We start from the raw sequence: 61,336 nt of genomic DNA, 5'->3' as shown, positions 1-61,336 counted from the left end.
CATGATGCGAAAGAAGATGGGGGAATAAGATGGCACAAATGCCCATTCGGTATAGTAGTGAAATACATTTTTGAATTTATTTTTCCCCAATTAAATCTATTCAAATATATTATAATACAACTTTGCAAAAGCAAAATTTCTAACTTTAGTCAGTTTTTAATATATTTAACAAAAAATAAGAAAAAAAAGTATTGTTGGAAATTTTGGTGGTATCGAACCCGTAACATAAAAACCCTTGATATATAAGGTTAGCATATGCCAGGTACTCTAACCACTGAGCCATTTCAGACACAACAAAGTGGGCTTTTTAAATATTATGTGTGACTAAGGCCACGAACCACCGGACTTGATTATTTTTTCAAAACGTTCAATTGTTGGGATACAAAATGATATTTTTAATGTATAGTGGGTCATCTCTCCACGTTTTTGTTGATTGAAATCGGTTTGTTTTCCAGTAGACCTTAATTAGACTATGAGAAAAATATGGAGCACAGACCCACTCTATAAAAGAAAATGCCCTGAAGTTCTAAAAAATGACAGTATTTGCAGGTTTTGATAGGTATACGCCTGTTTGAGTCAACATATTCCAAGTATTGAACATACCTATAGGTTAAAAATCAATGATTCGTTAAACATATATTGTTTTAAATGATTTTAAAAAAATCCATCAGATTTATTGATACTTTAATTTTTCAGTAGCCTGTCCGACCGCGTATGGACATTTTACACGCCTTATCCACCCATCTTCTTTACATTTATTTCATTGGTTGAAATACTGTTCGGAGCAAGAGAGATAATTTCAGATGATCTTTTATACGTACGACATAACAATTTTTGTAGATATTAAATCTTAAAAAAGTTAGAAAACGAAAAAACAATACAAATTGCAATGAATGAAATACATGCTTTAATTCTTCAGTACAACTTGTTGAAACACTATTCTGTAATATCTATTGAATTTTTTTGCTCTTTTTTTTTATTGTTTATGCAAATACAAAAAAAAAATGTGAAAATTTGATACGTACATGTATGGCTAATATCAGTAAACAAGTTTGCATATTAGACACAGGAAAAATAAATCAGTAAAACAAGATGCTGAATGTCGTTGTATTATTTGATTTTTTTAATAATACGACCCTTCCTAAGATCTCATTTTCCCTACTTAAGTCTATCTCAACTAACAAACACGTGGTACGCATTTCTTAATTTCAATTCAGGCACGCGCGTTTACAGCAAATATAAAAAAGTTCCACATGTACAAGAAGGCGACATTTACTTAAAAAGAATTAATTTTCATTTGATAATTTATTGCTGTAGCGAGTTTGCTCTAAAGACGGTAAGCTTTTAATAAAGCTTAGCTTGTTAAAATTGTTCTATATATACATGTATATCTGATATGTTAATCATTAAAAAATCTCTTTTCAGGAGTTTATAAATACAGCTTGATTGACGATTTATGATTTTTGTGTGTGAATATACTGAAAGTGATTTTTTTTTTATTGAAAATGTCTTGCTTTCTATTCATTTATTAAAATTATGTTTTGATGCGGCGGAGGGAAATAAATTCTAGATACGAATCGGTGTTAAGATTTTATAGTCTCTTTATCCTTTGATTTTTTTATTTTAAATCAATTCATCATTTTTCCAATCTGTACACAATTGAAAATTTATATGTAATTGTTATTTGATCTGTTGACTTTACATGTTGTGTAAACATTATTTGTACTGTATGATATACAATACTTGTATTGGGAGGGGGCTGTCTAAGTTTTTGAACTAGTGCCAATCCCAGTTGTAAATTTGTACAATAAAAATATGTTCAAATCAAAACTTGACCTATGTACTTCACCTTTTTTTTATTTTGATAGAATCATTACTTTAGCAGAATATTCAAAGTGTTAATGTAGAGAAATGTGAATTTTGTTTCACATATGAAAAAGGTTGCAGGCGCAATGTTGAAATGGTTGCACAAAAACAATATAAACGCGGAATTAATGGCCATTTATTTTTCTTTAATAGAGGATATCTATTATAATTAAAAATATTTCTACGCCCAATCAATGTATGTGTATGTGTTTGGGGGGGGGGGGGGGGGTTGTAAAATCATTCAGTGTAACGAGATCTCCGCTTATTATTAGTTCTGCAGCATTATGTTGTTAAAATAAAATTGAAAATTTGAATGAAAAAAAAATTGACAGCATGTGTCTGGGTTTTTTTCTATGATTTTTCTTTAATTCGAACTTAGTATAATCGATTCCCCATAAGATAACTTTATAAGGGTATTTATATATTTTTTTCCTTCCAAAAGGAAATTGATATTTAGCTAGAAGTTCAAAGTTGATCCTTTTTAAATCTCTCTCTCTCTCTCTCTCTCTCTCTCTCTCTCTCTCTCTCTCTCTCTCTCTCTCTCTCTCTCTCTCTCTCTCTCTCTCTCTCTCTCTCTCTCTCTCTCTCTCTCTCTCTCTCTCTCTCTCTCTCTCGTGTTGTTTTCACGTTACTTTCAATATCTTAAGTAGAAAAAAGTCCTGCATTTCTCAAACAGATACAGAGTAGGTATTAATAAACTTATTTCGATTACAGGTTTTTAACTTCTTGAACGGAGTCATTAGCATACAAACCTGAAAAGTACATGGGCGTTCCCTGCCTAGCGGTAACGTTTTTATTGTGGTGCTTTTATTGTTGTTTATCGCTGTATCTTTAAAACAATAAAGAATAATTTCACAAACCGTACCCGTGGAACAAGAATTAACGGATTCTCAGTTTCCATTATATAGCTTATAATGTTCAGACTTCAAAGAAACAAAATATATTTTCATCTAGCACAGGTGTTTCAATTAGCATATTCGCCTAAAGAAAGCTTGATTTTTAAACATTGTTTTTACTTGCTCAGCCCTAAGCAAAAAAATTCTACATATTTTGAAATAGTCAATAGGCATTACCTTAGAAAGAAAGACAACTCGTCTATTGGATCTGGATATCAAGAAGAAAATTTCATATAACAAGACCCTACTCCATTCTGAAACTGTTTGGTATCTATCTTGCGTTCTACATCAATTTATGAATACTTTCTAGATGAAATTACCTTTTCTTTTACATAGTCAGCTCTGAACAATCAAAATCAATGCTGCATGAAAATGAAGATCATTGGCTGTATCCTGCGCTTTACTTACAAGGCATGTCTAAATTAATTCTATTCCCTATAAAAATCATCATTATAGTTTTTCTTAATTGAACAATCTATCTATCTATCTATCTATCTATCTATCTATCTATCTATCTATCTATCTATCTGTTTAATTCTTCATATAAGCAAGGACTTTCCTCTTGACTTCACAAATCAAAGCATCCATTTTCTTCCAATTTTTCCAATTTCTTTGTAAAATTGCCTATCCCTTATTCACCCCTGCGAATGTGTTCGGAATGTTTTCTTTATCGTTGCTAAGTGCGTAATAAATCCAGAGGTGCTCGAATGAAAGTTCACGAGACTTCACCGAGATTTGTTCAATTCCTGTGAAATTTCGAGCGGAAGTATAAGTGTTCAGATAATATTCTCAAAATACTCAAGTACTGGTCGTTTTTCATATCATATCCTACTTTGATTTATATTAAAACGGGAAAAGCTTTCAAGATGTAGGTCTTATTTCACCATCTAGCAGTTATTTATATTAAACGATAATATTCAGAAGAGAGTTATCGTTCGTGTTTAACCACGTGTAGAGTGGTTGAAAATATAAACATTGGGTTGCTTAATAAAATCAAGCCATGTTAAATGCTTGTGGTGTGCAATACCATGTTTTTAAAAAAAAATAATGGGTGTCTGTTTTGCATTAAAACTTAGTATATCGAGTCATTTTCAAGGAGCATTCTGCATGAAATAGTATAAACTGTTTCACTATTGATGTTATTACTAGGTCAGGCGCGGATCGAAAATTAATCCTCAGGAGGGATCTCTTTTAAGCATGTTAGTTGTTGCAACAGCAGACAAAAACTTATCTTTGTATAGTCACATTTATTTCTAGAACACATTTCATTCACCAATCAATGAAGATAAAGTTTAAAATCAATAAGCCTCTAGATTTTATATTTGACTACAAAAACCTAGATACTGTGAAATAGACTATATACTCGAGGTACGATTGTTACTGTGAAACTGAAAGGGTCAAATAAAACCACGTGGTCTAAAATTTGAATGACAATAACATTCGCAGGGGTGTTATTGTGGCTTCTCCGTGAAGTTATAAGCTGAAAACATACGATATTGCTTTTATATGTTTATTTTACTAACCGCAGTTTACATATCTTACGAGAATTTTTTCCCCTAGTACATTGTAACTGGTATCACTTCTTCTAAATAGTAAAAGTTTAATATCTTGTTTCTATACGTTAATTTTAGTGCAGTCTTGAAATATTATTAGAAAGTTGATTTATTATTTACTTAATTGGAACTCCTTATTCTAAATATCGTCGAATACCATCTGGGTAACGGTATGATGAAAGTTTGAAACCCCAACTTCACTAGCTTGCTTTTATATCAATTTTACAAGTAATGGTCTCTCATTTTCCTTAAAAAAAATGTTCTAACCCCCCCCCCCCCCCCATCCCCAGCGCGATTGTTTTGACAATCTCTTATTCGGAACAGTTATGTGATTTGCTGTTGCAAAAGTGAGCTACATGAACCCGCTATCCCAAATTACTATCACATAACCTTTCACCATTTAATATACATTTGTGACTTTGATATTCTTATGATATTCTGATGTTCGTACATCAGAAAGTTTATGCAAATTTTAGAAATTACGGGCTGTTCGATTTTTCAGGAGAAGATCTTAAAGACACTTATCCATATTTTCATTTTTTCTCCTATGTTTTTCTACATGCATGGAAGGGCCGGACCTGTCAATTTCAAATTAATGGTCAAAAATTTATATATATATATATATATATATATATATATATATATATATATATATATATATATATATATATATATATTAAAAAGTTAATTAATTAATGGTCAAAAATTTATATATATATATATATATATATATATATATATATATATATATATATATATTAAAAAGTTAAGTTTTTAATGTAGCTATATACACAAAGGCAACCTTAACCACTCAAATATGATGCCGTTATGAATGTTTGACAGACCTTTCTTTTTGACGAAATTCGACAGAAAAACGAATAACCCACAAAACTGTGTAATAAATTTATTTACAGAAATTTGCAAATAAAAAAGCCGATGTTATAATGATCATACACGACTCTTCCTTGTATAGAACTCAGTATTGTGCATATTTATAGACTGAAAATGTTCACAGTTATATCCGTTCCCAAGCACTCGTTATGTCAAATATTATATTGTCATCAAACTGATTCAATCGAATGGTGTTTTAGACATATATTTGTAATTCTAAACATTTAAAAATATTCTCTAGATGTATTTTCAACATTACATTCACAATATATCTAATTTCATTGTAGAATGTTTTTCTAAATATTTTTTTAATCTAAATCTGCTTTTTTACCTCTTGTTCATAAAACACAAAGCATTATATCGAAACTGGTTAAAAGTTCAATATCGATTTTCAATAATTTTCCATTGAAGTGAATAAATGACATTGTGTCAAGGACATACTCTTACATACAACAGACAATAAAGATAGCTACTGCATAAAATGGGTACAATTCCGTAAAAAAGCAGACACTACATAGAGTTCAACATCATTTGGCAAAGTCTGGTGCAACAATAAAAGCCAAGTTTATGTATAAAATATCACATCCATGGAATCAAACAAACAATTGAGATATTGTCAAAGAAAACAGTCTCTATACAACTATTAACCAAGCATCACGAGCCATAACGAAATTTGACCTTTGACCTCAGCTGTAGAGATCTGCATTGAAAACATTTTATATTATAGATAGTTTTGAAAACAATTTACATTTGCATAAACGATGATTAGTTGTCACCATGACATCATTATTCCAGGTCTTATTTATAGATGGATGGTAATGTATATGTTTGTAACATGTACCCGTATTGGTCGGTTTTATTTTCCGTAGAAAATCACATGATTGTATTCTTAATAACCCTCTTTTAAGTTTTTACAGTTTTCAAGTTTTATACAATATTGACATTTCAGAGATTAATTCAAGATTCATAATTACTGAGCTCTTCCAAACTAAAATTTCGTTTCATTTACTTTTTCTTTTACTTTCGTTTTTGACAAGACTCATCAATGATGCAATGTTGCTAAAAAAATTTCTAAAATGTAATATAGAGGGTCACAAGTCGGAGGATACAAAAACAAATTTATTCAGTAATCAGCAATCATACGTAACTTTACGCTTTTCCCCAAAATACATACCACTAAATCCAAAACAATTATAAAAACATAATTGCAATTTCAAACGAAAAATACAACAATACTGTATAAGGAATCGGGTGTATTTTGGAATATATGATGTACCCTAAACCAGATGTACGTACATGAAATTATATAACAAGCTTGGTTACAAAATAGTGTTGAGCAACAGTTAATATCAAAAAGTGTAACATCACGCGCGAGAGGACATATAAATGATACCATTCATATTCAAAACCAACTACAAAGTCAGGCAGAATTCCAAGAGAAAGAATTTCAATTTGGGCTTCTGCACATGTAATTTGCTTTCATTGATAATGGCGGCAGTGTTTGTTAAGTTGTTAGAATTAAAGCATTTTAACGATGCTTAATATGCTCTTTATCATAAATACAACTACAGAAAGTTTACAACTGCAAGATTTTGGAAGAAAATGTCATGTTGGTTTTCTCTCTTTCTCTCACTCATGCAGTGTGTGAAATAAGTCGGTTAATATACGTTAGGCACAAAACTAGTAAATCAGACACAGTATTCTGTGAAAGATGTTTGCAATTGATGTTCACTTTTAATTTTTTCCAATCTAATATCATTATCAGAAATACAGTCTTTAATTAGATCATTTCTTTGAACAATATGACTACTCATTTTCCATAAAGCACGATCTTATGCCTTTAAACTTTTAACATCGCGTATTTTGAATCCACGGTAGCTGAAAAAACATGTATATATTTTTTTTCGATGAAATGTAACGTAGTAAATGTAATTTACCAAAGGGTTGGGTTGATAACAGTGGGTGAACTGGCCTTGGTATCATTTAACCAATGAAATAGTCACAAACTCTGCATTTCGTAGCATGCGCAATGCAGAAGGTAAATAATTGCATCCTGAAACTAATAAATAGAAAGACATGCAGTACACTTTGAGTATCTTTAAAGTTCTTAAGTCCGAGTCCCTTCTGTCACCGGGCCCAGGACATTTCGAGTTTCCTGCCGAAGTTAATTTCTCTGTATCACCTCAAGCCACTACGTCACTATCTGCGCGTAGTTCAACCGTTCTATTTTCCGGTGACAACATTGCCGTTTCTTCGGTGATTTCTGATTCCGGAATCTCAATGTGCACGTCGATAGAACTTCCGGCCGTCTGCTTGGTGGATGTGTCACTCTTTACACTTTTTGTGCTTGCGGTATCTTCGTGAATGGTTGTTGCCGTGTCTTTGCTATCCTTGCTGGTTGCCATGTCACTCTCTTTGCTTGTAACCATATCACTTTCCTTACTAATAACCATATCGTATGGGGGTGGCGAGGGTAAATTTCCCTTCTCGTTTCTGTACCTTCTCCAGGCTTTCTGGATAACCCTTGCGGCGTAGTGCTCTTTCTGTCGCATAAGGGTAGAACTTGTCACGTGATATTCGATTTTCTCCTTATCTTTGTCAACCTCGTTGACATCAATCTCCCCCGGCGTGTCCGAGGTCCCCAGGAAGTTCTTCGTTAGGGCATCTAGAATATCCCTGCAATACACTTTGTCATCTTCGCAAATCGGAATATCCAATTTCACAAGCATAAAGTGATTAGGTTTTGGAAGTCTCAACGGTTCTTCTAGGTAATCCACAAAGTCAGACAACTGACTAAGTTGAATAAATTTCGTAGCCTCTGGGTCGAATTTTTCCCATTTCTCATAGAACAGGTCAAACTCGTCAGAAGTTAAACCTTGCTGAACATCTTCTGTTGCCTGACTGAAGTTCTCTAAAATGACGGCTATGTACATATTCACTACCACAAGGAAGCTTATAACTAAGTAGGAAGTCAAGAACATAACACCCGCCTTGTAATTACCACAGTCACTGTATATAGTTGTGCCATTGTCAAATCGGACAGTTTCCTTAATACAATCCTCCTCGTTCGTAATTCCGGCCAGGGCGCCATCCCAGCCTGCCGATGTACACATTTGGAACAAATATATCATACTTCGGAAGAATGTTTCAAAGTTAAAACAGTCATCTATGCCATATTGGTGTTTTACATGCATAAAGAAACTCATCCCGAACGTGGCATATATAAACATTACAAGAAACAGCAGTAAAGCGATATTAAATAAAGCAGGCAACGACACGGCAAGAGAAAATAACAAAGTTCGAATCCCTTTCGCCGACTTGACCAAACGGAGCACTCTGCCAACCCTGAAGACCCTGACCACTCGAAGAAGCGTAGGCGAGACCAGGAATTGGTCCATGACGTCACTCAGCGCAACGCCTGCAAAATAAAAGAGTCTTTGCATCTAAACAGGAATAAAGGGTTTGTGACGAATAAAATCAGTTTCTATTACTTTCAATCTCATATTAGAGGAACGTATGAATTGGTACATGTATATAATACAACTCTATATATATTTTCTACTAAATCATGCCGTCAATTAAGATATACATATATAATATTATATCAAATAGTTAACACGAACAAAGAGAACCCCTTTTTCTTCAGAAATAGAACTTTGTAATAGTAATATACTTAATCTCACAATGATTAGTATAACTACTACATGCACACACCCATGCCAAACATCAACATATTATGCTCAATATATAATTCTTACAACCTACACATTTTCTCAAACCAGACAAAACTGATAAATTATCTTCCTGCACATTTGTATCATTTGAAATGCATAATTTTTTGGACCAGTCATACCGGTATATATTATATAAGATGTAGCTCTATGCACAATGATGAATAGTTGAGAACCTTTCTTATCAGAAAACCAGCAAATTTTTTTTCAATATTTGTCATTTTGAATTATCTTAATTTATGAGGATAAAATTATGCGACTGCTTTTAATGCAGTTTTATCTGTGTTTCGTTTTCAACGTATTAACAACTGTTTTTAAAACACATATTAAATTAGGGTGGGGGCCTCTTGAAATTTGCAAAATTATTAAATAAAAACTGTGTAATGTGCAATTTCTTGAAATTCATTTTACAGACAACTTATTGCATTCTTATTTTTCGATACTTGAAACTAAACAAAAATGTCATGGATAGAACTGCTCTATTATAAACTTAAACTAAAAGAGAGCAAGTTAGTATGAAGAAATACACACAGTTATGAGAAAAACTACTACTCAACAAAACTTCATTAAATGACATTCTTGAAGTTCGAACTTTGCAATGACCGGCAACTCAGCTGAACACAGTATGATAAATTTAATACAACCAAAATTTTTTTTATATCATCAATATTTCAAAGGTAGTATAATGCCATGCACCAAGGGAGATCACCCATCACACGTTTACTCACTGACAATTTCTCCTATATGACAATAGAGGTAAATTACATTAAAAAGCAGCATATTATATCTGACAACCAATATAGCAGATGCATACCACTTAAAGAAATAAAAACTATGTGCATAATCTAAAAACTTAAGCACCCACTAAATACATGCGAGAATCGACTAATAAACCAAAGTTTCTATTATTCCATCATGGGTAGTCAAACATGCAGAAATCATACATAACTGCAGGCAGTGACAATAAGCTGAGTGTAAAATGCGGCAAATATACTGAACATTATAAGCGGCTATAAGATACATAGATTAGCGTGGCACGAATGAAACTGGATCATTTTATGAAACCATATATTGGATACATCACAATATAGGCTACGAAAGTCCAGTGAATACATATTGTCTGTGTATGTTGCATATAGCTATAAACAAGCACCATTGCATTCACAACAAAAGCATAGATCTATGAGAAATAACAATTCAAAACATGTTTAAAGGAATTATTCGCTTGCGTTTTTTCAAAACTAATAAATTTAATAGACGCATTAACTGATACCTATAATCGATAAAAATATGACAACTGTAAATTTGATACATAAGATTTTATCTATATACTATAGTACATTAGTCTAAAACTTTTATTATAAAACTATTCAAAGTTTTTTTGAAAGATTTTGCATTTCGATCGGCGATTAAAAGCAAGAAGTAATTCCTCGTTTACAAAAAATAAGACTTCTATTAACAGAAAAACTCTACAAAATTTAAATTAAAATCATTACTTTGTCTGACGTATATGCATACTTCTAGGGATATACTAGTATACAAGTAAACTGACATAATTTATTAAAAAAATTCTACAAAACGATAGTAAAACACGAAATAGATATTATTCTTACCTAGGATTGAAAGTACCACTACCACAAAGTCAAATATATTCCATGGGAACTTGAAGTAGAAATGCCTCAGTCCGATAAGTTTGAGAACGCACTCGACCGTGAATATAATGATGAACGACATATTCACGTGGTTCAAGATGGTCGTAAACATCTGGGACTGCTTGTAGTGTTCAAGCGCCATGGTCAGCATGTTCAGCATGATTATTATCATGATCCCGATGTCAAATTTCTGGTTGGTCACAGCATCAAAAATCCATCCCATGATTATATTCTTTACAAAAAAAAAAATCAATAACATAATTACAAGTGAGTTGTAGGATATCTACAGGAATCATAAAACGTATATACACTTTCTAGAAATATTCACTTTATAATGCATAATAGAGAAATCTAAATCGAGAAATAATTATATATATACTTTCATTATCCTCTATCATACAAATAGTTTTAATTTGGTATTAATTGTTTTTTTTAACATTTGAATATTAGTCAAATTTTGAAAGAAAAACAGATGAAAACATTTCGATAAACTGTGATTAGTTTTTGTATATATACAACTTGAAATGAATATTAGTGCTTTTAAAAGTGAGTGAAATTACATGCAATGTTTATCTGTAAAACATTCAATTGTAGTTGCAGAATAAATTAGAAGAATGTAAAGATTTATAACATTTTTATATCTTCAAACAAAATGCATTTTTTTTAAAATTATCTATCAATGTATAGAAATTACATTGAAGAATGAATAGATGATTCCAAATGGGACAAATCCATTTTCAACTAAAACACGTGTAACTAACATGCACATGTATGGCATTACAAATACAGGAATGTACATATATCAACTAGAAACATGCGTATAAAGAGAGCATTCATGGTTTTCCCGACTGCTAAATTGAAAGAACTTCATGCCAAAAAGTGCTTTGTTAATCTGTTTCGATAAATAGATGTGCGGTAAACTAAAACTTTATCTAATATATATACAAATTTTACACCCGATTTTAACAAAATTTACAACAACTTTTCTGTGGAATATTATTTTAAATTCTAATAAGTGCCAACCTATTTCACTACTGGTGCAAAAGTCAAACGTTAGAACCGGCGTTAAAGAAATTGAAATGTTTTCAATAAAATAGTATTAATCGAGGGTAAAAAGATGAGATGTTAATACTATTAGTTCGGATATTGGACAAAAAAAAAGTTTATAACAATTAGTCATAAGGTTTGATAAAAAAGAAACCGATATTCAACACCGTGGCAAATAATATTTTAAAGTTTTTCGAAGACACGTTTTTTTTTAAATTTTAAACACAGAATAATTCTACATGTTAAAGGATATATTCGATTTATTGCCTTCATTTTAGATAATGATTTTTTTCCTCAAAAGAACCACGGTATTTTATTTAATTTTCATGCCGTGCTTGAGTGTAGACTGAGCATGTCAAAAAGTATGCAACTTGAACCACGTGATCAGTCTACGTCATTCTTGTGTGTGTATAACACTAACGCTTGGTCGGGGGATAGATTTCTGCGGAGACTTAGACGACATCCGCTTCATGGCCATGTAATACTTTTTCTGGTCATCTGTCATAAACATCTCCAAAGATCCACCAGCCTGTATAAAAACATAGGATTTTGGGGTTTATTCAGGAAAACACCTTTTATTCCCTGTAACAAGGTTTTGTTTGGTTAGTATACCGCTTCTGTCTTAATTAAGCAGTGGTTCACCCATCACCCAGTTGTGTATATATGGCTACATGTTATATAACAAGGAATGGTTTACACGTAACACAAGGAAGAGAGCAAACAAACCAGTGTCTGTTCTCAGATGTCATGATTTTTTCATTCATATTCGAATCTCATTCTTAACTTAAAGACAACGTCCATACAATAACTTGGTAAAGATTTGTTCGCTTCAGATAAAGTAATCAGAAAAAAAAACTCATGACAGCAGAGGAACTTGGAAGACAGATACTGGTTGTAACACGCTATATAAAGCTATGAGCTATGAACACGCTAAGACATAGAGACGAGGAGAGAGTTATGTCAATAGCCACGCCAATAAGATGATGACGTCACAAGCCAATATACACGCAGCTTTTTTTAAAAAACGAAACTAACTCCTGGTCTTGGAATCGATTTTTGTGGAGACTTGGCCGCCATCCGCTTCATCGCTTTATAGTATTTCTTCTGGTCTTCTGTCATAAACATTTCTAACGATCCTCCAGCCTAATACAATATTTCAGGCAGACATTCTGTTATTTACTTAAAATCATCTTTTTCAAAAGGATGAAGCAGAATTTGCGTAGAAATATTTCTTAATCGCCATTTTCATAGCTTAACTCTTTTAGATTTGTAAATTGCAAATTAACTAAATACATGTACATGAAGTTGAAAATATAGTACTGCATGTAGTATTCCTTAACATAAGAAATAAAAGAAGTCATCAGATAAATCTCTAAAAGAGAACAGTTTTGTTATACAAACATGATTTAATAATTACCCCAAGAAGAGTAAATGATTAAAATAGATTCTTATTTCAATTTCAGCAATACAAGTTTTTAAAATCAATGCTTTTACATGCATGCATTTATCAATTTTATTTTTATATATAATTAAGTTTTGCACGTGTAACATTATCCTGGATATAAAGCACGGTAGCATTTTGTAATGTATATATGTATAGTTATGATTACCTTTTTTTTCTGCTGATTGAAGTTTTCAATGATGACACCGATGAACAGATTCAGGGTAAAGAATGAACCGAATATGATAAAGAAGACGAAGTACAGGTACATGTAAACATTGACTTCTCGCTCGGGCTGCTCGTCAATCTGTTGATAATAAAGAAACATCAGATTCTTGCTGTAATCACAGTAATATATCTCCCTGCTCATTGAGAGAGAACAACACCCTCAGTTTTGTCAAACTTTTGTTTACATGCCTTCGTAAAACGCTTAGTTATTCCTGTTATTTTAAAGATCATGCGCGGATCTAGAACGGAGGGGGGGGGGGTCAGACCTTCCTGGCAAATTAAAATTTACTTCACTTAGTAATTTCACCAAAACAGGGCTTTTGACCCATCCACCCGCACGGCAAACACAATTATTCTTTGGTCCCCCACCCCCCTCCGAAAAAAAATACTAGATCAGCACATGAAGTCGATATAATACTTGTGTATTTTTGCTGCTACATGTTTTACAATAAAAAGGCTTACTTCTTTGCTGTCTATTGCGTCATTCATTACTTCGATCCATCCTTTGTATGTCGCCTGTTGAAGCAGAACAAAACAGTCTTAACTATTGTAATTGAATTTTCTTATAGAGAAAACAAAAATCCTTCAAAATGAATTCACCTATTTTTCACAGACAATTAAATGCCTATAGTCACTTTCATGTTGAATATGTGACACCATGATAACACGTGCAACGCATGTGCATAAATGATAAATGTACTCACTACTTGGAACAATGCCAGGTACGACATCAGTACGTCATCAAAGTTGATTTTGGAGTTTATCCATGTATAATTTTTTTCTAGACATTCAAATTTGTTTTTAGTGATGTTTACAGACAATTTGTTTCCGTCTTCATCCACGCATTTGTAAAACTTGCCGGCGAAGAACTGTACCCCGACGATTCCAAATATCAACCAAAAAATGAGGCACACCATCATGACATTGGCAATGGAAGGAATGGCTTTGATCAAAGCATTGACGACGACCTATTTGGGAATAACACTGCTTTAACACAACAATCAATTCATATTAAGTGCCAACTGTATATTCATCGGAATAAATGCATATCTAGAATAAGTATTTAATTTACATATATGAAGGTCTGTATGTCGCATAAATATAATTAAATCTTATCCCTACCCTCATTCCCTCCCACCGGGACACAGCTCTTAGGGGTCGTAAGGCTCTCAGCGTCCTCATGGCTTTTATTGCACCGACTTTTTCCATACCAAGCAGTTCGAAGACCAGCATTACGATTGAAATCTAGATGGAGATTAAGCTTTAATTATAAATACTTGTTTTTGTAAAAGTATAAACCTATATAAACAATTTTCAATAATAATTTAAGTTAAAGGGTTGCAAGTCGCGGCAGACTTCCAAATACATTTTGAAAAAAAAAATCAAAACATAACATCATGTTTTACGTTTTATAGATATTTTTGCATACATATTGCACTTTTGCCCTAAGCTCCTCACAACCAAAGTTGCGTTCAAGACTCCATAAACGCAACTGTAGAGTACAACACATAAAACTAATATACAACAAAATTGTAAACAATATTTTCAAGTGGATGTAATATTATGTAATGCACTTGCAGTGCTGGCTTTACTAAGGCAGAAGTGCTTACTTATCAAACTGTATATACCCATAAACATCAAAATGATGTAGCTATGATTTATCTATATTATTGATAAATACACCGGTATCAATTCAACACGAAAATTTAATGTTAAAGTTAACAAAGTATTATTACACGTGTTCTGTAAAAACAACAAAAGATAAAAAAGCTCTGCGGCAATTCATAACTTGATTGATAACAGAAAAAGTACCATGATCAGGATGGTTTTTCATCGTAGAGAAACACTGTTCAAAATGTTTTTTTGATTAACGTTAACGGAGAGAGAATCTGGGAGTGACACGGTGAACTCAATAAAACAAAGCGTATTATATACTAAATATATAGCAATTATCAAAAACGGGGTTACAAACTTACCCCAACGATAACAAAGTCAAGCCAACACCACGCATCTGTAAAATATTTCTTGAATCCAAACGCAGTCCATTTTATGAACATTTCTATAATGAATACAGTGGTAAAGAACTTGTCCGTTATTTCAAGAATCTGTTCCAGTGTTGGCCTCTCTTCCAAGTATACATCTTCGATTGCCTGTAATTATCATTATTAATAATAAATGTTAAATCTTCGTAATAAATGCCATATATTAAGAAAATTTAAAAAAAGAAAAAGGAAATGGTTTATTACAGTGATTCATATGACAGAAATTGGGGATGAATTTCCTATGTATTTTTAATTGTCAGTCATTACAGCAAAAAGAATTCAATCAGCAAGAACTCAACCATCAAAATAAAAAATACTGTTAAAAATACATATAATGTCAAATAGTAAACACTGGGTTTATTTTTTTAAAGAAAATTATATTCATTAAATTTATTATGAAAATAAATAAAATATGCTCCCCAAGTAGTTTCTGTACTTCACATTTATTAAAACATGAGGCTATACCTTTCTTTATACTTGTAATTTCACGTACGCCGTTGTTATTTAATTTGAAAATCTAAACGTTTAGGCATTTTATAGTCTCTTTATACCATTGTAAAGTGGTTTGAAATTAAAATAAATGAATCTGAATCATCACAGAACAAAACAGCACTTACAAGAGCGATACTACTGGCAAGAATCATTGTAATAATGAAAGTCTCAAAATATTTGTGTTCGACCAGGGCATAAGCTAAACATCGTATCTTCCAAGCCTTCTTCCCCCATTTCGTGTTTTCAAACCGTATGCAGCACGGGCACTTCCGTCGGCAGATTTTACAAAAGCAGTCATCCGGGTAGTTTGCATAAGTGACCTTGACCTCGTTTATTTCCGGTTCGCCGTCTGCGTCGACTTTGGTTAAGCTCAATTTGGTGTCATCGTCTGACATTGAATGGTGACTGTTGGAACTCAGTGATTCCCTTGGACTCGCACGACTGTTTGGGCGTGTGGTATCTTCCGCTTTCTGTGCATAGGTCATTGAAAATAAATATACAAATGTGAGCAGAATGTACATTTTTAAAAAAATATTAACACGAAGATGGTTAGTGTCCTTAACATATTCACAAATTTTGACTATTAATAATCAAAATTTTTGTATATGACACTCATAATCACACAAATTTTACAATTTAAAAAAAAAAGAGGGTACACAGGTTTTCCTCAAAACTGTTATACGCACCTTTTCGTCTTCCACAACAATTGTTGTTGATTTGTCTGTGATAAAATTGAAGAATAAAATTATTTTCCAGCTAAACTTTTAAATAAACAAAAAGATATCTGTTCTCACAGTGCAATGTTAACTGACTTGAAAGTCTCAAGAACAATAATACGTTACTTTGAAACCAAGAACATTTTATTTGTTTAAAATAAAATTGTTTGCATTTTAAACATATAAGTAGAGAGAAAATAAAAAAACAGATAAAAGTATATTCACGACAAATAGTTAAATAATCTGAGCTATAAAAATTCTTTTTTTTTCTTTTTAGTGTTAATTATCAATTCAAAGCACCTATAGATGAATCTGGATAGATTGGTTGCTTTTATAAAAACTGGAGCTCGTCATCAGTAAATGAAGCTTATATCGGATAGAAAAGGATAGTCACAGTCAGCACTGTTTTACTTGGCACTTTTTACGTCGAAATCATTTACCAATTTAATTTACATCATAATATCATAACCCTTTATATTCTACATAAAAAATAAATGTAAGAAAACAAAAATTGATATCGATTGGTAAATGGATTTTTATCCCTCTGTTTCTTTGTTTGAAAGCCTCAGAATATTATGGATTTTTGCAAATCGCCTTTTAACCAGCCAATTTGTATATAGTGAGTGCAAGCTAATGTTGAAAGAAAAAAATTCGTGATTTTGTTTTTAAAACTTGGCTATAACTACAATGTAAATCAGTCCAGTTTCAATTAGGGCGAAGTTTGGCGAATATAAACCGCAGGGAATTTTTTTCTCATATGCAGTAGTCATTAGTTTTATCAAGAACATTCTCTTTAATTTTTAATCAGAGGAATAATAAACCCTAAGCTACAGACAACAAGCAAAAGGATAAAAATGTGATGAAAAAATATCAAATATTTCACAAAACAAAAGTTACCGGGTGCGTGGTTATCCACTAGATCTACATCTCCTAATGGATTAATACAAATGACAAATTATAAATCACCAATCAAATCAATTATAAGTGTCATTGATTTTCACAAATCTTTTGCTGAATGCCTTGCAAATTCGTACGATGGAAATTGCAGCGAACTATATAATAATGTTTATAATTAATATTTATATCAGTACCTGTTCAAATTAATTTAAATAATTCAAATAAAAATTAAATAAAATTTTTCTGCTAGATGAGAAGCTACCACATACATGATGCCATTGAAAAAATTATTATTTTAATTTTTTTTAAAGAACAGTTAAATTACAGAAGATGTTAAAATAAAAATTCTGGTAACAGTAATTTCATTCTTTTAATGTTTATATATAAACGACATAGATCAAACCTTGTAATGTTCATAGATCATTTTTGATTGATTTCAATTGAATAATAAATTACATGATTCAAGAATGGCATCCAGCAGAAGAATTAATGAAAGTCTTTCACAAAGTTAAGTCACACGAAAATCAATATAAAGTGCTAATACACGACAGAAATTAAATACAATCGAAATCTAGTTTGTGATCATTTTACCAAATTATAATTGATTTTTAAAGTTTAGTTTGCTTTGCGTTATGCTGAAATTCTTTTTATTGACTAATTGTATTAAACTATTATCGCTTCAATGTTTTAGTAATAACATTAACTTCTGTCGAGTAAAACTAATAATAAAGTGAAAATAAAACCTTGAACAGAGATTTCGTCATCGTCAAATTTAGTCTGCATTTCAATCAGTGTACCGTTGCTGAATGTCGCCTCCCCGTCTGGAATCGTCTCCTTCCCATTCACACGCGGGCTTGGTTCTCTCTCGTTCGCTTTGGGTTTAGCTTTCATTTTCACTTTCAAACACACTATCACTTTGACTTTGACCCATCTTCCAAATCTAAAACATTATAAAAGGGAAAAAAATGAAAATTTTCCAATTGCTGTTCTTTTACCTATTCTAAATGTAAATACTAAGGAATCATAGATCTCATGGTGTCTCAATATTGGTAAAGTTTGTAAGACCCTTGCATTCACTCACAAATAAAACATCCTAAAAGAATTACGGAACGCAGTGCATTGCGATTCATCAATCATTGATTAATAATTAGTTTTAAAGAATCTATTAAAATATTGACAATCCACGAAAAATAGCCCCTACAAAATTTCATGATTCTAAACTTAACAACTGAATGTTGGCTCGCACGGAAAATATCAAGACAATGTTAAAGTTTAAGATGACAAAGAAATTTCAACACGGCAATGTATTGCAGACCGTTTAAATCTATCGATGGCCTCCGAGAGTTTGTTGGGTTCCTTGTCTTCTTCGCTCTCTCCTCCACTAAGACTCTCAGCTCCAAACGAGTTCAACAGCAAGGCAAGAAAGAGGTTAAGTACCTATAGATACAATAGAAAACAACGTCATTATAAAGTACCTATAGATACAATAGAAAACAACGTCATTATAAAGTACCTATAGATACAATAGAAAACAACGTCATTATAAAGCATCAACAATAAACTTAAAAATACTTATTCATTAAATGTGTATGCAAACCATGATGTTATGCAAACCATGATGTTGTTGTACCAATGATTGTGTTCCATCATTAAAAGCATTAGTAAATTGCAAGTTTTTATTTTTAGAAGGGACACTATTGTCTCCTTCCTCCAAGGTTTAAGAATTTATTTTGAAGATTAGAAAACATTTAAAAACATAGTTGTGAGTTCGTTTGTCACTTTAAATTAAGATAGCTCTAGCTAGTAGATACTAGCCATTATAGACTTAAACTTACAACCAGGTTGCCTATGACGTAAGTCAACAGAAAGAACGGGACACAGATCGGCCCATTGGCGTTCGTGCAGCCCCACATGGACTGGATCCACTCTCCACACAACACACGGAAGATAATCATAAACGAGTGGAGAAAGTCTGTGAAGCTCCACCTCGGCATGTCGTCCCCATATTCAGCTATATATCCGTCTCGGAATAACTGCTGTCCCATCACAGCGAATATAAACACCACAATGGCAAGAACAAAGATCAGGTTGCCCAGCGCTCCCATCGTGCCAGCCACGATACGAATCAACATGTTTAGAGTCTGCCATGACCGCGCCAGCTTGAACACTCGTAACTAGAAGAAAAGAATGAACAAGATAATTAATAAATGTTTTTTATTTAAAAGTTGCATTTGTAAGGTCAACAAATTACCCATCAAATACACAACTAAAAATTATAAACATGATTTTAAGCCATAAACTTCAATTTTTAGTAAAGAAAAATCTAAATATAATAGTTTTTTTTAAAATAAATTTTGATTATTCTCTTATATCTCCATACATAGCTCTTCTTTAAAAGGAGGTGAATATACATGTAGTCTAAAATTAAGTCTTTTTGAACTGCACTTCATCATAATGTATGAAAACTGAGTTATCTTTCTTTTAACAAAGTTCACAAAATTTAAAACGGCATTAAATATACTATTATCTTACCAAACGGAAGCTCCTGAGAACCGATAAACCGGAAACGCCATCTAACGCCATTTCTAAAAAGCTGAGAAACACGATCAAGAAATCAAAGCAGTTCCAGCCATCTCTGAAGTAGTACATGGGACTAAGGGCAATCAGTTTGAGGAAAGCCTCGGAGGCAAATATCGCTGTGAAGACCTGAAAGGTTTTAAAAGAAAGAGAAAACCTATAGATTAAGATTTTATACCAGAACAAGTGTTTTATAGGCGAGTTCATGATGAAGTTTAGGTATATTTTGATACAAATGTTGTTTCATTTCAAAAGAAAAGACGACAAAAACACTTGCATAGTTTCCATTTTGTAGGATTTCCGTGAGTTCCGGAGATTTCGGATGCTGATCAGCCGCCATGAAGGCAGTGTTTGCTAGGATACAAATGGTGATGAAGAGGTCTACAAAAGCATCCAACACGATGAGACCGACTATCTCCTGGAATTTTAAGTAACAAGGGCAGCAGGTCCAGCTACAGAAGCGTTTGTACAGTCTGTCCTTCAGCGGCTCCTCTTCTTCCTCGAAAGGAAGGTAGTCGCTCATTACACCTGTAGGGACGAGAATCAACATTGTAGTGTGGGGAGAGAGAGAGAGAGAGAGAGAGAGAGAGAGAGAGAGAGAGAGAGAGAGAGAGAGAGAGAGAGAGTCAGTTAGTTAGTTAGTTATCTTAATACATGTTGACATACATCTCCTGCATATTCAGTTAAGTTTTTGCGGTTAAAGGGCAGAAATATGCAACCATACAGTCAATGGAAACTTGAATTTTTACGAATAATCGTGTTTACTACTTACTATGCCTGCTGTTCCGGTGGCCTTCCGCATGCGCTAAAAGACTCTTCAGCACCATCATGTCTACCAAAAAAGACGCCATAACTTAAATATCTACGGGATCCATTAAATGTTAAAAGATGCCATGAAAAATGAGGTGGTTAAAAGTTTACCTCTCGGGTCTACGTGCTTCCCCCCATGAGGGTGGCATATTTCACCGTCATGCGATTTTTTCTCAATATCCATTCGTGACCCATTTATTGACCCCTGTAAATTGTTCATGAACTTTCTTTAGTTATTATATGTCAAGATTACTCGAATCGTTAGAATATTTTTGCTTTTGCTTTCTCAGCTCATATGTTTAAATTAAAATAAAAAAAAAGATTTCTAGTACTTTTTGTACTACACATTCTACATAGTTAAAAAAACAACACAATTTATACCTAATATTGGTATGTGTCATGATATAGTATAATATTGTATCAAGCATCGGTTATTTATTTATTATATATTAGATTCTTTCGAATATACATGTAATTATGTGATCAACATTAAGCAGCGAATGAGCCCCATAACCTTGCGAGCAAATTAGTAGATTGTTCCACAAAGCATGCCACAATCACCATATGATGAACAATGAATGCAAGGGATTGACCATGGGGTAGTGTGAGGGATGTCAGGATATAAACATGCACCAAAATTAATGATATGATGCTAATCGAGATGATACATAGAGTATTCTAGTCTGCGTAAGGTTTTATGTCAAGTCTATACAAATGTGAATGAAATTAGATCAGAATTTTAGCAAAGAAGAAAATTAAATATTTTGCCTAAAACCCAGTTTAAAATTCAGGAAGATATATTTGTCGAAATAGCATTTTAAACTAGAACCAAACTGAAAGATATTATGGAAGAAGTATATAAATATATTTGAATATATATTTAAAATGAAGAAGTGGTATTTTGGTAAAGGGGAAATTGGTACCGAGAATTGCCGTTTTTTGCATACAATTACAAGGTTACAAAATTTAATATTTTGACCTGAAAAAAAGCACACTTTAAAAATCTTTACTAAAACATAATTGGTGACCTTTATACTTTTAAGTAACACATATCTGCAGAAGTCTTTTCAGACTTACATTCTCAACAAGTTTACCCCTGTCCCCTGCGTCATGGGGGTGGAGCAGGGAGCTGTCCTTTGGTTTTTTCCAGTCCCACGGAGTATCTAATTTCCCGGGCTTTTCTAAAGGAGATCGGGGAGACTTCGGTAGGGATCGCCTGCTGTCACGTGACGCGAAACTACTGCGTCTCGAGGAACCAGTGCGTTTTAATAATGACGCATAGCTACCTCTTCGTGACGCAATGAATTGCTTATAAGTCAGATTCATAGTTAAATCATCCGAACATGGGGTAACGGCATTTGGATCGTCAATAAAGGGTAGATTGTCCAGCATTAAAGGTTGATGGTCAGCGTGATTAGGCTTATATTTCTTCTTTGTGTTTCTCCGTACAAACGGTGTGCCGGGCAAACTCAAACTAGGTTGCTGCAAAAAATGCACATACACAATCAAGGAAGCCAAAAGCTGTTAGGGATGATGCATAGCGCCAGATTAGCCAAGTGTTCTTTGTATAGAAATGAATAGACAAGGAACACCACACTTTTAAATTTGTTAACTCAAAGCAAAATTAGTCATTGTTTTAATTTACTCTGTAAACTACAAACGGTGGTGCAAGACTTCATGCAAAGTACTTTAAAGAAACATAACATAGTGTGAGGGGGATAACACACAATTTTAAATACTATCGTTAGTAGTTTTAGGAACCCCAGCAATTTTTTCCCCATCACCTCAGTGACATGTTACACATCAAACATTACCTTCTTCATGACACTCAGAAATTGTCCGTTTTCGTCCGGTTTATTGGACCGGAGACTGATTTTGTCTGCATTTTCATGGTCACTTAACGACGTGTCTGATTGGCTCTTTGCTTGAGACATTTTTTCCTCCAGATATTCATGATAATCTTCCCGTAGTTCGTCATGCATTGTTTGTTGAATCTGTGCACATATAATTTTACAAGTATTATCAAAGTCATCGACAAACTCTTGAAATATATAACAGGAAAACTCAGTAAAATATATATGTAAACCATATCAATAAAACAACATTGATCTTTCAAAAAGACGTGCAAAATCGCAGAGTATCATAACCATTATGATAATGAATGATCGGGAACATTATTTTTTCCTGACCCGAGGGATTTAGGAAATTAGTGGATTGGGTAATTTAACGGGGATGGGTATGGTTGGAAGACCATTGGGTTAAATTCATCATACAGTGTACATTTATTTTTAATGACTGTTAGAGAAGATAGGGGAAAGCAATACATGTGCGATTCAATATTTTTAAAAGTGTGTCTACACGTACATAGAAAAAATAGTAAGCAAAAATATGAAGAAAAATATTTATAAAGATGCCTGAACATACAACTATGATATTTAAAAAATCCTTCATACAAAAAGGTCAGTTCGGACTATGCAACATGATCAAGATTCTTCTCAGGTTAATTAGATACGAAATTCAATTCCATGTCTTCATCAAGCTTTTACCGATACACATGCATATATATGTAATAGACCATCATGCGAGACGAGTCTGAATTAGTAAATAGAGAGAATATTTGTATATTCTAATATTATAAGTAATATCTGAATATAAAGTATGCAATCGTGTGTATTTCGGATTTGGATACTCCATCCGTGCGCGGTGCGATTACTTACCGCATGGATTCGTTTTGCTTTCTATAACAATAACATTTCTATATCATGCTCAAGTTCTGTTGAGAAGCTCAGTTTATTCAAATTTTATATGCTTTCAAAAATGAAATACGGTGGAATTTGATAATCTTAATCTTTTCTGGATTTCGTAAATACATTTACGATTATCATGGTAAGCTGTTTCTACGGTCTATGGTAATTGGTATTACATGTATCCCATAAGTGTATCATGGTTAAACGGGAAGTTTCCAACACCAAATTAATTGTTCTACATAAAGGTGTTATTCCATCTCTAGAGGTCTACATATATATGACGTATTGGACAGTAACAATGGTTAGTATCAATGTAAGCATGTACTCTCGTGACGTCACGTTGTAAGCGGGACTTCGTTACTTACGCTGGAATGAGCACAAGAGTTATCGTCCTAAAACACAACATCAAAACAATCATATATCATTGTCTTATTGAAGGAAAAAGTGAAAACTTCTTGTTGAACTTGGTGATGGTAACAGTACTTCTTTTTACTTGTTCAAACTAACCCCTACCTCTTTTTGTCCCAAGCAGCAATCTGTTTTGGTTTGAATGCTCCTTTTTATTTTGTATAAAGCTTGAAACACTTGTTAAAAGGAGGAAAATACTCTTAAAATGTCCGTTTAACATATTTAAAATGTTTGTATGTGAACATTCTAACCAATGTGCGATTCAATATTGGACCAAGAGTAATAATATCCAGAAAATAAAGGCACGCCGTTTTTACATCAAAACCGTTAAAGCTTTATATGGGAACCAACTGGATATTTTGACACCTTCCCTTGTAGAAACCTACCCGAATTTTACAAAGAAAGAATAATTAATTACTCTCCCCGTTAACAACTGGTATCTGACCTTTCGTTCTTCCGCCTCTTCGTCGGCATCGGCCTGGTCCTGTTTCTGAGTCTCATCGTACGACATGGCGACGATAGCCAAGATCAGATTGACGAGATAGAACGAGCCCAGCAGTATCACGATGACAAAGTAGGCGCTATGGTAGGGACCTTCTGCTCGGAGAGTCTACAACATTTCCAAAGCAAAATTAACAATGAAGAATTTTGCACTTTCATTTTTGTTCATTTATCAAAGTTTGATTTTATCATTTTTGTACATTCATTTTATTTAAGTTTAATTTTTCAAATTGATGATAAATAGTTTTAATGTACATGTTTACACGTTTCTACAAAATACGTAAACTGAATACCAATGTGCAAGTAGAAATATGCGTTACAAATCAACAGGGTTTCTATTTTCTTCCGACTGACATACGTTTTCTTATAGTAAGTTTTTTTAAGAAAGTTACATGTATGTTATTTTCTTAAAATACTTACTATTTGATAAAGATTTTCCCAAAAGTCTTGTGTCATTAAACGGAATGTACAAAGAAGAGCAGTTCCGAAGTTGTCAAAATGGGTGAAGTTGAAGTCTGGGTTTGTGTGAGTGTCATTAATGCATATATATTCACTCGGACATTCCCTACAGAAGAAAAAAAAATTAAATAGCGCTGGGCATAAATCGTAAGTTCTACTAAATTCTCAAGAGTTACAGCAACAGAAAAAAAATCATTTATACCCTGCTCCGGAAGCATTTCCACAGATAAGAAATTCACCAGTGCCTTCTATCTGTTTCCAGTTTTCTTAATAAAACAACGTAATAATAAAATAATTATCAAAATAGTTCCAAGTCTAGCGTCAAATATGCTCAATCTCAATCTATAGAAAGAGGTTAAAGGTGACTGGATGCTCAAAAAATTACCCCTTAGATTTACCTAAAAATAAATACTGCTGAATCATCGTTGTTCGTGGGCGACCAATGTTAGAGGCTTTCGTGGGTAACCCTTGCACACGATTTTACATTCCCACAAACGTATTTGTTTCGTACATTTATTAACAAATTAGATTTTGCTACCGACAAAATTACCCCTCCAAGAACCAGGAAATGTTTGGCTCCCCACGAACATTGACCCCCACGAATAAAAATGATTCCACAGTATGATGTTTTGGCATGGACTATTGTTTAGCAGAGAAAACATCTGAATATGTTAGCTTTGAGTAAATATTTTCTGATCTCTTTATTCAAAACAGAGCTCTTTATTTCGAGGAGATTAATATGGTCAACAAATGACCACGGCCATCCAGCTCCTTTAATTGGACTAACCTGTGTCCATTGCCCACTCGTACCAAGCTTCGTCGAACGATTTGAGAGTATCGTTCCCTTCAGTAGAATTGTCGTACGTGAAGTTTGCAAATGTGACACATTTCTGTCTGAGGGTACCCATGTATAATTGCATACCAACTAAGGCAAAAATTGAGAGCATGAAGACTGTCAGAATCATGACGTCACGGAGTCGCCGCACCGCTTCCAGTAAGGCACCAACAATGGTTTTCAAGCCTAGAGGAAATCCATATTGTTATCAGACCATTATATAATTTGACACATAACATATCATTGTTTATTTTAATTAATCTATTTCATTATGCATCTTTCATTGAATGAGCCAAAATAATTAACATCAGAACAATTGAAAACTCTATAAAAGCTTTACTCCTAAAAAAAATATATATTAAATACAATATGGTTCATTTTTTATTGGCGTTGCATTAAACTTGGTTTGTAAAAAGAGAAAAAAACTTAAAATTATCTACAAGAGTTAAAGTCATAAAAGGGTGTACTGTTATACCAAGCACGTAGCATCGTTTTTGAAAGTGGGGGGGCCAGACCCATCCAAAAAATCTTGACAAGCAAAAAAAAAAAGGGAAATTTAAAGTTTTCAAAAATCTTCAAAATCCTAATCCGTGGGGGGGGGGGGGGGGGGGGGGGGGGGGGTTAGACTCAACTATGCTTCCCAAAAAATTCTTCCCTACCAAATTTTTTTTTTCTCCAAATCATGAAATTCCTAATCCGTGGGGGGGGGGGGGGGGGGGGGGGGGGGGGGGGTAACTTCAATTTGACTACTCATTTCCTTATTTTCATATCAATTTTTTACTAACTTCCAAAAAAGTGGGGGGGCCAACTCCATCATAATTCATTTTTTTATATGTAAATTTTAAAAAATTGGTTGCTGCTAGAAAAAGTGGGGGGGGGGGGGGGCAGGCCCCCCCTGGCCCCCCCTGATGCTACGTGCCTGTATACCAGTGACTATCGTATTCAAGAGTACACCTGGAAAACAATTTCTTTATACGTTAATAATAATGTGAAATCGCTCCGTATTTAAATCAAAACACAAAGTTATATTTTTGTTATGAACACAGGATTAGAAGTTGTAGTAGAGTCAACTCTTGGTGTTGTATTGCTTTACTAAAAAGTCATTTTTAAGTAACTTAGATTGTTACATGTAAAATGGATTGGGAAGGATGAGCAAGAGTTTCTTTTTGTTCAGATGACAATAACACAGCCATTTAAATTAGTACAAAATAACGCAAAGAAAAGCATCCTTTTGCAGTTTTAAATCGTCTAAACATGGAATTTGATCTGCATCCTAGCTGTACAATATGTTTTGTTGAAGGTAAGTTTAACAATAGTTACTACGTTCGGTCTTGATTTTGAAAAAAATTCAAACATTAATATTTCATTCAAAAGAAGAATGTAGTTTGCTTTAAGAAATAAACCAACAATTTACATTGCATGCTAAGTTTGAAGATTGAAATGCAACGGATATTTGAAATTGAAATAGATGACATAGTTTCTTGTTGAGAATAGTTCTATTAAATCACAGTTAGGCATGTAGATATAGTGATTTTTATAAACAACAGTATACAGTGAAACATGCCAAGATGCAAACATGTTTTCTTTACTTTAAATTATGTAAATTTGCATTCATTTATACACATAAATATCCAGGTATTTTTGGTCTTGTTAGAATCTTACTTTGAAATTCTGGGTAAGGAGAAAGTGTTTAAAAGATCTTCAACTGTGATACACATAATGCATAACACAAGAACGCGTCGAGATGATTATTTCCCTTGTTTTTCCATTCTCGATCATAGAGTTCCTTACAATTGTCAAGAACATGCGCGGATTCAGATTTTTTTATCAGTGGGAGTCTGAGGGATATTTAAGTTTTCCGGGGGTGAGGGGGGGGAGGCATATTCGGCAATTATTCTACGTAAGTTTAAGAAATTTGAATTTTCCAGGGGGATAGTTTCCGAACCACCAACCCTTCCCCCCCGACCCCAACTCTAGATCAGCGCAAGCGCATGAAAACAATCATCCAGAAAAAATGTAAGCAAATCATGAAAATACTGTGCCAAGATGCAAAAATTACTAATGTAACGTTTTTCAAACAAAGCTAAGTGCTATCTCCTGAAATGGTTACCAATGGTTGTACATGTATTTCATGAAAATGAAAATTTGTCTGACCTTTTTTCTGAGAGAAAAATAAACAGAGTGCAAAATCACAACAGCGCTCTATTGGCTTAAAAGAAAAAGCTTTACCCAAGTTCCAAATGAAAACCATTTTTGATTAAAATCAGTGTCGGTGAAAACTCAGAGAAAAAAAATAAACTGTGCAAGTTCTCAAAGAATGAAAAAAAAACCACACAATGGAGGAAAGAAATAGTCGTTCGTGTTGTTAGTGATTCCATACCCAATTTTAGCGAGTGAATTTTTTTAGTGAGTAAAAACAAATCGATTCACTTCTACCGTGCAAATTTCACCTGGTATTACAGCGACTGTTTTTAGGGCTCTCAATACCCTAAACGTCCTAAGAGCCGATAAATTCCCAAGGTCTACTACCTCCGTAACATACCTGGTGAGGAAAAGGTAACATATGCTTTTACAAGACACATATATGAAGACAATGTTCGATAGGAATTACCTGGAATGACAGCTACAGTTTTAAGTGCTCGGAGAACTCGAAAGGTCCGAAGAGCGGCTAAATTTCCGAGGCCGTCCTCCGTTAAATTAAGCGGTTGAATTATGCAAGTTTCAAAGTACCTAATAGTGAAAAATAAGGTGAAGAAGATGATAAGATCGGAAGAAATGTGACAGTGGGTGGGTATGAGACGCTGGAAAGTTAAAGAAACAAAGCAGTTATCATTTAGTGATAAATAGAGGAGAATGGAACTCAGTGCAAGTGATTGAATTGTCCCTATTAAAAAAGAGGTTGTAGTTAAAATGTTTAGCAAAGTGAATTTGAACTATATACATGTATAAACTACTAATTAATTACTTGTTGGGGAGTTTGATAATGCAATTTGGAAATGGGATAAGGTTAACATTACGTATAATGAAAAAGTCCATCACTGGTAAAAATAAAGAGGGGTGCTTTGAATGCATATTAGGTTCATGCATATGAATATATGTGAAAAGTGTGGCTTTTAATTAAATGCAATATATTAAAAAATTGTTTCCAAAAAAATTGTTTTAAGCTCATCAAGCAACCAACTTAATTGAAAAAAATTAGACCTGCAATATCAATTCATGAAAACATATAAGTCAATATTATGAACAGATTATAAACATTGTTTGCGTCCAAGATAATATTTATACAATTATTTTTGTCAAGAATATTTTGAAAATGATGTTAACAATAATTTCTGAGTGGATCGGTATAGAGTAGAACTTACGCCAAGGATATGACAGCGAAATCTAGCCAATTCCAAGGGTCTCTTAGGTAAGTGAAATTGTTGATGATGAACCCTCGAGCGGTAATTTTGATCATAGCCTCCAAAGTGTACACACCCGTGAATACATACCTGTCGGAAATCGATTAATTAATTCATTCATATATGTAACTATTAATTTTTCCATAATTACCGGTATTTTGTCATAATTTTAAATTGGTTAAATTTTCATTTTCTCTCCAAATGGATTTGCATTAAAATATACGCTTTAAAGGAAAACATATGAAATGTCAGAAATATTTACGTGTCAGTGATAGAATGATATTGTTTGGTGTTTTACATCTTTTTCAGATTATTTCTTTCAGATTAAGACACTGAATACTACTCACTCGATCCACCCCGCTGGCACCTCTGTCATGGCCATGAAAGCACAGTTGATAATGATGGTGATAATGATTAACGCGCTGAATAATGTACGAAGCGTTAAGGAAACTGTTATAAGACACAGGACGAACCAGAGTATAAACTCATGTTATACAGGGCAGGTCCTATAAATGTGACAAGTACAGAGTGTACGAATCAGCCCTGCAAGACACGGACAGACAAACAGATCAAAAAACATGTCTGTATTACTAATATTATTTTACGGTTGGAGCCTATTGATATGTTTAAAATCAAAATGGTCCAGAGATTCAAACATTACAAAACAGACAGAGTCTACAAGTTTTTGAAAATCCATTTCTGTGTTATTTACATGTACTATTACATGTACTGATGGCAGTTACGAGTATCACTGGATTTCGGTTCTATCGAGAGCCATGAAAACACAGATTATGGTAATCGCCAGTACTACTAATGCATTAAAGTAACTTTGTTAAAGTTTATACATGTACTACCGTGCCTTTGTAGGGAATAGTCGAGATATACACATTAACAGATGTATGAAAAAACTCTTGGGATAAAAAGAATTGAATTATAATATTGTGTCAAAAAACACATACCCAAATTATTGACATTAGAAAGACGACATAATTATGATAAACCTTCTAATGCCTAATCATTATTTTGTCAATCCACTGGCAAAACACCTCAATGTGTACCTATAATAGCCTTCTTAATCAACCTTCATAATTTTGAATATAACATGTAATCGAAAAGGATATGGATGAACTAGGACATAGAGGGCGCCCCTTCTGAGTGGGTTAAAGGGGCTAAGCAGATAGACGGCGTTGGTAGCGCTGAACCTGTAAATGGTCATGTCCTTTCCGACCACCACAAATGTCTGCAAAGAAAAAAAAATTGACTGAAGTTTTCATTATGGTATGATATCTTAATTCGTTTTCAAAAACTATTTTCAATACATTGACGCAGTTCTGATTTCACTGATTTTCAATCAACTGCGAGTCCCACGCAAGAATGTTTATCATTTTTACAACTAACGACAATTCAAAACTCAATTCGTATATACATGTGCATGTGATTCATCAAAAGACATTCGTTTCTCTAAGTGGTTTAAAGGATTCTTACGTTTGAGATATAACATGTCTACATGTAGTCATGTATAATAACAGGATACTTTGTTTCGACAATGTTTACTTTCTACATGTACAGGTACTCAACTGCGGAAATAGAAGACACAGCTGCATCAAAGAGTACATAATCAAGTGTCAGTGCCGAAATTACACCATCATTGAACGGAATACAAGAACAAGCCATGTTCTAACTGCATGTGGTACTCTTGTATTAATTAGATACATATGCCGAGCGCTCCAGTTATTAACACACACAGCATTGGGCTGTGCCGTTCTCTTTGCATTACATGCATGTTTTCTTCGTAAAAAAAAAAGTTTGGGATTTTTTCATTTGTCAATGAAAAGCTCTACATGTAAATTTAGAACCATTATTAGCATTGTCGATCCATAATTATTCATGTGCCGTAAATGCACCCTTTGTTTTTCTGTCTTAATATCGTTCCTGTGTGCTTAAATTTGTGTAATTTACAAAAATATACTTTCCAGATTACAGTGCAAATATACACTTAATAAATATTTAAATGCTATATGTAACAAGTGCATTTAAAAAAATGGTCGCTCTTATAAACAGTATACAGGGAAATTTTCACCCCTGTTTTATTTTCCCCCAATTCAACCTCTTTTTGTCTGAGCAAATTCAATAAAGTTAATTGTGTCTCGTTAAACACACCTGTGGCAGAGTCAACATATAACGGTGCAAATTACCTTCATAGTGTCATTTGGTGAAAAAGCACGGGTTAAAAAAGTTTTCATACTGAATTTGTAATATAGTGATGCTTAAAGGAAAAGATACTTGATTGTTGAGGTAAACTGTCTTAGATTTTAGAGCATTCGAAAGCCTATGAGTTTATTCAAGAAGTTGTTTATATGCAGGATTACTGTAATGACCACAAGAATTTCAAATCGAAGAGAAATACTAAATGTAGCCCATAATCTGGTGTGTTTGATATTTAGGCAGAATGAATTTGTCCATTGTTCTTTCTCCCCAAAAATAGAAAACCCGAAATTAAAAAAACCACAACACACAAATGGCATCCAAATCTCACGATCTCTTGCGATTCTAATGCTCTTACTTTTTGCGTATCGTAAAATTCATCGAAGTCTTCCAGAGGTTTGCTTGTATATTCCACCGGAAACAGATCCTTGAGCGATAGGGGGAGCTTTTTTCCCGCCTCAAATTTTGGGTTGGGTTTTGGTTCCTCTTCTTCATGGGCAGCTAATTCCTCTTCCTCGCCCTCCTCGTGGGCTTGTTTCTCTGCTTTTTTGAACGCTTTTTCCTCTGCTATCCGTTCATCTATTTGCACAAGTGACTGAGGAGTCAAAAGCCTGAAGAATTCTTCTTCCTCCATTTTAGTCGTACACAGCTTAGTTTTCCAATTGATTTAATGAAGTGCATCTATCGAAGTACCTGGAAGGAAAATGGAAAAACCATTCAGTTAAAATAATTAATCGTAATGCATTAATGATTAAACAAGTGGGTGCATTTGAAAACAAATATTTCAGTAAAATTCCAAATGCCTACACATGTGCATAGTTTTTACCTAGTAAAAAGAACGACGTCGCATTTTGATTTGACATAATTGATATAAATATTTTACATAACTTTATACAATGCATCGCTAAATTGTCTTAAGTTTCTTTGGTAAATGAACGAATCGCTGTCCCGTGAATAAGACCCAAACAAAAGGAATCACATGTTAGCCCCCGATTAACTACATTTCTATACGGGGGTGTACTTTAAAACGATCAAATGACCAGGGCTTGCGGTTTATATTCAGTTTTTTGAAACAAATCAGCGACTCTTCACAAAACAATAGTGGGTCAATATCTCCTATTCAACCCAGTTATGGCGAATATTTCAGTGGTATTGAAGATGGAATCGAAGCTTTCGCGTGATCTGGTCAGAGCAAACTCTAGCATTCTGACCTGACCTCAACTGGCCTTTTATTGACAACATTTCTTTACATTCAATACATCTACATTCCATCGGTAAAAAAACCTCTAGGTTTGGTCATGAAAACCGAAGACGCCAAGTTCTTCACCTGAGTTTACAGCTGCTCAGCATGCAATTAAACAAAAAACAATGGAAAAACGAATCTCGAATCAGAACCGCAACAAATATATGTCATACTATGACCATTATTGCTACAACAATGAAGTGTGCAACATAATCGTGCAATCAATTATTAGGTGTCCCCATGCCCCACTGAAGATATTAAACAGATCTACATCGTACGATTCCACTTATACAAGCGCTTCGAAGGTCAAGAGACTGCCTCAGCCAAGTACTGTAACACTGGTTGGCACAGTCGCAACACATGTTTTATCGTTTATTCCTATATTCATCACTTAATCAGAAATATTAATAAGAACAAACAAAATTAATAATATAAATATGCATGGCAAAAAGGACAGAGAAGCGGCAGAATAAATCAACTATTGACAATATTAGGATCGCTAACATTTACCTCTGATCGTAAAAATCCGATGTATCATAGATATTTGTTTGAAATTCACACTTGGTTGCCTTCTACATCTCAGGTGTTACACACAAAAATACGGATTCAGCCACAATAATGGCTGCATATCTCCTTAAAAGTGGAGGTGGAACCATAAAACGCAAGTGATATCACCTTAAGAATCCTCTATCTTGTTGTGAATCATTATATAGAAATCAAACAATTCATATTATGAATGTACAATCCATTATTACACAACGTCTCAAAGAAAATCGTTATATCCAATCTAATAATGATGTTCATCAGTTTAATCATCATGAACATCGTCTTTCGATCTAAGCAGTGATTAATGTGTATTAACTAACTATATTTTTGAAAGTAGATCGAAAGTGGGAACAATATATACAAGTATGACACTATTTATATTCATCATGCAATGTATAAACGTACCCAAACTCAATGTGGCAGAATCTTATCAATTTCTAAACGGTTATTTTGGGAGAGAGAGAGAGAGAGAGAGAGAGAGAGAGAGAGAGAGATGAGGGTCATCAACCTATTTATGCGTTTGTCTTTTACTGTATAATTTTTTCACAATGGGTGTCCTTTACCGTGGCCCATTCTCTCGTCTCGCTTCGTTGGTTTTATTGCTGGATCGGAGGTTAAAACGTATATCTTTTGGAACTATCACAAAGTTATATCAAATTTAAAAATTTTGTGGAATACATTTTAGGTAATTTTTCTCTTAAAAACATAATTTTTATAAAACGTCGAGGTGTCAGAATAGTTAAATACACATGCACTGACACATGCATCAATGTTCATTTTTCTCCTCTCGTAATCATTCTCTTATGACTATATACATTGTATTATCTTTCCATCCATCCACATTAAAATCGTAAATTAAGTAATAACTATTTATTGTTGAGCTATATGGGAACCAATTATAAACTAAAATCATTATCTCTGAAAAACTCAGACGTTGAACCACGTTTTAACTAATAGTTCATTGAAGTCTTTAAATAACTTTCTTTCGACGTTTCACATTTACTAATGCATATTGAATAAACTCCTACGACATGAAACAATCAAGCCAATGTCAATTTAAATTATTAAAAGCTACAAAAGAGAGTTACGAGGTCGTCAATGAACATTTGTATTGATTTCGTAATGATTAATAAATTGTTTTAAACAAAGCTGAGACAATTTATACATCAAACGACTTTCATTTTTCCAAAAGCAATAAATAATTCCATAGTATAAAAAAAATCATAGAGCAATTTCTCTCTCTCTCTCTCTCTCTCTCTCTCTCTCTCTCTCTCTCTCTCTCTCTCTCTCTGAGACTCAGTTTTTGTTAACATGCAAGTTTTCATTAAATATGTTTTGTTTCAGGATTGCAAGGGATGGCAGTAATTGTAGCAATATATGCCCATTAATTGTGATATAGGTATTCATCTAAACAAGCAAGGGAAAAATAATCACATGCAGGAGATTTTCGGCATGTTGATTATTTGCTTTGGACGTGGTACATGTCGCATTGTTGGACGACAGATCAACTAGGAATGCGCCCTACAATCTTCATGTCCGAGCTAGGAAATTTACCATTTTAGCATATAGAACCATTTTAACAAGAGCTTGGACTTTGGGTAGTTGTGTCAAACAGCAATGTGACGTAGGCCTGTCAATTTCATTGATGGCCACTCAGCCATGGCTCTTTGAAATCAACAAGATTTTTCTGGCTTTTGAGCTAAGACTACGCGATCGGTGCATATTTCGCTTGAAACCGCGTCATTTTTAATTTGTTTTGACGCAAGATAGCTACGTCCAACCGAAAGTCCAAGGTCTTGTTAAAATGGTTCAAGACAAAATAATTGACAAGATATAACCGCAGAACCGTCCCTTATTAGGATTTAAATTATCAAGAACTGTTCTTTCTACAAAGAACAATTCATAATCAAATAAGACTTCACATTTACCAAAGCAATTTTTAAAATATGATCCGGGTTTAACTTGTCCACCTATTTATAAAGTAGGCCATTATCTTTGATTTAAAGGTACTCATTGCGCATTATTTGGCAAAACTATTAGTTCTAGTAAACTAGAAAAACGTTTGAGTCTTCTATCTCATTGTGACTATATTTCTATATACCATGTTAATCCCTACCACAAAAGAAAGCTCACATTTAGAGTTATTGTTTGTCTTTTTTTTTAACTGTTTCTTGGGTTTATTATTTTTTTTGGAAGGGGGGGGGGGTGGATTACATGTGGTTTGATATATGGCCCTTTTAGACTTGAACAACATTTCAAAATATCAAAGCGTCGCATTTACTCCCATTGTTGATTTTTTCATATTTAATTTGATATCGAAAAATAAAATAAAATGAATTCTCTCGATTTCAAGCGAGCATCAGTCAATAAGAATGCGAGAACTGTGCGTCTAATCTAAAATGTCCATTCACTCGGAAATTGATCAATAAGATGTCTGATTGTGGAGCATGCTTTCATCCTAAATAATAAATAATCCTCCATGGTTCAAATCAGAAAACCTCTATATAAAGCCAAAACAATCGATTACGTGCTTCTAACTATAAGCGCCACCCATTCCTTAATATGATAAAATGATTGTGTAAGGTGGAAGTTGGTGGGTGTGAAGTTAGGGTTGGAAAAGCAAGCAAAAGGTTGGGGATTGTGAAAATTTTGTCACAATCTTCCCAAACTGAAAGAAAGTCAAGGACCTAGAAGAAATATACTGTAGTGTCCTAACGACTTAATCACGGCCCTTGCAAAATTGTTTCTACTTGTTGGTGTCTTAATCAAGGCATTTACGATAAATAATTGGATTAACCTCCATTACCTATCCCTCAAGCTAGGTTAAATACAGTATAGACGACACACTGTATTCAAGTATCGACTTTATAAATTTGATTAGCAATATCCTTTTGCTATCTTAATAATCCCTACACTTATGTCTGTTTGTTTTTGTTTTTGTTTTGTTTTTTTGTTTTTTGTTTTTTGTTTTTTTTTTTTGGGGGGGGGGGGGGTGGTCTCAGATATTATATAGACGAATTAGTATCAACGTAGTGAAATGCTGAAGTATCATGGAATATCATTACATTGAAATCTTTTAGATAATTTTGTTATATCTAATTGGCAACACGTAAATTCAACGGAATAGGCTAAATTTAATCCCAAATCGAATATTTCTGTTTACGTGCAATATTCGTGAAGCAAAAGTTTAAGGAATCGAAATCCAAAATTATCAACAAATGCAATTGTACGTGTAAGGTGGACTATTTTTTACTTTGTCTGACTATGTATTAAACCTCCAGTCATTTTACAGCAATCCAAATATTTATAACTCTACTATCACAATTTTTTTTCAAGAGCAATATAGAATATGAGCACCCAGTTTACTATTTCCTAATACACCATAATGACAAATAATCTAATTAACTTACATGTATATATAATGACAGTTCGAACTTAAATGCATAATATACACGCACGTAAATAATTCTTATAATGCAAAGCGTGTTAAAATTCGTGCATGCTTCAATGATTTTCCCCTTTCTGTCGCGTTTACTTTTCGCAATTACAATAGCATATTTTCTTCCATGCACAGCAAAGTCATTTCCTTGAATTAGAAATACATTAATATTTATGATACACAAGTGTATATATGATACATATAAACATTATATTTTGGGCACCTTTCGGGCGTGTCATGCGCGGAGCAGGATTATTTATATTAACTGTGTTCCGTGCATAGTCATTATCTCGACTTCGGATGTCAAATATTAAAAATATTTCAAATAATTTCCAACGATCTTGAATCTCGTCTTTTTATCACAACACAAAAATGATGGTGGTCTTTTGTCATTTATGATATCCTGACAAGGCAAACAGCGGTCGAGATTTATAATATAAATGTTCAACAGGACATTAACTACCTAATATATCATCATTCTTTCTAAAAACCAAGAAGTAAAATTTAAACACACACGAAAATGAATTCATCAGACTTACATAAGTACAGAGAAATAACCATGTACGCCAAAATGCTATTCCGTCATGATACATGTACCTAGCTGCAACTAATCAATGTCTGCATAATGGACATTACTTACGATGCAACCAACGTAGTACAATATTTTATAAATAAAGGATAAAATGGGTGCAATACGACGGAATTGAGATTTATTACTCTTGTCGTAATAAATCATTAATCAATGATTTAGAAGCAGGGTGTCTTATATAACCTCGGTAATAGAATCGGTGACCGACTCCCTTCAAATAACGCAAGATCAACCTTGTTGATAGTTCATCCTGATAACAACAAGGTCGTAATTTAATCGTCGTAGTTGCATTTAATAATAAAAAGATAGACATCTTAACATTGCAGCGATTAAAATGTTAAAAATTCTGTAGCGTCTATAACCAACATTAAACAATTGTTTAACAATGGTAACATGCAGGTTAAAATTTTATCTGCAGTGTAATGGAAAAATTGAGTATAAAATCTAAAGCTTGCTTACCATTTTTTTGAAAGTATAAGCATCCTACAAAAACAATGCAAAGTCACTTGGTTGACATACGGAGAGCTTAAAAAATGTCCTTTCCAAAAATAGATGCACATTAAATATCAAATTCGCTTCAGTGAAGAATCACCTGTGCCCAATCAAGTCCATAGATAAATGAATGAAATTCCTCCTAATTAACGCCTGTCCTCTTAAAAGACTTAGGCTCATATCAACTATTAGTTTGAAATCGGTAAAATTACGGAATTTTCTTTCCTTTTAAATTTACAGTAATTCGTTACATTATCTGAGACCCACCGAGCGTGGAAATGTGACGTCACAGTGCCTTTTTAATTAAGGACCATTTAGTCAGTAGGCTAATATTATTTAAATTTATTTGAAGAACAAACCAGTCCGCCCGTGGAGAAAGAATAAGGCGAAATATTATATTTCATTGAAAACCCTCGGTGCTTACAAATTAAACAATGGGATTAATAATTTTTCGTAAGCATTCAGTCAGTTATGAAAGACAACAAAAAATCTAACGGCAAACAACAACAGCAAAGGACAATTGTATTCCTCTTTGTGTTTTCTCACTGATTTTGATCACTGAGTGGATACTAGCGTGTCAGTGAAAATAAAAGCGGGCCGCGCGACCAGTAGATAGTATTTCGTTGAATTGGCTACCGACACTTTGTTCCTTTGTTCTTATTAAATTCTTATTAATTTTTGCATTTTAAACTGTAACATCCGATCTATAGAAAAAAATATTTGTTTTGACAGGTACATGTGTATAACGAAGGAAATTATAATGTTTTGCATGAGAAAACCAAAGACAAGTTTGAATAAGCTGGTATTTGAGTAACAAATATGTATATCATAAATGAAATATAGAAATGATTACAGTATTTTTTGTTGTTGATATTTTGAAATATTTTAACACTTTCTTTTTCTATCTAACAAAGCCAAACTAGAGGTACTGTGAGCAAGCTCACAATTGATACCCCCCGCTAAGAAAAAAATCATAACGCGTGTATTTTTGCTATTACAGAAAATATTGGATGAATCTATTTCACTGTCCATTTTCTATAAATAACAACTGCTTTATTTTTGAAAACTGTTAATTTTGACACAGACAGAATTTAGCTTTTTTGAAACAATGACCTTGAACTTTCTCAATTGACCTTGGGTCAAGGTCACGACACACCCTTTAATCATAAGCAATCTTTGTGTAAAGTAAGAACTTCCAATGTTTCCCCATAAGAAAGATATGGACCGGACACAAATTTTGCATATATTTTTTTTGCCAGTGACCTTGACCTTGCCCGAATGACCTTGGGTCAAGGTCATGACACACCTTTAGGTCATAAGCAACCTATGTGTGAAGTAAGAACTTCCAATGTTTCTCCATAAGAAAGATATGGACCGGACACGATTGCACAGACAGACGGACAGACAGACAGACAGACAGACAGACAGACAGACAGACAGACAGACAGACGGACGGACAAGGTGATTCCTATATACCCCCCCCCCCCCAAACTTTGTTTGCGGGGGGTATAAATATACCATTAGGTATAATCTATATGTGGACACGGACACAATCACACTCTAACTCACGTGTACCTTGCAGTTTGATAATGCACAACGTGCAACCACCCAGCTAACAATTCGATACACAGATAAAACATTTTTAAAAAGTGTATCTATTTTATTCTACACGATGGTTGAAAAATACAAGAAAATTGGGAAATGTGTGTTATACTTATAAACTATACATTCTAATTTTTAAACCCAAAATGTCATTGAACTAACAAAATAAGTGTACCCTATTCCATTTTACAGAACATACACTATCTATGGTTCCCTGGGTGCAAGAAAATTGATCTTTAATTTGAAAAAAGGATTGTAACAACTACATAGAAAAAGATTCACATGATCTGCGCTTTAATGAAATAATTCACATAAAAGAAAGTGGGCGCACAAGACAGTAAGTTTGCTGGAATCATCAACTCAAAACAAGGCTAGATTTAATCACCATTGTGATGCAAAAGGAACGAACAAAAAAATTAATCACTTACTATATATACACACACAAGAGATGATATCCTCGGAAGTGATAGTAAATGGGTCCTATCTCATATAATTGTAATTTTAACGATGAGGGTCCGCAAGGTCTTCAATAGGTTTCATATCTTTATGCACTGATTTTTAATAATATGTAAATAAAATAATTGAAAACAGAAAATTAAGCAAAATTCGAATCCACTGAACTTTTAAATGCGTCATTTACTTATTAAGAAACGTTTCCAACAAGCTGTGTGGGGCATATTAATTAAGACCGAATTTATAGTCGTAATCCAGATAACATACATGTTTCTCTATCTTCCTCGTGTCGTTAGACTCAGCGTATAACCCCCCCCCCCCCTTCCATTACAATTTGTGGAGAGAATACCCAGAAACAACAAAATCATTTGAAACGATTGTAAATGAGTATATTTTATATTATATATTATGATAAAACAAACTGCGTTTCAAGAATTATTTACGAATGTCCAAGTCTATTGTAATTAAAAAAAAACACTATGTAAACTAAATAAACATGAAGATTTGGAAAATGTACACAATTCATCAGTAAAGTTTTCACTCTTTTTCGCGTCCAGATTCCTTCCGGATCCTTATGTAATGCACCCATTTTCTTTAGATAAATGTTTTATTGTACACGCGAGAGTTTAGAAGTATATTAGTTAATTAACCATCTATTCTACTATATTAAAATAATAGACTCGAATTTTGGGGCTTTAATACCGATAAATCGGAAGCGTACTGTCTTTTGTTTTATTTATTTTAAACATCATTGGTTCTTGAAGATTACCAATTTGTTTTTATTTTTTCTCAATCAAACTTTGCTAATTAATAATCAACGAAAATTCCTTTCGAAAATCCCGAAATCATCTGGATTTTTTGGATTTTACAATCTTGCGCATCTATACTACTATATTAAAATAACAGACTCGAATTTTGGGGCTTTAATACCGAGAAATCGGAAGAGTACTGTCTTTTGTTTTATTTATTTTAAACATCATTGGTTCTTGAAGATTACCAATTTGTTTTTATTTTTTCTCAATCAAGCTTTGCTAATTAATAATCAACGAAAATTCCTTTCGAAAATCCCGAAATCATCTGGATTTTTTGGATTTTACAATCTTGCGCATGCGCATTATATTCACGCTAAATCATGGTATGCTCTTTAGTTTATGTTTCCACAATATCACATTTGTATGGATAAACTCAGAAACGATATTACAAATACGTGTAAATTTTCATTGAAAATTTGTCATATAATATTATTCTGTTCATCAATGGAAATACGGGAGATAACTCTAAGTCAGTGCATTTAAAAGTTCCGAATGTCTACATGGTGTGTTAATTCTAAGCAAGTAAAAACGTTGGTGAAAAAGAATTCTTCCAGTCCCTTATTCTTCATTAATATGAATTAAATTTTTGGGTGAAAGGTATTAACAGCCTCAAAATGGTTTGTTATAAATAATTTGACTGTTATTTTCAATGCAGCTATATTAATTTTCTCCAAAATCGTTTCGGAGTGATTCTGCAATTTGTTGCTACATTACGGGAGTTTTATGGGAATTTTAACTGTGGTGAAGGCCTGTGCTGAGACACAGTTAGATTATTCTAACTAAGCAGAGGGTAGTGAAATTAATAGCATTATTGTAGTCTTAAGCGTGGTTATTTAAATGTCAACAATACGGTGTGTCGATGTATCTATTTCGTAAATGTCCTATACCATATGCAATGTCAACCCGTGCATGCACGGGTCAAAGCACGGGTCAAAGTCTAGTATTTTTTAAAATTAAATATACCATTGCTTTGAGAGATATCCTCATTAAAAATTAATAAATAAAACATATGTATTAAATAAATATATCTCTCCCCGTGTAGTATACTTGTGTGACTGACTAGTGCAAACAAAAATGAAAAATTAAAATCAATCCACCAGTTCATAAAATACAAAATGTTGAACGTGTTCAAAACGTGATTCATGGTTCCTGGCGTAAGTAATATCACCGCCATTCAAAGCCACAATTTTACCGCCCCGTCTCCTTTCTGATAAGAGAACTTGTTGCGAGCGATAGAGCTATAGAGAACATTATTACTGATTCACGGTAAAACAGTCGGCGATAGACACAATTCAATACTCACAACCCTTAACATTGTTTCTATTGATTTTTACAAGCCTTTTTGTCCAAGTTGATCCAAGCCGCCCTCTTGTGATTTTTTTTTCTATGAAGCTGTAATTTTGCTTTACACGTTCAAGAGCCCTGGAAATTTCACACTTATCGAATACAGAATGTAAAGTTACAAAAAAAAAATTAGTCTTTGATCCGCCTATTAACTCTAAACAAATAAATACTGAAGTTCGATTGGATTCCATTCCCGGGGGTGGGGTATTTGAACCTTTAGGAACATATCGAGCAGAATAAGTCATCAGACAGAATGTTTTTTAAAAATAACTGCAATTCAATAAATGAAATATCCTGATTCATCAAGCCATTCATATATGTTAAATTGGATAGAGTTTTACACACTGGAACGCAATGTTGTTAACAATTATTGCATTAAGCAATAATAATTATTGCATTAAGATTGTAAGGTTATTTGTAAACAAACTACAGATGTATAAAGTAGTACTTCGTTTACATGTTGGTGTACACACCTGAATTGTTTGTTGTAGTCGTGAAGAAAAGGCATGCTTCTTTCATTCATAAACTGTCATCTTCCGGAATCTGGAAGTACGCAAAAATTATTCAAAGATGACCTACCAAATGAAATTACTGTATAGTCGGTTATAAACATTAGTAAAACAGTAATAATACTTTCGAAATACTGTTTTTTCTCCCTTTAGAAGTCAGATTAGAGCGGTGAAGTAACTCTACACAAGTACTAGCATATAAAGTGTCTGGTACAATTTAGTTATGAACAAGCTGATTTCGGCTTAATGAGAGATAACTGCGATTTTAGAATTGGAATGCAGCATGTATAAAATATGGCGTTTGACAAGAGTCATCTGCATGGATTCTAAAGCAGAAAATAAGTACAGAGTATTTTGAATTTTCTTTTGACCATTTGATGAATTGTACTGCACGTAACGTTTCTCCGTGTCTTCCGTGGTTTTGGATGACAAGTAAAAAAACTCCCATAACAAAAGACAGGACATATGTCAAATGTCTTGCTTAACACAGGGTTTCAATTTAATTTGAGGTTTATGCCCCCCCCAAAAAATTAAATAACCTACAGAACCGGTGCCACCGTCACGCTATTAAAGTGAATAGGAACTTATGACATCTCGTGTCAAATCTCGCGAGAATTAGTGACAATTCCATCCAATCAGGGATGTTGGAGCTTCTTTTGTTATGTGGAGACATTGCTAGATAATTATTGTTCTTATGGATCGGTCTTGTTTATTGATCAAAGCATTAGTAACTTCATATAACTGATTGCATGGTATTTGTTTGAGTCGGCTTAATGTATGAAATACCGGCGTCGTATGGGTGTTTGATTACCAATAATTTATTGGTAGATATCAGGGACAGATTATACAATAATGTTAATTTAGGGTAGGTTTCAGAACCGTAAATTGGCTGTAAAATGGAATTCATTCCCCGCAGAAAGTTATATCATTTGAAGCGAATCATTAGTCCTTATAAGAAAAATTAAAAATGAACTTTCTAACCAGGCGCCATTTTCTATGTTCCTGTTTTAAAAGGTATTTTCAATAACTGCCTGGTGTCTTCAGGGAAATCAGTTTAAAAATAAAAATACACACATTAAACCGATAATAATTCAATATTATACGTGATCAATTTCATTTATGTTTCAATAAATTACGTTTTAAGTTCCTCTTAGAGAGTAAAAAGAACATATTCGTTTGGACCATAAAGGAAGGGATTTGTTCAGAGGAATTTTTCTGTATTTGATTCACTAAAGAAATGTTAGTTCTAAAGTCACATCACATAATGGTGAAGTGAAGGTTGGGGGGGGGGGGGGGGGGGGGGGGGGGGGTGGGGGGGGGGGGGGGGGTAAAGTTAAATCAACTATGCCCATAAATAGAGATTTCAATAGAGGCCTCAAACCAGAATTAATCACAAAAATGATATATCCCAGGACAACGAGCATCTTTTTTGGAGAGAAATAGAAACTAACACGAATGGGTCTCGTTTATTGCAATGTATCCCAAAAATAGAACTAACCACTCTCGTTTTGCGTCAATAAATTCTATACAGTTTCTCCCATAGGACAGTCATCTACGACAAGGTCCATATAATTATATACTTCTCCCTAGTGACTGGTCTCAAACAGTTATTGACGAAACGGCAAAGTTGTCTCTTACATGCTTCAAACATATATACATGTATATATAAACTTACTAAAAAATCGACTAGGGTGTTAAAAGTCTTCCGTTCTTGAGAATCAGATAAACCGGTTCGATGTAGATTTTCTTCCGCTTATCTAAGTTTTAAGTACATGTACACTTACTAAGCACACTATTGCACACAAATGTTTAAGTAAATAAATGCATTTAATTAAGCTATCTGTGCCACATGTAATTAGCCGGTGCTTTCAATGACAATTAAACATTGAATATTTGACTTCCATGTTTCTTTATGGACGTGATCTAAAGCAATGTGATGCAAATATGTCTATCTTTAGAATGAAATGCAAGGAGAAAATCAAAGTCTATCAGTTATTGGCAGTTGTGAATAATTCAGAAGAATGTGTCCTAATATCTCGTGCGAAGGAGCTACAAGTCTGATAAATCTGACATAGGCCAATTTTTATCGACAGTGATTCAGAATGCATCGGGAACGAAAAAGGACCATTCGGCGCAGACTTTGCAGACGATATCCGGTCCCAGCAGGCGACCACGTGGCCCAGTTGCCCGCGCTTTCTTTTCTCCACTCTGTCCAATGCATGCAACGTTCCCATTCATTACAACGTTATCGCTCTAGAAACCATTCGAAAAAGGCATGCTCAGGTCTTCAGAAAATCGATTTCTAATGTTGAGGATACCGTTTGCTGTTTCATATTACAAAACACCTTGGCCGGAAAAAAGAAGGCTTCCGTTTTAACTTTAGAATAAAAAAAATGTGATCTTTCTGTAACATATGTGCGTTTCTAACATATTTCGGCTATTGAAACAGGTTTTTTAAAATATATATTTATAATATAATTTCACCAGCATCAGCAAGTATTGCAGCCATCCTTACGTACTAAATCTATCAAGGATTTTATTTTCGAGGCACATACACCTATGTTTGACGCTTTAATTTTAATCATAAAAGAACGAGATAAGATTAGATTAGTGAATATTTGTAGAGTGTGGATGTTCCTATACTTATTTGCGACTCCAGGATACGAAAATCAATAGGTTTTAATAATTATTCAATTCTCCTGGGTCATATAAACGAGGTTTGGATCACGTGATCTTTTCCCTAGATCGCCATATTGTATCTTATTTCTATAACTCGATTGGACATATCGTGCAATACTAAGACAAAAGCTCCTTAATAAGTGTTCATCGGGTAAAAAAGGCATGCATTATGTATGGAATGAACTGTAGGATTTGGCATGGCTGGACGAGCCCGGAATGGTCTATACAAACACCTCGTGTTTCTGAATTTTACATAGATATATGGTTAGAATTTGCATAAATACATTTGTAACATCTCTGTCTCTCTCTCTCTCTCTCTCTCTCTCTTCTCTCTCTCTCTCTCTCTCTCTCTCTCTCTCAATACGATATACAGAGTACTAATCAGTATTTTTCATTTTTTCACACGTCCTCAATGTTTCACTTTTAACACACTTTTCCCGCAAAATCGAGAAAATAACAGTAATCCGTGGGGGGGGGGGGGGGGGTGTTGTGTTAATAGCATAACATAGAGCTCTCAATTTACCTATGTTATAACAAACACGCTTATGGTTTCCCGGGAGTTCGAAATCTAGCTCTCATAAGCTTCACATGGAAATCATGCCAACCCCCCCCCCCCCCCCCCCCCCCCCATGTAAATCATTTTGATCTTGTTCATTACAACATTAAACAAATACATGACTTTACATTAAACTGGTTTTATCCAGCCATTGCGGCGATCAACCCATTCGTCACAGACAAAACCTATAATACGTCGTGTCGATATGTTCGGATTCGAGAACCCCCCCCCCCCCCCCCCCCCCCCTCGAAAGGTTAAAAAACTTATGGTAGAAATCCTTCGCGGCAAACAAAAGAAATTGGAGAACACAATTCAATTATGTTATCATTGTCAGTACTTGCTGGCTCATGCAACACCTATACTCTGGGACCCCGAGTCCACCAAGCGTTGCAGGTTCTGTTAGAGTGCGTAGGAGGGCTGGCTGGATTTCTTGATTGGGACTGAAATTTATGGCTTAACGCTAAGAAGGAAATCAATAAGATTCTCTTAGATGATATTCATAAAACAATCAAAGTTTTTGTTATTTTTTTTCCTTTTAGCTCAAAATTTAACCATGCATTATGTCCTACCATTCAAATCTGATTAGGCATTTAAAAACGAAAATTCATCGATAGAAATGCAACACTATATTTTTTTTTCCACAATTGAATTCCTCTCACAGCTGCCATACACTCAATAAAAGGGTTTAATCCTTACCAACAGATTGTAAAGATTTCGACGTATGCTCCTTCCATTGTATAGCAATTAATTTTTCATAGAATATTTTACTTAAATTATCATTCAGAATGAAAACAACGCGTGGTTCTAAGAAAACAGTACTTATAACCATATTTAGGAACTCAATACGGTTTGTTCATCATTACTGCTGTTCTTTACAAAATAAGCAACCATATCGAATTTAGACACATTGAGATACATAGACTTCGTTCGCAATGTTTAAATCATTAGGTCATTTCATCAATGGTGTTCGATGTGTAATGACGAGGTGGTTTTGAGTCGATTTATAAATAAATTAAGAACACGCACCTGCTGCTCCCAACCTTATAAATAAAGTAACTCTAAGTTAAAAGTACATATATACCTAGAGCCAGTGTCCAAATGTTAAATGCTAGTCCGTCTATGACAAGGTTTTCCCTTTCTTTTAATAAAAATCTATAAAGCATTTCTACGTAGCCGAGGGAAGACTGAATTTGTAGCATATTAATTTTAATTTTGCCTCGCATGCAGCATCTGCGGAAGACATTTGTCTCTGTAGCGCAATGTTCGCTCGCTGTTGAAGCTTTGCCGAAGGAGAATTCACAACGATGCATGAATCGTATTCTTAGACAGACACTTGTGATACATGTAGTCACAAAGCTGTCTTCACACTTCTTGGGTGGCATATACATGCATTTTTAAAACAGTTTTCAAAAATTAAAATATTTATGGAAGTATACGTCCAGGTCCTCGTTTGGTAGACAATCATTTTGATTTGTATATCCTTTTTGGAATCCCGCTGGCGTAAGATTATAAAAAAAGGAATGAATACACGTAAAATTTCAAATGCATGAACTATATAACCAACGTATGTGTATTTTGGAAGGCACGATGTAACTATGGTATCAACCACAAAGTGATCATTTTATGTCAGTGTATAATTCATGAATATGAAAACTGGTTAATCTTGATTGCATGTGAGCATTCACCTGCCCATGTAGCACACCTTAATCTGGACGTTCAGACAACCTTGAGACCCTCACGATGTTCGGGTTACAGCGCTGTCCTGGCACGTTCATGTTCATTAAGGCGAACCACTCGACGCCAGACGATGCTGACCATGTAAATCTATCCTCTTCATTAGTCAACGCAGTAAGTGTGAGAGAACAAAACATATTCTGTTTTATTGTTACTAGGTGCGAGAATTCGCGGCCTCACCTGGAACCACTTATCCGTGTAATACCCAATAAATTACACATTGCCATGTTGTCGTTAAGAATAGAACGCCGGGGAAGAGAGCACCGAACGTATAGTTGGATATAAGCATGATCATGCCAAAACGTGTACGGCCTGCCCAGGATCTGATTTCAATTAACGTTAAACGGTCGGGCTCGGCATTCCCTTAAACAAATAATAACGTCTGCGTGCAAAATACTTATTTGTAAAGTAAACAAAAATTTTCTATTTCGTCTGATTCTACTGACACTCCAATAACGGATATAAAAAAAATTGACCTATCCTTTTTTTTCTACTATGACACATTTAAGAGATAACTTTCGATTTTGAAATTTCAGTTGCGGTGCGTAATCAGGAAATAATGGATAACTTGTTGGTAAGGATATTAATAATCAATCTCAAATTTCGATTAATGACAATTAGCTTTGACAGGAACATGTTTAAGCTTCGTTGCAATTTATTTCTCAGACATCAAAATTCAGTTGATAATTTTCTCATCGATTTTCCGTTGTTCTTCTGTACTCAATGAAGATCAAGTCCATTACCGAAATAGTTGAGCTTTTAATTAATCAAAATTGGACATTATCCGACTTGTGCTTTGGGATTTGGTCATAAAGAAAAACACAGAAAACTTCAGATCATAATAAACCAATATCAAGACGCAATTGACAACAATTTATTATTTCTTACACGGGCGGCATACTGTAAAATAACGTGTATTGAGCTCTTTTAATAAAAAAAAAAGAAACTTACTTTAATCATCGATGTAAAACTCCGCATGGATGACACCTATCCATTCACAAGTAATTGGAATTCCCCAACTATCCGTTCTGAAAAATTAATACATTCCTTCAAGATGTATTCTCTTTATGCAACACAGATTATTCCAGTAAACCAGACTTTACACTGTTTGTTTCTCATCCATGGATATGATCTAATTCGTAAACTAGTATTTGCATAGCCCAGCAATGCATTTTTCTATCAGTCATATACCAAACACTTTTAGAAACACTACGAACATGTTTTGCTAGAACCTCTCTTTTTTCTATAATCCTTCTGTTTTTGAAGTCGTTGTAGTGGCAATACCGACGCTACCAAAGTACTTTATACATACAGGCATGCTATAGTACTATGCACATAGAACTTATCAGGCCAGATCATATCCGCACGAGTAACTATAATTATGATAATGCACCCAGATATTGGATACAAAATGGATTACTCTGGGTTCCATTGCACTTGGATAGATCGCTAAAAGTTACACGTTGCTAAAAATAAATGTCTACTAGATATTTTTAATGCAAAATCATCTAATATATATACAAGAACATGTATATTACTAAAACCTTAAATAAAATTGTGAATATCTTTTTATCAAAAAGGTTTTAAAGAGGTATGAGACCCCTAGAACTGTGAAGCACTTGGAAATATACAAATAGAGTTAAGTATTATATAAATTTTTTTTTTCCCAAATTCTTGTTGGCTAACATCATTCATCGGATTTGGAAATTCTAAGCTGCAAATGTCAAAAGTACGACATCCAATGGAGTTTATACCTTTATTAACTTTCTAAACAATTTATAAACGCACATTTCACGTTTTAAAAACATAAAAATAATGATTTTATTTTGAATAAGGGTGTACATTATTAACATTATCTCAAGGTGTCCAACACTACCATAAAGTGCTGCTTTTAATGCATTTGTCAATTTAATTGCCATGGGGATGAAAACCTGATAAAACACAATTCATTTTGAAAGTGAAATTTATTTATTATGCGAAAGGTCACTTTTTGAAACGTCATCCCTCACCGCTTCAAACCTACGCAAAAACTTGTTTGAGGTCACAAAAATTATCATTATATGATTACTTGTTTAAACATAATCAGTAAACGAAATGCAAAGAAGATTATCTGAGTTTTTTTTTAAAAAGCCATGATGGAGCTTTTATGTATGCATAAACTCTGTACTGCTACAGCAAACAACACATCGACAACGGCCAAGATGGACCTAATTCTTTTGGATCAATATCGTATCACAAACGTTTTACTTCAAGGCTGGCTGAAGCAAAACAAAACAAAACGCTCGTAGTTATTACAGATAATGTTGCAAGTTTACGAAAATTGTTATTAACCACAATTACTAGAGTGGGAGAGAGAAAAAATCCCCATATTACTGCGCTTTCGAATATGGCACAGATCAATCACGCGGATTGATTAAAATGTAGTTCGCCGGAAACGGCAAACATATAATAAACTTAATATATCACCCAGCACGGTGGGTTATTATTGTTTTCTATGATAACGTTTTAATAATTCGATAGTACGCGCCATTCCATCATTTATTTAATACGTTACGCGAAATTCATATTTCCTGACAAATGCTTCCAATGAAAAATAAAATAAATCTTTGTCATTGAAACGCTTTTTATTTATTGTAGATCTTTAGTCAAATACGCACTTTGGAAGCATGCTAAGTTTACAATAGTATTCATTAATAGCATTTGGGTGCACATTACGCAGTGTCTGCAAGAGAGGTCTAAGTAAATTCATAAAAGGAAATCTGGATGTACTAATTTTTTACGTGTTTATCGGTGGTCCATCGAACAAGACGGTACACTTGATGACAGTTCGGTCTAATGCCGTCTCATGGCGTAATCGAACTCTAAGTGTCCTCTCACTTTGATTCTTAGTTTCTATGAGGAGACAAAAAAACAAACAGAAAGGCTAGAAATGAAAAAAAAAAAAAAAGCTTAAGGCTTGTGTACATTTCGATCGTTCGTTCAAGACATCATGTGATCGATTTGTATTTTTACTCCAACGTGCTTTTCTTTCTACGCTGTCGAGTATGCACGTGGGACGTTAATCGTCTGCTTCACCTTCACTGACGTCTGCCTCACCCTCTACCAATGTCCACGATAAATCCGTCTGACAGGACATGAAAAGTAGATTTGAAACTGACGCGCCTCTTTTGTTCCTTTAATTATTTCATCTGCCATTTGATTGGACAATGTTCATGTCTGGTGAAGTTTGTCAAAAACTTAATCTCCATTCAAGTAACATGTAAGCATTTTCCTTCAATTAATCTAACTTTTTCATAAAACAAGTTCGCATTAAACCAACTCTGTTTCGATCAATACTGTGTGTTTATCGTGTGGTATGGACTAAAATGCTATAAAAATGCAACTTATTTTATTTCCAGGAAAACAATTTGTTTTTCGTTGGCGTGGCAAAGTGCCGGTATGGTTCGATGTTGCCGGTAATAGTTATTCAATGATATCATGCATGAGCTTTATGCATAGATACTAATCTTTTTACTTACTAGATAAAATGGTTAACAATATATTTCTTTGCGTTGTATAACCTGCCTGTCGGTCTAGAAAGTCGCACTGTTCAATGGCCTTACCACAGGTGACTTCACAAACGGGAGAATTTGTTTTGGTTGTATGAGGATGAGAAATGTCAACTTTAAAAGAAACCTGTAAAATACTGCAGTATACTTGATCAACCATACTGGCACTGTACCAGTTATCGGCTAAAATTTAACGTTTTCTTTTCGTAATTCCTTATTTCTTGATATTTTTGAATAAAACTTGACATACTTTAAAAAGTGCACTCCTTATTTATCAATCTGTTAGTTTATATCATTGTTTAGAACCCAAAACATCGTGTTTTGTGCTTTTAAGCACGCCCCGAATTTGCCGAGTTTTTACGATTTACTGTACCAGTTATCGGCTTCGTGATAATAACATTGTAGAAATCCGTGTTCATGTTGATTTTATACTCTGCTAAATGTAGTTTGAATTATGCCCCTTGTGAGGTCAGACTAAGGTATTCGGGGTCGTGATACATTATAAACAACTCATAAAATAATTCGTTTATTATCATACGGTAATACACCGAATTGTATACTATTCAATACATAATTGTGCAATCAGGCGTTCAATTGCGCTACGAATCTCTCGAAAATTCGTGAATTCCTTTTGTTTATACATGTTAAATGTATTGATTTTATATGTCAAATCAAAGAAGGGATATAATAACGTATCACAAAGAGGTAATATTCTATTTTTAACATATTACGTCACTTCCCCCACTGCTGAAAGTGCAAAGATGTAAAATCAGCGGTAAACAATGATCGTTTAAGCTCATGTATAAAACATATTCAAGAAAGTTTTCAAGCAAACTTACTTTTCTTTATTCGAAAAAGATGACTGAATTAGAAAATCTTGGATTGTCGCGTGCTATAAACCCGAACTCTCGGTTTAGCCGATAACTGGTCTTAGCCGATAACTGGTACAGTACCAGTACAGTGAAACGCTTAAGAGCTTAAGAACCAGAAGCCGCTGAGTAAACCTATCATCGCTACATACAAACTCCTTAATACCAGAATTTCATTAATACGTTAACCCACATATATGTTTATTACATTCTAAAGCTTATATAGAAAAATGTTTATTTAATAACAGTTTCTAGCAAAGCCTTTTCTATCATGGCAAGTCTACTGCGATGAATAATAGAGGAACCATTTAACGTAATTCTCTAGATGCTTTTCTCTGGTTCTGCAAACAACAATATCAGATAGCCTGTTGGAATGAACAGCACTAGGGATTATAATACTATGTCATGTAATTTTGAAACCAAATCTACGTGCTTTCCTTGCTGTCAAAACTAACGGTGCTATTTAAGGGTATAATGAACTAGTTGAGCACGTGCAGGAAATTCAATAACTAAATGGACACTAGCTTCGAGAATTCAAATTTAAAAGGTTATGTATGGAAGTTGCCTTGCAACATAGATGAGTTTGTATTTCTCTGTGGCGCCTAAAATGAAACCGGGCAATTGAAGGATGCAAAATCGAACTTAATGTATTTCTGAGGTAATGCTAGAACTTTGTCGATGGCACACTTATATCATCTTGATAATTCTACCGGTCAATATTATATCGCTTAGTTTGTAGAAGATAAAATTGCATTGCAAGGTGTCTGTGTTTGAACGAATGACAGAGCGTCTGTTTGATGTCATTTGTATTGATCTGAACGCATTGTGGAAGCAACACCAACATACGAATGCATCAGAAATGCAACCTTCCATTCCGCCAAAAAACAATATTAATATTTTTTTCTCTCCCATTCGGTATAACAAAATAAAACACTGCCTATCGCTAAAGCTCAAGAGAGTTGCTTCTCTGGCGCAGATAGTGGTTTAAAACGGGGATGGATTGGTCATAGATCGATTTTAAATGTACGTGTCGCTAACAAAGCTTTAAACATACAAAAGAGCTCTTGTTTGCTTTACGACCCTTATCCGTACGAGTGTACGGGAAATTGCCTCTTTGGGTCCTTTTTTCTGTAAACGTAATTAGTAAGAAGGTTGGCGTTATCTAGCGTGTTTTAAAATTGGTATTAGATTTTTTCTTATGTTGGGTAAATGTATAAAAACAAAAACATAAACTTTTGAATAAAATTACTTTGTCTTATACCTTAACAATGTTCTATCAATGGTTACTGCTGAAATTTATTTCAAAAGTCTCTTCTAAAAGGTAACCGTTAATAAACGTGTATATTAAAAAATAACAAATTGACAAATAGTACCATTTATTATTGAAATATGAATATGCAGGGAATAAATTGTACTAAAAAAGCAAATCCGGGGTATTTTTGCAATGACTTATTTTTTGTAATTATATGATCATTTTCATATTCCAAATTTTATTTTGCAAAAGTGCATGAAGAATATCGACAAGGGAATTTTATAGATGTTAAAAATTGATAAATAACGTACAAAAATAAAACATACATTTCTTCACTTTTGCAAAATCTTAAATGCGTGAAAAGGTCACTGATACATTCTATATACTAGGGCATATACCGACACAAAATTGAAACGATTTAATTAAAAAGAGTAAGGAGTTAAAGGAAACATTTGCGCTTTTTTCAGTCCATCATCTTAGATGATTTAAGGTTAAAGACATGAACAAGTAAAAAGTTAATAAATATCTACAAATTTTTTTTAATTTTATTTGGGGAATGTCCCTCTCTTAACGCTTCACGCGTGGCTTTTTATGCCTGCAATCTATATAAGTGAGCAAAATTCTTGTAAAACAAGGTTGAGATACTTGAGGTCTATTTTGGGCAATACGTCATCGATTTTACATTCAGATTACATAACATGGAAGGCGCGATTTTTATTAAACTCAGAATCTCCATCCTCTTTGGCGACGTTGGGCCGCCTCTCAAAATAAATTACAGTGTACGCAAGGGAAAAAGTGGTTTTGAGTTTTAGCATTATTGACATTATTTGTCTCCCTTAATTCTCGATGCACAGATTTGGAGTAAAGATAGTTGTATTAAAATAAAGGGATGATATAAAAAAAAACATAGAACAAGAGTTAGCATGATATTTCTGTTTACATATTCTATATTTATACCTGAAGATTATGCTAGATAATTCGAAACTTTGTAACACGTTTGGACAGGACATCGGTGCTATTTAGTGCTTTACATCTTAGTTACTCTTTCACTTTAGACAAAATACGCCATGCATTTTGAGCACGTGACATGCAATATGTGTTACATGCCTAAAACCTAATAGGCAGTGGCAGAAAGCCGATACCTTTACACGGCTTCTATTAATATCGTGCAACGAATGTAAGCCATCGCAAACGAAGACGTGTTAAAAAAAAAAAAACACGACACGAACCTGCTTCTCTTACACATTGTGTGTTACACCGAATGCATGCAAGAAAATCGTGCTCAATGCTCAGCGTATTTTGTTTTACTTTGGCTGACCGGAAACAATACGAACATAGCTCGGTCTTTTCCGTCAAATCGACCTAACGGAAACGGCCGAGCGGTGTTCCGATTGTAACCAGAAGGTGGTGCGATATTCAATGTCTCCTTAGCTGATACGAATGAATGGATCTAAAGTCACGTAAGAGTTAGCGAGCTAATCTTGACATTCCTGAGTGAAAGAGACAATCAATAGTTCCAACCTAACGGCTTGCTCAACAGTTTGATGATCTTGTCATATAAGGATGCCGTCGGAAAGATGTCATGAGAGATTCGGGGCGTGTAGTTTTAATCTATATACAAAAAAAAAAATCTAAATAATTCTATTAAATGTGAATAAATTTCATTTAATTATATCATAAAACATCAATTTAGTCGAAAGTAGATTCTAACAGTTTTTGATACGTGTTACTATATGCCTAATAAATTTCACAATTTATATGCAGTATCTACTATGCCGTAAGAATATATATAGAAGGAGGATTCACATGTCATTGATTTTAATTAATTCATAGTCTTAAAGAGATTGAACAGTAGTATTTAATGGTTTTTTTCTCATCTTGTCTTATTTTGAAGTTTAGTCGCGTTTGTTGGGAATGAAGAACCGGCAATTCATTATATTCAATTGAATTTAAAAACACCAAGTGATAATGTAACAGAGTTTGATTAAGAAATGATATACTAGTATGTCAAAGAGGACACTAACCTGTTTAATTTCGAACTTAACATTTGTAAGAATCGACAAAGTAACATGCAGCATCAACTAGGTGCCCTGTTGCATGTACAATCTCTGTTCTATATTGTTTAGAGGACCGAGAATAAATCCTATTATGAGTAACTCCGAAGGGCCGAAATTTATCAAGCATGCACTGGAATTCTAGCGGCAGTTCTTTTTCATTAAACTAAAACGTTTTGCACCTTCACTTTTGCGTTATTGCGAGTCGTTGTTTTAAAAAAAAATGTAAATTAAACTAGCCACCTTAAGGTCACGACTCAATGATGGTGATATTACTAAAATGCATTTATTTCTCGTCTGTTATAGGCAGTTACAATATTTTAATTTTCATATTAGATATATATTCTGATTGAAATTCAATTGTTTTTATACCTCGAGAGATCCTAATATTTGAATTAATTAATTTTTAAATAAAATATTTTAATGTATTTATTGACCTAATTTTTTTTTTTCAAATATTACTTCTTAACCGAATTCTACACTAATTAGGTTTGATTTTGCACTAATGTTTCATAGCGCATTATGAAAGGGAAACCGGAATTTGCACTTAATAGCGATATCATATTTATGAAATAGTTTACTCTTATTGTAAAATATCGACATAAGAATAGAGTTACGGAATATCAGAATTTTTTGCCAAATAGATTTTCCCCCATCGGAGTAATCAGATATGATGGCAATAGGAACATCTTTTACCAAACAAGTTTGAATGTATACTCTTATTGATCGGGCTCGGTCTCTGCTTTAGCGCGATGTAAACGGAAGAACAGGGAATACCCCTGATATTTGTAGCACTACTTTGCCGGTCGGCGAGCGAAGCATACACAATTAAAAATTCAGTAGGCGGTGGTAAACCCGTTATATACGACTATATGTCAGTTGATTATGATGGCCAAAGCTAGCCATCGGCTTTCAAATTAGTGAGGTGGATTCTACGAAAATGAGAGGAGGAAATGTATAACATCAGATTGTCGTAAAATATTGCATATGGCTGTAAATGAGGTACAAATAAAATGCTCCTTCTGCTTATTTTTCAAGAATATCGGGAATTTGTACAATATTCAAGTTATTTGGTCATTTTGGCATGGTTGTTTGAGACGTAAAAAAAAACATGTTGTCTTAGTTGGTTTTTCGAACTGAAAAATTTCACCGGTAGAACATTTCTGTATTTATTCGCAAATTTTGTCAGTCGTTTCCAATAATGTTTCCTTTCCAATGCTAAGTTTTATTTTATCAAGAAATCTAATTTAGATACAATCTATTTAATTAAAGAAATGACACAAACTGTAAGCTAATATCGTTTTGATAAACAGTATAACGCCAATTAAGCGAATCATAAATACCAGGAGTTACTTTCTGCAATCCATATATCGCCAATCCATATTGATAAAGTTCTTCAGACATTCGATCTATGTAAATCTTTTGCATCCTACTGGTATAACCTTTATTGTCATTGATTTGATCATCTAATTGTATATCAACAGTAGATATATAAGACTATTTATATTAGGGACCCTCGATAAAATAAGCTTATGCTATACATCTATGTATCTGACTGGATGCAAATACAGAACTGGCCTTGATCTCACGTCGGTCCTAGACACAAGTATTGTCCAGATCTGTGCAGTGCAGAACCAGTGCATGGACATTTAAATGTGGAGTGACTTTTCCAGAACCAAGTAGTGAATGTCCTTGCAGCCAGTGGTTCAGTAACTTTACTTAAACACGATTTTCTCTCTATTTATGACATGTCCACGAACGTATTGTTTCCGATGTTTTAATTCTAGATTCCTTTACTTGGTATAAAGCTACATACACAAATCTAATCAATTGGATATGTTATATATACACCCACCTAATCAATTGGATAGGTTATATATCCAAAACAATGGCGAATGTCACGAACTTCGTTGTACATGAATGTCTGTATTAAATAATAGTCCATACAATAAAGTACATGTACGCCGAAGATAATTGGGGGTGGGGCTCTTTTTTACATGTACATGTGGGTTTATACCAAATTGAACCGAAAAATGCATCTATTAAACATTAAGTATCTCTTGTACAATAATACAGCTTGTCCTATTGATTTATCTTAAATTGCTTCAAAATAAACTCATCCGTTAACAATAAGATACTTGCCTGCCATCAGCTCCGATTTATTCCAAAGAAACACATGTCAGAGGTCCATGGACTGAACCAAAGGATATGGAAGCGCTCCAGGTTCCGCCATGTTTATTCCAAGCATCTTACATACGACACAGACGATACTATGAACGGAGGGATAGGGAGAGGGCAAAGGAGACGGGGAAACGTCAGGAGACAGAGAGCCCACGTACCGCTATAGCTTCATTATGTGGAACACTGTGTTCACTCGGGATACAGGGTTTTTGTTTCAAAATAATATGGAACGCTTTCTGTCGATAGAATTGCGGAGAGTAAAATCCTGCGCCCAGAAAAAAGCCCGGATAGACATCAATAGTGCTTCAGAGACTGGATGCCAGTACCAGCATAACAAATGAGTTTATTATCGATTGCCTCGTCTTTCCACTTGCTGGTTCGGGTTTGGGTGAATGAAATCCACAAATTATCCAAATATATAATCATGAATCATTTGATCTGTTGCAAAATAATGCTATGTTGATTCCAGCGCAGTAGATGGGCGATTTATAGGATGGACAAATCCTCACAGAAGACAGATCGTTGGAAATGGGAAAAGCTGCTTGCCTATAGAACTATTCGAGGGGTTTCTGTCAAAAACGGATATAGATATATTTGGAAACTTCTTCCTTTACACGGCTAATCATGAAACACGTAAATTCATTTTTTAAAGTAATTAGATTCCTTTTGTATAAGCAGGTGTATAACGTTTTCCATTGTCAGAGAGATATCGAGATATCGACTGTGTTAGCTCAGTTCGTCATTCATCTGAGGTATTGAATGTGTAATAAAGATTTTTCTGTTTCACTCTCTCCTACGATATGGAGCATTATGTTGACTACTCTACTCTGAGTGACACATTAAATATTTATTGATGCACACTCAGCTCACACGACAGATATTTAACAGTTTGCTCCGGTGTCATTTCTCGGCCATATGGAATGGTCCGTGGTGGGAGCATCGGACAAGATGCAGGGTTTCTTACCCCCTCCCCCTCCCACCTCATTTTCCCCTTTACCCCATACGTGCATTTTATGTATGAAAAGACATTCTTCACCTTTTGATTTTCAGGTATACATATTGAGCTAAGTTTAAGTAATTAGCATATAATTTTAATATCATGTTGCAAGCACATATTCATTTACAATACTACTATGCTGTGTATGTGAACAATTTCAATGTCATTTTGCTAATATAATTTTTATTAAATTCTACTACGTGTTAAAGTTTAATCAGTTAAAAGTAAAACAGAGCTGAGTCATTCTGATTAAGACAGTTGACACAAAGAAGATCACTGGGCCAATGGAACATTTTCCTTGAGGGAGGGGGTTAATCCTATGTACAGTATAAGATCGGGTTTTAGAGAACTAGATGGTCGTGTTCATTTTATACTTGTTTTGTCTCTTTGAGACGAAAAGCTCTGTATATAAAGATATAGGAAAATATTTATATTTATATTTATTAAAATAATAAAGTGAAAACATTTGGATTTTATTTCTTTGCTAAATAATCGAGTATGGTCAAAAACATATGTTTGGACAGATCTGAGGGGAAGTTTGTTGATCAGCGAGCCTCCATTAACCCACAAGACATACATGTACATGTACATTGTACACCTGCTATTTCAGTTCTTATCATTATGAAGCTTACATTAACCCAGTGAACGCTAACTTTACCCAATAACTTTACACAACAATGTGTAATTGTTACAGGAGCAAAGGTTTGATGGCGGGTTACATGTAAGTATTACTAAATGTATACGTGTATGTATGGTATTGATTTAGGATGAACAGATATATACTACCATCCGTAGAGAATTCACAACTGTTGCAGTAGACCAGTTATTTGTACATCTACGTAATACTTATGCAAGATACTTCGAGCAATGGAACCTAAATGGTTGATTAAAGATTACAACCAACAGAGGTTACAGGTTCACAAAACTTATGAATTGGAAAATTTTCACAGAACAGTACTATACACATGTTTTTTGACGGTGGAAGATTTATTTAATTGTAACATACATAGTAAATTTCTTCCTAATTTTCTTTAGCGGTAAAAAAATCAAAAACGACAATTTGAAAAATATATATCTTTTAAATTCTTAAAGATGGCGCATGTTCAGTGTAGTAGTTTGTTCGATTTACCTTTTAACATACCAAAGAAGTTAACATTTGACCTTTGTCATTAGTATACATGATAAATTGCACTGCATTGTAACTGTAATAATAACAAGATCAATATTAACCTCATTTATTTATGTATTTCATTTTTCCACCTTTTCTTTTAACAACTCGTACTATCAAGTGTTCACACCAAATTCCATTAGACTTCTCGCTTAGGTATCCGGTTGTATACTCGCTACACGTAAGCATCATATTGTCATTAAATATCGAACATTTTGACAAATATTTAATTTCTTGCTATCAGGCAGCTGGTGCAGGTATTCCCCTAATTTATTCTCTATCAGTCTCCCCACTTCTGCAATCGATTAAACACTAATGTATTGAACATTTATCAACCTTACAAGCTGTTGTTCTGAGAAAGTTAAGTATATGGATTTTTTCCCTCTCTTGTTCTAAACGCGGGCGATTTCACAAAGATAAGTATTACAGAGAGAAGCAATGGTGTTTAAAGCCATTGACAATTATATAATAATTTCTACTCAATACCTCTAGTGTTCAGTGTTCGGAGCTGTCAAAAACATTAGGTGTATCACTGCATATTTTAAATATGTTACATCATTGCAAGCTTCAAAATCCAATTAACTATGGTCATTTGATTGAGAATGATACATGTAGATCAAACCGTATGTCCTTAATCTCAAATATATGATCTTTATCTAATTTCTCCTTTCAATATGTACTAGTAAGTGTGTCCCACGCATATATCGGGACTCGCCACAATGAACAAGGATTTTAAATTTGAACAATGAAAAAAAATATTAAACATAGAATACATTTAAGATATAAATTTGTAACTTAATAAAACAAATCAGACAAAGTTTATTCCTGTCCTATGTTTAGTTTAAACAATAGTTATTGATATTTTTACAAAAGCATGTACATATACTTTACATTGAGAACAATAAAATTGGGAAAGAAGCCAAAAGGCTTATACTAATCCCTCTAAGATAAGAGAAAATATAAGGGGTGCAAATTAAATGTGTGTATGATGGGGAAAAAAAGATTCAAAAAGCTTATCTAAAATAGGGAAAAACATCCAAAATATAACATTTTGACATATGCATAATGAATTACTAGTATGTTTACATTTTAGAATGTGAAGAAATTACACTGATAATGCACATCTCTTTATTTTTTAAGACCACTTGTCCTTCAACAATTAGACCTTTTCAAATTGAAGGAAAGAAATAGTACTTTTATTACTTACCTCAGTCAGAATTTAGTCTATAACAAATGCAATGTTAAAGACAAAAGAGCTGTTGTGTGTACAATGTATTTGTACGTTCATTCTATGACTGGTAGTTTTACACTTTCATTTTATTGATACTTGTCATCAATATATAACTACTGATGAACTGTTAGTGTTGCTCCAATATGTCTAATGCCCCTGTACTAGTCTGGCTCTGCGGTTTGGTACGCATGTATACATGTACATTTTTACCTGTTTGCTCCTTGCTCCACGCTTATCTAATGCGCTATATACATGTATGCCATAACTCCTTAATTAGTCTGCGTTCTTTTCATAATTAACGAAAACGGACTAGTATTATCATAATAACACTAGCTCTATTGCGAAGGATCCTGATATGTAAAACTTTTTATTTCAATGAAAATAAACCAAAACATTTCGGGATACTTAAATATGTTTCTCTTTGGTTGTTCGGATTTCATAAACACGGGGGAAGGGTCAAATTTTACCAAACTCAAACCTCTCGAACATGCATGCAACAGTTGCATAACCGTAAATTACATTGATCTATATGGAGCGTTGGTCGGGTTCTTGTATTGATTGGCGCCGGTAATTCTCTGCTTGCAGCGCCGTGCACTACGATGCCGTGTTCGGGATCGCGACTCAGGCCAACACGTTGCGCATC

The 61,336-nt window shown here is 33.8% G+C and overlaps 1 protein-coding gene across 18 annotated transcripts; it reads right to left on the bottom strand.

Annotated features, from left to right (window-relative positions):
• Window positions 1-5,204: 5,204 nt before the first annotated feature.
• On the bottom strand, window positions 5,205-57,985 carry LOC105322803 (sodium channel protein para). 18 transcript variants are annotated; one of them, XM_066089116.1, is made up of 34 exons: window positions 57,259-57,985; window positions 48,345-48,421; window positions 42,389-42,458; window positions 31,754-32,088; window positions 30,313-30,430; window positions 29,538-29,622; window positions 29,152-29,280; window positions 28,401-28,519; window positions 25,742-25,975; window positions 25,157-25,220; window positions 24,916-25,060; window positions 24,440-24,604; window positions 23,557-23,577; window positions 22,654-22,833; window positions 21,917-22,321; window positions 20,951-21,044; window positions 20,802-20,861; window positions 20,307-20,557; window positions 19,985-20,158; window positions 19,288-19,626; window positions 18,768-18,889; window positions 18,250-18,392; window positions 17,453-17,485; window positions 16,526-16,560; window positions 15,965-16,309; window positions 15,282-15,455; window positions 14,428-14,550; window positions 14,010-14,273; window positions 13,768-13,821; window positions 13,247-13,384; window positions 12,058-12,165; window positions 10,551-10,821; window positions 9,666-9,677; window positions 5,205-8,624 (listed from the first exon to the last, which is right to left on the bottom strand). In XM_066089116.1, exons 4-34 carry the CDS (start codon window positions 32,027-32,029, stop codon window positions 7,390-7,392), a joined length of 5,916 nt encoding a protein of 1,971 aa, XP_065945188.1. In that variant the 5' UTR covers window positions 32,030-32,088; window positions 42,389-42,458; window positions 48,345-48,421; window positions 57,259-57,985; the 3' UTR covers window positions 5,205-7,389. The 18 variants fall into 18 exon arrangements, with proteins under 18 accessions (XP_065945188.1, XP_065945177.1, XP_065945176.1 ...); XM_066089105.1 differs by lacking the exon at window positions 12,058-12,165 and adding an exon at window positions 12,672-12,779 and having other exon boundaries at window positions 18,196-18,392; window positions 57,259-57,983; XM_066089104.1 differs by having other exon boundaries at window positions 18,196-18,392; window positions 57,259-57,983.
• Between the last annotated feature and the right edge of the window lie 3,351 nt (window positions 57,986-61,336).

The sequence above is a fragment of the Magallana gigas genome, chromosome 6 (genome assembly GCF_963853765.1).
Source record: "Magallana gigas chromosome 6, xbMagGiga1.1, whole genome shotgun sequence".
Taxonomy (NCBI): Eukaryota; Metazoa; Mollusca; class Bivalvia; order Ostreida; family Ostreidae; genus Magallana; species Magallana gigas.
The sequence above is the reverse complement of the archived record's forward strand: the minus strand, read 5'-3'. Positions and strand labels throughout refer to the sequence as shown.

Coding starts and splice junctions, on each gene's coding strand:
- LOC105322803 (XM_066089105.1), bottom strand. CDS start 32,029: ATGGAGGAAGAAGAATTCTTCAGGCTTTTGACTCCTCAGTCACTTGTG. Junction 24,605..24,915: donor GGGAAAATCTTTATCAAATA/GTAAGTATTTTA, acceptor GAAATGTTGTAG/ACTCTCCGAGCAGAAGGTCC. Junction 18,393..18,767: donor GCCATCGATAGATTTAAACG/GTCTGCAATACA, acceptor ATAATGTTTTAG/ATTTGGAAGATGGGTCAAAG.